At 33.9% G+C, this 72,089-nt stretch overlaps 4 protein-coding genes across 4 annotated transcripts; all 4 read right to left on the bottom strand.

Annotated features, from left to right (window-relative positions):
- Nucleotides 1–2,414: 2,414 nt before the first annotated feature.
- On the bottom strand, nucleotides 2,415–3,403 carry LOTGIDRAFT_153654 (hypothetical protein; the record flags this gene model as incomplete). The annotated part of the gene is made up of 3 exons (XM_009059677.1): nucleotides 2,415–2,527; nucleotides 2,765–3,007; nucleotides 3,193–3,403. The coding sequence occupies 3 exons, from the start codon at nucleotides 3,401–3,403 to the stop codon at nucleotides 2,415–2,417; spliced, it is 567 nt and encodes a 188-aa protein (XP_009057925.1).
- A 13,108-nt stretch (nucleotides 3,404–16,511) lies between these two features.
- On the bottom strand, nucleotides 16,512–36,167 carry LOTGIDRAFT_153653 (hypothetical protein; the record flags this gene model as incomplete). Its single annotated transcript, XM_009059676.1, has 5 exons — nucleotides 16,512–16,676; nucleotides 21,060–21,198; nucleotides 21,642–21,771; nucleotides 34,284–34,432; nucleotides 36,154–36,167. 5 exons carry the CDS (start codon nucleotides 36,165–36,167, stop codon nucleotides 16,512–16,514), a joined length of 597 nt encoding a protein of 198 aa, XP_009057924.1.
- A 5,916-nt stretch (nucleotides 36,168–42,083) lies between these two features.
- LOTGIDRAFT_153652 (hypothetical protein) lies at nucleotides 42,084–45,211 on the bottom strand (the record flags this gene model as incomplete). Its single annotated transcript, XM_009059675.1, has 3 exons — nucleotides 42,084–42,117; nucleotides 44,773–44,926; nucleotides 44,986–45,211. 3 exons carry the CDS (start codon nucleotides 45,209–45,211, stop codon nucleotides 42,084–42,086), a joined length of 414 nt encoding a protein of 137 aa, XP_009057923.1.
- A 16,602-nt stretch (nucleotides 45,212–61,813) lies between these two features.
- Nucleotides 61,814–71,360, bottom strand: LOTGIDRAFT_153651 (hypothetical protein; the record flags this gene model as incomplete). Its single annotated transcript, XM_009059674.1, has 5 exons — nucleotides 61,814–61,884; nucleotides 62,479–62,592; nucleotides 64,902–64,953; nucleotides 65,435–65,538; nucleotides 71,291–71,360. 5 exons carry the CDS (start codon nucleotides 71,358–71,360, stop codon nucleotides 61,814–61,816), a joined length of 411 nt encoding a protein of 136 aa, XP_009057922.1.
- Between the last annotated feature and the right edge of the window lie 729 nt (nucleotides 71,361–72,089).

Below are 72,089 nucleotides of genomic sequence, written 5' to 3'. Positions count from 1 at the left end.
CTTGTCTAGTTTATGTCCGCTACTCACTGTCCGGTGAATTCCAAATCACTTTTGTCATGCCATTTTTATATAAATTCAAATGTAAGCCCCAGAGAAGTTCTTTGAATCTCAAATTGACCAGGGTTGATTTTAATACGCCCACACATTAATGTAGGCGTATATAGTCGTCGCCCCTGTCTGTCTCTTCGTTTGTCTGTCGTTATGTGGTCACGTTAGAGAGCTGGTTTATTGATGGATTTGACAAAATCAGGATGAACCCTATTGAAAACGCTTTAAATTTTTATTTGAAAATGTGTTGTGGACACGGTAGAGAACTGGTTTCTTGATGGATTTGACAAAATCAGGATGAACCCTATTGAAAACGCTTTAAATTTTTATTTGAAAATGTGTTGTGGACACGGTAGAGAATTGGTTTCTTGATGGATTTTGATAAGATTTGGTGTGCATGTTTGTTTCACATAAGGATGAACCCTATTGAAAATCAGACAAAACGAAAAATATTTTATATGAGTGCTATCTATCGTTTTCAGACAAATTGGGCTGTTGAGATTTGGTGCTCACTTTCTGCTCAGGGACTTCCAGTTTTTGTCAGAAGTGTTGTGTTGACTTGACGCTACGAATTATTTTCGGACTTTTCTACCATGTGGTCGCATTCTTTGCTTTTTGTTGCTTCTTGAAAACTTACATACCTATTCTCTGAAAGTTACTTTGATACCAGTAAAGTCGACAGTTTTCAAACAGATTTTACATCGTGATCTGATCTGACCAAGCAGGTTGTTGTTCTGTTAATTCAGTATCCCATTGTGACTGTCTGATTCTCAAAATTTGCATTTCAATCCGTTTCCAATTAGAGATGATTATTTTAATCTGTTGATAATTTGTGTCTAGCCGGAGTGTATTGCTACCGTAGTTAACATAGTTATAAAATCAATTCCTTACAGAGACCACTCTATGTAAATTGTATTTATTTGGTTTGAAATGTAGATCTGTGTTGAATTACGATTGAAATCAAAGAGACAACCTAGACTATTGCTTGTCATATTTTATTGTATTCCTTTTATTATCATTTTATCTGTGTTCTCGATATTGGCAAGTGAGCTAACTATTTTTGTGATAGATGTATTCAAAGGAAATATTTTAGGAGAATAAGGTCAAATATGCGAGGTACAGGTCTGGTCTGAAATTCATGTCCGAACGTTATCTATCCGGGAATCTATCCAGAATCTATTCCATCATATTCGGACCAGACACTCATGTAATTGCTTTTTTTATTTCCTGTTGTATACTCTCCAAAAAACCAGACCGCATTTTAGTGTCTTGGTATTCTTTCAATATACATTTTGTCATTCCAATCTTCAACAATAATTAGGGGATAAATTTAAATATTTGTCATTCTATTTGACAGGGCTCAATTTTAGTTATATGAAATTGATAGAGCATTCGGCGCAGAGAATGTACAATTTGTCAGACGGGTGTCCTAAACAAGCCACCATACAATCAGCAACTTAACAATTTTATGTAAGATTTACTTGAAATAAAATAAAGCTGAATATTATAGTGTAAGACAAGTCTAGTTTTTAGTGGGAGATTTATTAGTAAAAGTTGTTTTATCTTCTGAATCTAATGTCAGTTCTTGCTGTGTTTTCCTGTAATTTATAACTTTAACTTGTAATTTTTATTTCTAAATTTATTTTTTCCGTGCTGGAAGTTTATAAATATTATAATAGATAAACCCAACTTAGATTGTAATTGATATACCCACTGTCTGTCCTTTCTAATATTTCATATTGTTAAATCAATTTTTTTTCTTCAAGACTTCTATCATTTTTAAATCATGATTTCTAAGGATTTTTTAACGTTTTCTTGAGGAAATGATAGAGTCTGAGCTTTATCAAGAGGTTACAGGGCTGGCCATTTCAATCTTCAAACGAAGCATTCTGCAAAGGGCATGTTAAATGAATTTTGTAAAAGTGTCTTCAGTGCCGGCAGTGGCAGACTACCTTAATGGTGAGGGTAAGGGTGAGAAAGGGAGGGGGGGGGGAGTAACTGTCTGGCTTGAGAATTTAAATTCGGAATCGCTGGTGAAGCGCCACAGGCGTAAGCCATTTAGGGGGGATCTGTGAGGGATCTTCATTTTGACATATTTATATTATCAAATATCTGAGAAATGTCTTTTCAGTTGTATCATTGTAGAAAGTGTTAGTAGAATTCAAGGTATTAATTACTATAATAAAACACATAAACTATACTACTACTTTTCTCTTTATTATATTGTCAACAAATCTTAATTAAATTCTTTATCAATTTACACCACTAATAGTATCTGTTAGTCCAGCACTAAGGTAAAATAGTCAACCATGTAAATCAGATTAGATATGGTGTTATATATAAATTATCTGTGATGTTATAATAGTCTATTGTTTCGGTCTACCCATCATTGACCTCATACTCTTCCTCATACTATGAATAATCCTTACTACTTTTGATTTTGGTTTTTTCTCAGGTACTTGTTGAGTTATGTTATTGCCTGCAAATAAATAATAACATTAGATTAAAGTCTGCAACATCAGAAATATATACATATCACGGCGATACTTTGAGAGAGCTAAAAGGGAAGTCAACAATTATTATTTCAAATGTAAAAGTGACGACTTCATGTTACAGTTTCGGAAAGAATCCACTCAATATAAACGTCAAAATAATCGTATTTCAATCTGAATGTTATGATTTGTTAATTTCAGCATGAATAATGATATTGTCTCACCTAGTAGATTTAGTTCTTGAAAGTACATCGTTGGTTTGGTGATCAGAAACTGCCTGTATATTTCAGCAGCGGATGTTGCGCCTTCTATCTGGTATTTATCAAATGTCTCGACATTGACTGAGTAAATATGATCTGCTATCATTTGAACACATAAGGACGACTCTTCCTTCTCATTCAGATTGAGTTGTTGATTGTTACCCTTGTTATTTATAGTCATCTGTTGTGTTGATGTCTTGTTTAGTTCTGAAATTGAAGAATATATGGTTCATAGTATCTAACTTTCTATTATCCTTACAGGCCCCACTTTGACCGAATCGAGAATGAAACAATTAACATCTCTGAACCTATAGAATAATTGAACTTGGTTTATCTAGTTTTGGTCAATATTCTTCACTATTTACGAAATAATAAGAAGCACCATTACTTACTTGTATGATGTTCAAATAGTATTCCTTTCATCTTAATATTGTCCACCACAGCATCACCATGTGATTGTATCCCAATATCAAGACCCTTTCTATCACCTATAATACTATCATCTTTGTTGTTCTGAGGAACTCTTCCTTGCCGTCTTGGTCTCAATGGTATACCTCTATTTGCTCTGCATTTAGCTTTTATTTTCGCCTGAATACCCTCCATTTCTAAAAGCAAGCATCAAAAACTAGTAGTTACAACTTTTAGCAATATTGTTATCTTTAGAACAGTACAATGACGTCATAATCACTTCTGAAGTCTCTATGAACCCTTTGACAATGGCGACGCCAGCTTTCTGATACTGGGGTTAAAAATAGGGGGCAGATTGACTAAATGGTTGAATAACTGTCGGGATTGAGATTCCAAATGAGACAACTCTGTGGATAGCGCCTAACACGCAAGCACCCCTTCGAACGCTTGAGAAAAAAAACAAAACGATTTTGAAAAATTTAGAAATTTGGTTCATTCTGAGGTAATGTTTAGGGCAAAAACATATAAAATTAAAAGTCACTTTTGTAAGAAATAAACTAGGATGGAAAAATCATTTTTCTAGGGGGGCCGGGGGAGGGACGCTCCCTCTGTACCCCCACTTGCTCCGTCACTGCTCTTTGGTATGAACGCTTTCACACATGACGAAACTATCTAAACTATTTAATGCTAAATGGATTATTTTTTATGAAATCTTGACAGAAAGCCTAAAAACAAAAACTTACTTCTCTTCGTAACTCTTCTATCAGTATTTTGATGAAAATTTACAAATTTCTCAGAGATGCTTCTTACGCACGTCTTTGTAGACTGAATAAGAAACTTGGTATGACATCTTTTGAATTATGACGTCATAATGTTGTAACGTACGTTTTTTTTTACTTATTTATTTATCTTTTTGTAACTGGATAATCATTCAATAAAATAAAATATTTAAGATTAATGATATTGTAGATCGTTTGAAATGGAGGTGGGTTTTCAACCAAATATCAATGCGTCCGTAATTCTCAAATCCTCCAAAATAACCGCTCCAATTCGTAAAATGGTACAGTATGTTAATTTAATTAATGTATCATTCTGATTCCTTTCGTTGTAGTAGATATCAACCAAGAGTAAAGTCGAGTGCCACTGGCAAAGATTAGGAAAGGGCGGGAGGAGGGGGGGGGGGGGTCGGGGGGTAGGGCTGTAGTGGGTGAAGCCTTTTAGTTGATCTATTGAAGTTGTTAATATCCTGACTCGCCGATAACATCAAATTTCTTTATAGATAGCAAAATCAAGCGTTAACGTTTGTTAGTTGTCGAGGAAATGTTCGTTATTTTCATCCATCATTGACCTCCTACAAGCATACGGGCTGTCCAGTGGCTCCAAAATACCTTAAGAAATGTTACATCCATGCGGAATCCTAAAACAGCCTGAATTGTAAATGTCAATTCCTTATTGTTTTATGTCTTTTTGGTATATCTAGTGGTGATCATCACGGTCGTTAGCAAGAAAATGTCCGAAATGGCCTCAGATGCAAGCAAATCTATACTAAATTTTGAAATGTTCTTAGGGGTAGAATTACAGCCCCCTTCCCCCTCCCTCTATCTTTTTGTTAGCCCTTAGAATTCTTAATTTTATCCCTGGAATTACTTTTAATCTTTTATCAGTGCTGTACAGCGTTGAGCAGATTGTTTTTAGTTTTTATTTGCGTCAATGCAGACAATTTGAATGACGAATACAACAATTACAGTACATATACAGGGAATGACTGCAAGATTTAAGTTTCTTGTTCCTGAGTATTTAAAAATTGTTATAATATATTATACTATATACTTATCTTTATCACTAGATCTAATTTTGCATAAAGAGCACTAATAAAACAGAGGGGGTTAATTTATTCATTATACGGTAGGTATCAATTACAAACCTACCCTATATTTTAAGACAGTCTCAGTAGGGAGGCGACAAGCCCGTTCAAAATTCATATTTATATAAAATATTATTAGTTTGGTGTAATAAAGCCAGTGTTTGATATAGCCCAACCCCCCAGGATGACCAGACCTTGAGGGTGTATTAAATATTACTCATTTACATACAATTGACAGGTACCTGCTGTGACGTCATTAGTTAGTTACCATATCCGTTTAATTTTATTACAAGTGCACGTGCTAATAATGACCTTTAGGGTCAAAGAAAATAATAACTCAGTGGGACTCTGTCAACGTAAATCATCACTATGAATATGCACTTGTTTCTGTCATATTTACTGTCGTGTCCTTAAAATATAAAATTGTGTTCCTTCAGAATACACAGTTAAAGATGAAGTGTTTAAAACATTAAGAAGGGATCAATTATTTGGTCGAAATCATGTGAGTTTAGCTTACACCATACTAGAAACATTCAGTAACAAGCACTGTGGCTTCTTTCCAAACAACTTACAGCTATTTCTGATTCTTACTAGGCTAATACCTAAAATTGTTTTATGTTTTATGTTTTTAGTCACCTGTTCTGGTTAGATATAACCATTCCCTAAACAAAGGATTGGAAAAATGGGTAAATCTTAATAGGATAAATAAATGAATGATTCGTCAGTCGCAAACGACTGAAAATGGCGCCATCATGAACTTGTGTAATCCCAGCTAATATTGTGAGTTGTCAGATTAATTCTCAAATTAACGACGTGAGCCTGCGAACTTCTATTAGATCCATAATTACACTTAAATTAAAGATACCCCACTTGTTTAGATGGGTGTGTTATATAGCTGAATGTGGTTGTTACACTGACAGTGTTTAGTATTTGAGGAAAATGGTGCTGCTCTAACGATGTGCAAGTTGTCAATATACTTACTGAAATATACGCAATTCTGAAAATGTTGCTTGATATATCCACACTTATTCTCTTCGTACCTTAGTCTCTTATCTATGATTGGTCAATATCGAACTCGACCGTAATTACTTCCGATCAGAATATCTGTGGCGTTTCTAGGAAGCATAAGGTGAGGGGACAAAAAATCTTTCATGACAAGGCCACAAACCATCCTCTCCCTATGTAAAATGATAAAAGAAAATATTGAAAGTCCTCTCAACCCCTTCATCCTTGCCCAGAATATGCATGTCATAGATGTACAAAGTCTCTACTAAATAAAACTAAATTTCGAAATAAACTCAAAAACCATTATTCACACAACAATCTGATGTATCAAGCCATTATGGACCGCGAAAATGCCAAACTGACTCGAAATAGTAAAAGAAATAATTACTTCTTTAATATGTTACAATTCAGAATTATGCTGCGTCAAACTGGATCCGTATCTGTCAGAATTGCCATCATAGGTTAGAATCAGTGCGTCTGGGAAAACAAAATGATTGCGATTGATTATTTGTTGTCTGTAGGAAATCAGAAAATAAATCGCATTCCCTCTAGGGGTCGCTTGTTGATCATTAGCCTTAACGACTGCACGTGTCGCCACAGCACGTGTTAAATAGAGAATAAGATGGCGGCGGTAGTTAATTTATGAGTTGAAGGATGATAATCATGCTGTTAATATCCATGCTGTACACTGAGTTAAATTAATAAACTACTCTTGTCATCTCATACTGTACTCATTACACCCTACCTTCTACTAGAATCTCCTTTATTTATTCTACTAGTTCAAACAGAGTGTCTTGAGTGTTTCCGCTCTTGATTTGATTTTACATCCCATTTTACATCCCATCATCATTGGTTCGATGAAGTTCATATTTCGGCATTGTTAAGTACTATTTAAGTTAAATATAGTTTAACATCAATGAATATAGTTGAGTTTGTATTCTGCAATAGTTGACATTTGTTTGTGAATTTGTGAAGTTAGCCCACTTTGTATGGATTCATTTGTAACATAAAATGAAAATGTGTCCATTTTCGCCCTTTGAATTCTGCAATGGTTGACATTTGTTTGTGAGTTTGTGAAATTGACCCACCTTGCATGAATCCGACGATTACGAACTCTTTTATTCTGATTTATGACAACGACCAAAAAATAATAATTATAAAACTGAGGATTAAGATTGGAAGATAAGAATATAAAATATTGCTGACTGTCATGCTAGTATTAAAGGGATACAGTCTTCTTATTATTCCTTTCATAACGCGATGAAAATTGAAAATCAAACATTGCCTGAATGAATAGTCTGAATATTCTGATAGATATAGTGGCTGATTGTGGTCATCGAGCATCTGAAAAAATAATATCCTGATGCACGACTGTGAAGTTACATGGCTAAGACATGACCATTGTCACTATTTTGCATCTCCGTATCGAAACTAGCGACATTATTCGAAACGAAAGTTTAACTGGATTGAACAGAACCAAGATAAGATTTGAACGACATTTAGAAGTGGAGAGTAGATATAACAAAAAACACAAGGGGTATATTATGGTATAACTCACTTCTTTAATAACAAAGCACATAACGTTTCAACACAATTTTCACGTGTCGTCTTCAGATGAAATGAAGTAGTGGGGGTAAACATGAGGATATATAATATACCCCTTGTGTTTTTTGTTATATTGAACGGAACCGATGCGGAAGTGACGACGGTCAATATTTAATGCTAGGCTAACCTTGGGTATCTTAATCCAATGAAACCACTTTCGTGTATAATAATATGCAATCGTTTTAATTTGATAGACGAATATAAAGAGATCTTCGATGGAGAAGTCATTTATGTGGCAAAAACATATTAACTGTTGATAGGAAATTAGAGCACAATATCCCTTTGAATCTGTTAACAATAAATAAGCAGCCATCTTGGTTCGGGCGGTTTGGGTCTCAATAAACACGGTGGTCGTGATCATTCACTGGTTCCATAACATTTAGTATCTTGCTGGGATGTGCATTGCACATACGCACACACACGTGGTCTCACATACTGCACAAAATGAAATAAAAATATGAAACGACATGCTAGGCACGTCGTGCATATGAATATTAGATGAAATACCTTGCTGAGAATGGTGGTCCGCACACGCTCAAACACGTGTTTCCGCGTTCTACCTGATACATGATATGTATTTTACGGTACAAAGCAGAAAACCACACATCACGATGGTTGCAAGGTCGCAGACGTTTCCGACATATTGAGCTAAAAATATTTTGAAAAAGGTTATTGATCAAAATGCACATGTCTCGAATACTTTGGCACATTTAAAATGACGTCCATGTCATATTCTATACCCTTCTTTATATACTTGGTACAAATATATGAAGTGTTTGAATTTTACAATACTCTTTCCATTTTTTACTTAAATCAAGCTATCATAGCACTCTTTTCACCTCACCCCTTCCCTGATTTCCCCGACTCTGTAAAACATACATGTAGTGGAATTATAAAATAATAATGAATAATGATATTAGAACTGTGTAATCTATTTAGATGAGTATATTGTATAAATTCTAATAATATAATAATGATTGAAATGGTATTATTTTACATCAATATATTATATATTTATATTATTTTATCATGTATGTTGATGTAAGACTGACCTCGTACTTTTTATCTTCTCTACGGCGGCCTTATTCAGGAAAACTTATGTTGATTTTAGTTTAGCAATCATCTGCTTGGTCAATCGCTTAAATTTATTTTAATTCATTTTTTTTATTTACCGTGTCTCTTAAAATATTGTTTTGGTTAATAAGGCAATGCAATTGCAATGAACTGAACGTTTTAATTTTCTCTAACCGATTGTGCTAATTACAACTGTCCACGTCAAGCTATCAGTATCATCACGTTTGTCATTTGCAAAAATCGTTTCGCTGCCGATCTGTCATTCGATGTTTGATGTTAAAGTACCTTTTATTTGTATTTAATTTCCTGGATTCATTTGGAGCAAGGAACAACATGCGGAAGTGCACCCAAATTAAGCTTGGAGGCGCTATTTAGGAAATGACAAATTTTACCATAAAAAATAATTGAATGTTCAGACATTAACGAAGTAGAATCTGATTAGGCCTACTAGTTTTTCAAATCTTATGGAAGACATTATTTGCCACAATAAGGCAAACACACATGTTGAATAACACGAAAGCATTTTGAATTACATGTTTTTGGTCGATAATGCCTTCCATTCGGTATAATCTTGGAATCGATCACGTTAAATAATGCACTTTAAGTAAGTACTATAGAAAGCTGTTAGTTGATAACCTAGTCTATTGAGATGTCTACCCCCAGTCTATAATAGATATGTTACAATCTACTGTACAACCTGACACTTTCAATAACTAATATTGGCCTGGTACTTAACTCTCGTAATCCGTTATATTCTACCTAACCGATCAAATATGTCTAATCGGAACGGGCTTTGGATATAAAAATTAACCATCAATTTTTTTTTTTCACGCCTTCTAGTTTTCCAACAGATAAAAGATAATTTAACCAAACCAAACCAAACCAACGACTACCATTCGACTACCAATCAACAAGAAATACCAAGATCAGAACGAGTTTGAAAGAATGAAGGAGATCTAGTTACTCACGCCACACCATCCAGGGCCGAGTTTCACCGCCAAGTCATTCGACCCGACCAGATCTAACGAAGAATCAACAACCAAACCAACTACACAGAATCATCCAATTTGAACCAATCCAACTACCAACTACTACGACTACCAACAATTACCTAGTTTGCGATATCAGCATCCGCTGGAAGCGAACGTTAACTTGTCATCTACCAACCTACCTGAAGGAAGACTCTCCCTGAATTATCCTTTAGCACAGCATAGCAAAATGTGATATTTCTACGCCCTTCACTCTATTCTGATATCGATTACTTGATAGTATGGGTTATTCACTTGCTCGGTGTTTAATATTACATCTAATGCAAATTCTAGTATCACCTTCAGAAGATGTGTTTAATTTCCAACTTGGTTCAACTGGTTTTGAATAATTACTCCGAATGATAGAACAATTCTATAGAGACATTATATATCAGAACATTTCGCACTAATCTGACAACTGACATATCGGGCCAGGGAATTGATCCGTGCCTTTAATTTGTTTAAGTGGTGATTTCTTTATCTACTTCGGTCTGATCTCGTCTCGCTGGAATAAAACAGAAATACTCCTAAAAAGATTAAAACGTCAAGAGTGAATTGAAGGAGACTCGCAGATCGTACCTCGAACAATTACCCGCGTCTTCAAGGTGAGATGTTAATCCCTAGGGCTCGCTGCAACATAAATTTCATATTTAAAGGTGGCTAAACGCAATTGATTCTTCCATTTGTTATTGCTCTTGGTATGACTTTGGATGATTAACTGGTATGAACCGCAGTGCGCTCATATCATGGGAATGACTGCTAATCATGCACAGCATTATCATCATCATCATCATCATCATCTTCCTCCATCAACAGTAGCCTATCCACCAAAAGCATCCATAGGTAACATTCACTATCAAATCAGCAGCATAAAGTATAACCTATAGAGGAAGAGAGGACTACTGTGGTATTTCATTAATCATCATTCCTTCACCATATATACATGTTCTTAACGCAGTGAGGATTGTTAGTCTTAGTTAGTCAAGACAATATCGGTCTTCCGATTCAACTGGTATATTTGATTAACCTTCTTACCTCAGGTGCATTCTACTCAAAAACAAGCAAACCTGACCAATCGTTCTTCTTATATCATTGTCATATTAACCTTGAATTGTTCTTATGGTGGTTTTCTAGATACAGTCTCATAAACTTTGACTTGCTGATGATCAACGTGGTACGAGATTATCTGCCAGATATCGTAACTGACTCGAGATCCTTAAAAGTTCTAGATGTACCTTCCCTTTACTAAAAAAAGGATGTTTTCAACTTATTCCTACTAAAAGATTAATCTGTTAAAGTCTGGTTTTAGAAATTTTATTTGTCTCCCTGCGGACTATGAACAGTGTTGGGAAGTAGATTTAGTTTCTGGAAATCTTGTGAAAAACAATCTAAAACCGCTCACGTATTTATCATTCTGTTCCCCAGATGCAATAAAATCTTAACAACTATTCATCATAATCAGAATTTCCTTTTAAATTTCATCTTCAGACATGGAATTGTTTTTTGTTTTTGTTTTTTTATAATATATTTCTTTAAATTCAGTACCACCGGGTTTTACAATCCATAAAATGTTACAATTCTTTCATGTATCGCTATTATTGAATTGGGCCCCGGGGCTCAGAGTTATTGTGTTATTTTTACCTGCCATTGATGCTTGCATAGACAAATATCAGTTGTTCACGACGAGAAAATAAACTGAGGCCCTATATGTTACACGTACTGTCTGTTCACATCCCTTTAAAGTTGAAAATATACTTCCCTAAAGTGTTTTATAAAGACCGAACAGACCATTTCATTGGTTTTTGATTGAGTTGACCATTTATTGCTGGCACTTTTACAATTTACCAACGAAGAATCATTGTACATGCTTTAGTTGAAGACTTGTCAGTGGTGTGAGTCTCAGAAAAATAACAGAACGGAATTTCAGGTCGGCATTTTCATCACGGAGCACATGCACATTTCTCCATTATCGCTATGTTCTATGCTCAGTGCATCTTAATAAAAACTAATGAGGTGAAGGATCAGTCTAAATCAAAACTTCCAATAAATTCTAGAGCAGATCCAGTTAGTTATTTTATTATGTCTGACTGCATATTTTTCCATTATAAACATGTCTAAATGGTTGGTGCAGTGAAATGATAAATCTAATTGTAAGGAAACGAACCGTACCCTAGAATAATTGAGTTTTTAAACCAGTTCAACTATCAATATAAATATAAATTTGTCTAAGATTGTAAGACTCTGATAAGAACTAGCAGTCTAGACTGGGGATTTATTATTCTTATGATGGATAGTGACTAATAAATTATCAAATATTGCTCTACGATTAGAAGATGGAGTTTTACACCCTATTATGGATATGAGAGTTGGAGAAAACAGACAAGGGGTATCTTTTGGTGGTAGATTGTTGATTTTCAAATATTCTATATAGTAGAAGATCGAGTTTTGTGTGGAAATAATATAATTTATCTATGGATCTTAAAGTAGGAAAACAGAACGACAATACAATCGATTCAGTATTTTTTTGATTGGTAGTAATCTGTCAAGAATGGCTTTGTGAGTAGAGTTTTACTTTCTTTTAATTATGGACTTGTTGGAAAACAGAAGGTGTGGGTGACTGGGAAACCAAAAGTCAAGATTGGCGGTTTAATACCTACAGTGGTGGCGCTAGACTGACAGACTCAATGGGGGTACAACTGCTGTGGCTACTCTGTGGTGGTATCATAGTCGCAAGCCTACCATAGAGCGTCTAAGAGGGTTCTCTCAAGAAAATTGTGGAAAAAATGAATTAATTTTGTGCATTCTGACACATAATTTGTTGAAAAAGGGTATACATTTAGGGGGTCAAATGGGAATCAGTGAATCGAGAGGAACAGTGAATTTTGGAGATACTGTTTCGAATCTTATAATATCACTTATTGTCGTCAATGAGATACTGAAATTATCTGTAAAATATTTTCTTTGCACATCAAAGGATATAAAGCTAAAAGAATTATTCAAAAGAAATTGATGATGGTGTCGTAACTTGTCTAATAGATGGCAAAGAATAATTCATAGGGTTTCGATTTTATCTTATATTTACAAGAATTATATACATAATTATAAATATATTATACACAAACAGTTTTACAAATCCATCAGAATATCAGCACAATAAAGCATAAATCTATTATCGTATGTCTGGCGAATTCATAAAAGAAAATATGTCATATTTGTGACAAAAAAAGATATTCTATTGTAAGATACTCTTTAATACATTTTTACATATAAAATTTCTCATATCAGACAAAGTTCTATTATTGAACACAATGACACACAGGCGTTTGTAGATGGCCTTGACGACAGTTAATGATGACTTTCGTAATTTGTCCTTGAAATTCCTAGTAAGATTTCAGGAGAAACTATATTTCTGGCTTAATTTAAAATACCAACCACAATACGATAACAGCGATTGGATCAAAAATATCATGTCATTAAGTTGGCAATTATCCACGACTTTTCTCCAGCCGCTCTGGAAAATACCTGTCAAACTCAAACTGTGTCTAAAGCTGTCCATGGAATATCATGGATAATGCACTGTGGACATTAAAACCGGTCCAAGGCCTAAAGATTTCTTGATGAATATTTCGAATTAGTTGAGCTACAAACTGTTCACGATTTTAAGATTTCTTTAACATATCTGGAATAATCTTGGTTATAAACTATATAAACTGCTCCAAGTATTGGAAGAAATATTTTTGCAAAATAGCATGAGAACATATAAATAATATAAATACATAACAACTTTATAATACATAAGGCAATATTCACACTGTACACATTTACAAACAAAATTATCAAATTTGAATTAATTCTATTTATTAGGGGAACTGCATGGCAAACATCACCTGGGTTTAACCACGCCCCTTTATCAATTGATAGAACGTGCTGGAGTTCTGAAGAAGCGGTGGACGTACAATGCCGAATGAACGAACATGCATTGATGGCTCATTGGCAGAAATTGCTCGATTAGATTTGTCTCTACATATAGACAATGTTTTTGTGACTGTATTAACCAGTCCTGAAATTAGGCAGCAAAAGGTTTCGAAATGTCATTATATAAAGCCGGCAACTTAATGCGGGGCTAATAGCTTATATGATAACAACGTTCCAGTTGTACTGGAAGTTGCATTAATTTGCCATTGACCAGAGCCTTTAAGGTACACATCAATTATTTTTCTTTCATATTCTCATTATAAGAAAGAGTAACATCTAAATATATTCTCTATGTTTGTATATGTTGGAAAATATCGCCTTGTAACAAAATTAGCACAAGAAACCAATCACCTGGATACTGTACAATTTTACATTCGGATATAAAAATGAATATATTCTTAATAAGTTATATAAAAGTATATAAAGATAATGCATTCTGAGACGCCACGTTGAATTTCATTTCGTATTTTCTTGAATTGATGCGATGAGAAAACACATTTTTCGGTATCACAGAATGCGATAAATATTGAAATACGTAAAATTTTCGGATTAAAATTTAAAGTTAAAACTCATTTGACTAATTTTATCTTTAAGCGATCTGATTAAAAAGCGTATCCGGATGTCGTTTCGGTTTTTTTCTGCTGGGGACAAATAAAAGTGACAAGGACAAGTGTAGCATAATACACAAAACATTCCTATCAGCAATTTAATCAGATTGGTCTTTTACGTGAAATCCTGGTCAAAGTAGTGCTTACAATCTGTTACTCTGAGCATGCCAATGCTAAGATGCTTATGTTCAGCTCTTCTTGTGGAAAGAAGGGATTTTTTGTTCAATGTCTGCAAGTTTCTCCCTATTCCCCTGACGTTATAATATATTTTTGTGTGTGTGTATTGTGTAATTTTATGAAGTTGATCAAGCAGGGCAGTGATTTATCAAACTGTTTATTATAAAATAATATTAAACACCAGACAGAACGAAACGAAGGTAGCCCCGAGGTAAAGAGCACACAAGTGAAATCAAGGAATCAATCAAATTAAAACAAGAGGTTGACAAGAGCATACACAATACAATCAATAAAGAGACCTTTAGCAATACGTTGAACTTTAACATTGCAAATGACTTTACTATTCTCTGATCTATCGTGTCTATCAAGCCACCCGGCCGCTCGGACTGACGTTGAAGAATCCAAAATAAAAAGGTACTTGTGCGACCGGAAGCTGTATAAATCGTACAGGTGTTCTAAGAATCAACATGGAAACAGGCAGTCTGTTTATCTTGAAGAAAACAATTAAATATTGGCTGGATCAACCAGTCTTAGACTGCACAGAACGTTCTAATCTGTGTTCAGTTTCTGATTCAAATCTAAAAAAAGGGTTCTTTCACCGTCAGTGTTAACGCTTATATAGTATTGTGGTAATAGAACACGTCACGCTAAAGGTTTCAATCTTCGGACTAACTTCCTAGTTTTGTTGTCGATATAAACTAACTAATAGTTAGACATAAAATATCCAGCTCGGAGGGCAGCATAAATAATTGATAGAAGCCACTCTCTGAAAGTCTGTAGGTTGAGCTGCAGGACAGCCTGAATGATTCTCTTAATTCAATCTATCTGTGCCATCCACAGCAAAGGGACATAAACGTGCGATTTACCAGACCACAGTTATTGTAGGATAATTTATAATTAACATTAAATATAGTAGTTCTATACAAAACTCAATAAATAACCAGAATTGCCCGTGGATAGTAACTGTTTGATATTTAGATTCACCTCGGGATTATACCATGAAACAAGAAACCATCATCATAACTTCAAAATCTTAAGGTATCAGATAGACCAATTAAATATGCTAAATGTATTATCTAAGACTAATATAAGACAAGCAGGATTGTATGTATGTTTTGAATTGCCCTGCTCCAAATATCCAAATGTCTTTGCTAATTGAAATAGTTTAGAAAGCTGCGTCTTAGTTATTAACATTGGAAATAACACAATAAAAAACACGAGTTGGCCTACCAAGAGTTAAAAAGTCTCTCTGAAAGGCCAAATATAAAATTACGTTGGTTGTTAGTCTATTCAGAATATCCTTTGTCGTGGATCTCGGTAAAGGTTGAAGTCGGATGAGAGGCAGACCGTTGTTTCAAATTGGAACAATACTCCAACAGAAACCAGTACAATTAGAGTCGAAGAAATCACACAAAGGGCATTGTTTCTGATTTTAAAATAACAGATTATGATAGATCACAAATCAGAGTTTTACACAGAAATCTGATGCAAGTTGTCGTCTTTTTCATTCCTCAGACACCGTTCTGAAGGCTTTGAGTAATTCTTTATTTGATCCGACACGAAGCTCGGCTCGTATTACAGACTGTAATGGGCTTTAAAGGTGATAATCACATTTATTTTAATCATGATAATATCGTTACCATGACGTTAATATTATAATATCCATATAAGGTTACACAATCATGACGTCATTGTCGTGAAATATACTAATCATCATTAATTATTCTGATTGTCGAAAATTCATCCTTTATTTCGATTGTTGTAAAACATCAAGTCGTTCATCACGTTACCTGTTCATTTCGTTTTTCATTACAAAAGACATAATTTAAATCACATAATGCTCATTAAGGAACATTGTAGTACGCGCTGAAAGATCTCAAATTACTTCAAATCATAACAAATTGCCTCTTTGTCTGCAGAAAAACAATATTTTGTTTCTTTTTATGTGAAATGTCGCCGTTTTACTATCAATGAACAGCCAGTAGAAACACTAAAGAGCACATTAAAGTTAACAAGGCCATTTTTGTACCGGAAGTATTATTCACATGAGCACTATTTCCGCTTCCGTCAGATATATAATGTTGCTTTGAAATTGGTTTCGTCACTCCAGGCTTTTTGAAATTGGAGGTGGTCTGAAAGTAGAAATTGAAATTATAAATATATCGAAAACAAAGTGAATGGGGGGGTTTACATCGGCTCTGGGCTATCAAATGGGTTTGGGTAGGTATTTACTATTAAAGCATATGTCTACTTACTTAGAACCTCACAATAGCTGTCAGTCAAAATATCACGTGATTGTAAAATTTTTTGACAATTAACTAAGTCGAAATTTAGTTAATTCTGATTGGATGAAAAAATGGGTTAGGGATTAGATTAGTCGAGAGATTTTTAAGTAAATTTCATTCAAGTGTTTTTAATGGCAAAAAATCGAATGTTATTATAAAAAGCCCACTTTAAAAAAATGAACTAGATTAATGTTGGTTTTTGTTCCAAACAAAAAAAAGAAGTTTATTGTTTTCGTCTACAACATATTTTATAGACATAAAAAAAAATAAGGGAAAAAAAGTGAAACCTATTTTTTGTAATCGAACAGGAAGATACAATGATTTATGTAAGTGAAAATGAAACAAAAAAATCCGATAAGAATTGAATCTTATGTTTCCAGTAATGGTAAATAATGTATAACCTCAGTGTTAGGTTAATATTAGCTCTGTTATTCTCATTAAAACCGGGTATCAGTTGAAAGATATAATATTTTACACCATGGTGAAACTCAACAATACTAATTATATCAATACAATCTCAATATATCAACATTATAATGATACAACTCTCACATTTTCCTCTCAAAAAACTTCAACTATTGTCATTAATTTGAATCTGGAAAATTTCGAGTTGAAATCAAGAATTGAAAACTTTAATTATTAATGTCAAATATCTCGCTAAAGTTTAACGGGTTTTTATAAAACGTGAAATATTTCCTTATAAACTTTCATTTTAGAGTTGATTATAAAAACAACAGTCAACCTTGATCTGGTTAACATTAATGCGACATACGTAAGAGAGAGCCGAAAGGTAGCAGTATTACCAAACAACATCATAACCTATATGGGCTGAAAATTGTACGGAAAATAGGCGCCGCGATGCCAAGGTGCAGTACTTGTGACTTCCATGACGGATATTCTGGAAGGATTGGTGTCTCCTAGCAACAAAAGTGATTCAATTTCAGACGAGGTATTTTTCTCTTTTAGAGAGCATATTACCCATTCTAGATAAAGTGACCATTTAATTTTAACGCTTTCCGCAATAAAATTCAAGATATTTGAATATTTGACATTTTAGAAGAAAAACACAAGATATTTAAGCGGCAATAAGTCTGCAGTGAATAAAAACAAAATGGTGGTTTAGTATTTCCGGTGTTCGTGACGTTTAGAATACGATTACGTTATAGATGCCAGATTACGCGGTAACACATCAAAGAGTTCCATCATTTATTTATTGTTCATTTTCTCTAATATCACGTACTGGTTAATACAGTCTAGTTTCTAGTCTTTGTTACCCAGTGTTATATTATTTACGAGAGTCTATCGGTGCAGGGAATCTTAAAACAATACCATACATTGGTCTTTTGCTCTTTGCACGTTCTACTTTCGATTTGTGAGTCTGGGTGTCCCTATCTATTTACCACCAAACGTGTTGGGAAACAATTTTCACAGGAAATGTTGAGCTTCAAATCGTTTGATCAGTGATGCCAATCCTGGTTGTTGGTCTATCTGCTATTTAAAGCTATACTGTAATCTAAGAATTGATAAGAAGCGGACGTTAACTACGAACCAACCAATCTTAAAATTGAGATGGTCAGTTCAACTATGCACAGCCTAGTTGCTCCAAACTGCAAAGCATTGATAATATTGTTTCCTGTATCTGAAAACTGACTGTGATGGGTCTGTTTGTGGTCCTAAGACCTCTTTAAAGAATGAAGTTCCAACGCACGATTCATTGACTGCTTATTAGATCTATCAAGGAAGCGACACCTAATTCATTTGGAGTAAAATATCAAATTGTATGAAATTACGAATTTGTTCCTCCATAACTTTAAAAGTTTAAAAGCACACTTTAGACGGCTGCATCCCTTAAATCACATTCATATTGCTCGATGAGAAACCTTCATGATGGTGTTGAAATGTGGAAGTTCATAGGCTAACAGTCTAGTAAATCTTTGTAGGTAAACCCATAGCCAGTTTGACTCTAAAAAATATTATATTTTCTGCAGAACCTTGAAGATTTGTGTGAATGTCTCTCACTAAGTTAAAGATGAAACAGGTTTAATTCCTATAACTGACTTCGCTATTTAGTAAAATGATTTTGGTTAAAAGCCTTGTGACAAAACTTACAACAGAAACTATCAATGAAGGCTATATTAGATTTGAATCAGATTGGTTTCTCCTTGGCCTATATTCGGTACGGATATATCAAACAGTCAAGTATGCTGACATAAAACAATATGAAATGATTTAATAAAAGTGTAAAGGAAACATTTGAAGCACACTATTGTCTGTGAAACGAAAAAACACTATCATAATTGGCCTTTGATCTTTGAAAATATTGCGTGACGAAAACCATTTCTAGACATCAGGATTATTAGTTTAAACTTGTACAAACTCCAGAAAAAATATTGGAGAAAACCATAATTGCTACGTACAAAATACCTCTCTTGTTTTGGTAGACAATGAAATAATTTTGTTTCTTACAGATTAGATTCTCGAATAACACGTGGCGATTATTGAGAATTATACAGAATGATCGTCGAGTACCGTGTCTGGGATAAGTAAGGGTCATTGTAAATATTTTTTATTATTTTGGTATTTCTGATACGAAGAATTGCCATTCTGACAGATAGTTTGATAAACGCAAGTCTCTATTGAATTGTCCAAATACACATTCATTAAATTCCGGTTTCAATATATTCACTTCCGGTTTCGTTCAATTTGCAAGACGCAAACGTTGCTGATTACAGTTCCTTTGTGGCCTATGGTAGAATCTTTGCTAAAAATATCAATAATCTCACTTTAATACCAACATCTTATTGTTCTATCATTACGCTCTGTGAACTACAGGAACTTATGCCTATGCTACCATCTACAGTCAGCGAAGTCAACCACAATCACAAACAACCTTATCGGTATGCGGCCCTACTTTTAATCAGATTCAGATATTCTTGATCTTTCCAACACGAATTTCCGGTGTTAAACACGACATCAAGAAGTTAATATTGCAAACAGCCAATAAATCTAATACATGAAGCGTGTAAACAGAATTATACAGATCAATTGCATCTCTCAGACAATACAAATATAGCCTTATATAATCACGGCCGCGTTAAACAAATACAGCCTATTTACCAACGTACAATACTGGGAATTAATTTAAACGATTTGTATTGTGTCGCCATCTATGTATCAAAGAAAATATGCCAGAGGGATAATAAATAGCCTTGGAGCCATGCTGGATGACGCCATGTTGTTTGTACATGTTAGATGGAATTGGAAGATAATGACTATGAATTATACACTAGAAATTGCTGAGTAATTGAGATTGCAACAGGCTAATTTATTTGCTTATATTTGATTTTACATGTAACTCCCTTTTCTATACCAGTTGAGGCTTTATTTCACAAGGATATACAGCACAAGATAAATACCATTGAAAACAAAAGAAATGCATATTTACTGGTGATGAGCAGACCAACGAGGCAATATACACCGTCGTCCAGAATCAACTATGAAAAAAGCCAAAAAGTGCCACACAAACTTGTTCGGTTCCAATTTGCTCTCTGTTGCAAGCGGGGCTCGGTGTTTGTCCCATTGTATTTACAAGATTTTCATGTCATCCATGGGTATCAGCAGACAATTTAGGGTTTGCTGCAGAAGGCACAATGTCATCCTGAATCTGCACACCATCGACATTCTTCCAGATATTGCTTATACAATCCTAACTAGCAGGAAATGGGCGTTCCCCTGAAACTTATTCAAGTCAGTTTGTCTGACCTTCTGGTGATTTAAAAGTGATAATGTCTTGAACAGCCAATAACAATAAATACATCGTCAATCATTCAACATGCAACTAGAGAAATTTGTCTGTTAAAATTTAAAGTGATACCACAAAGATCTAACTTAAATCATAGTTTATTTTTGACAAAGAACTAAGAGAAAAGATCAGATGGCTTTTGCTGTTTTCTTTAAACGCCTGGAAGGAATTTGGCTCAGTGAAATTGGTAATTGTCCTGTTGAAGACATCATCTGTGCCTGTTGTGTTTGAGGCAGTTTCGTTTCAGTTTGGTCTCATTTTAAAATCGAGAAAAATCTGTTCAGTTGTTGTCACATCAAGTGTTTATAAGATGGTTTTAAAGGCTGTCCGATTGCAAAAAGTCCACTCGTTTCATATTTTTTGCTCAGAGATCGAAAAGTATATACATTAGAATTACCAATGTCATTAGGAAAAAAGCAGCAACATACCTCAGTATCTAACTGGTAACTACACTGTGTACTATGTCTGACCATAGGTTTAACTAATAATTCCACCAGCTTGGCAGCGTGCTCGCCACATTTCATATTAATATTAAATGATATACACTTCACCACTCTATTCATATCTCTGGAATATAAGAATAATGAATGTATGAATATATGTATCTCTTAGTTGACTTATTCAATGAAATAGGCAATATTATTATGTAGTGGTTCATCTTTTCAACATATCTTGAACATGTTAACTTATTGTCATGGCTCTGCCACTAGACGCGGAGTAGCACCATCTCATTCAACCATATCCAGGATTGCATCTTCTGTTTTATGCTACAACGATGTATCATTTTGACAAGGCAGGATCAATAACTTCCCAACTCTATTTACTATCGTGGTTGTATTCCGGCAAAATAAAGACCGATCGCAAACTTTGTGTATATTAAATGCAATAATATCTTTAAAAAGAACAAGGGAAACATTTCAATCATTAAAATACTGATTAAACAACATCATACAGTGCACATAATTGATAAGGCAGGGGCAATAACTTTATTATCAGGGAAAAAGACTCACGTGCAGAGTTGATGTGTAGATTTAGATTCGACTGTCGATAAAATACGGATGCTGGTGTTTAAATTTTTATGGAAACAATATTCAGAGTTATCACCTTCCATCATAAAACATGACTGGTACCGGGCGTAACCTACAATATACAATAATTAATACATATTATTATGTGTGAAATGCTGATGGGGGTGGGGGGTAGGGGGTAGTTGCTGTGGTGTAGATATGAGAGATATTAGGCATTGTCTAGAATATACAATAAATGCACCCTTATTAAAATTAAACCAAACCAATCACGAGGCTGCCCCTTCCAGCGACGGGATAATTATATATATTTTGTTCGTACTCAGAAAACATGGTACACTTTAGACAATATATACAATAAATAACTTCACATCAATACAATTACCATGTACAAAGGTGATGAATGAATGAATGAATGAATGAATTAAGGAAAGGACAGCCATGTGATTGGTTAAGCAAAGGTAACACAATGGAAATCAAAGAAGGACAGTGTTAGACCTTACTGTAGTGGTTACGTACAAAGCTAATGGACAATAAAACATTCGAAACAAAACTAATGAAAATACGAACGGAAGTTAGGTCTCATTTTAATTAGACTGCAATAAATGATACCCTAATATTTTCGCATATTTTGGAAATAAAGTTCTATGTTCCCATCGTTTCCAAACCACACCCCTTTCGCCATAACTGTCCGCGTATCTGGAAACGATGTCCATTTGGTAACCCGGCTACCCTCTATATATTCATGGTACGAGTAAGAACTATTCATTAGCATAATTTCACACATTGTACTCATTCATTGCACTACTTTGAGCCTAAATTGTATATTTTTCATACATATTTTATTATTTTATTTATCAAAATCAATACTTGGCCCTAGGGCTAAACGATTGAAGTAGAGAGTCATGGTACAGGTCTGAACGTTATTTTGATGAGTTGATAGTGGGAGTGTAAAGAAGGTATGAAGTGTACATGATGACTGCAGGCTAATTTATTACATCATATAGACAGGTATTCATTTTATAACTTTAATTAAAGGTAGTAACTATTCTAGTCTTATACTTTGTATACAAAATATTATAATTTGTAGATATGGGATTTTAGTTGACTCGATTAGGCAATTTAAAACCGTCACTTACATCATAAACATTCGATTCCTACACATTCAAATCAAGTTTTGCTACAAGAAATTGTAGAATATTATAATGGTATTGTAGAGTTGGTGATACTATACCAGTAAACAGATATACTCAATGTGTCTTTCGAGTCAAAAATCATCTATTCTAGAGCATAATTACACCAACCATGTGGTACATAATCAATTTTGAATTTTATTGAATAGCATAGCTTCACGAAACTGTTGGTCCAATTATATCCAGAAACACGTCCGGTTTGATATGAAAATAAAATGTAAGACTTCACATTCCCTTTAAAACACACATCAAAGCTTTAAGCACAGTTCTAACCAGTCGGATGTCCTGTTTGATCTTGACTATGGGTCAGAATGTCAAGTATTATTACAGGTAAACCAGGTACAAAATGAACAGTTTCATTAGATTTTTCATCTTTTTAGACACTGACTGGGGGGGCTTACGTGTCCTGAAGCTATTTGATTTGCGTGTGATATTCCGGAAAAGATCCTGTCCCCTAAGGTGCGGATATCTCGTTTAACACAGCGATTGGTATGACCTTGTTTGCTTTGTAGAAGCACACAACAGAAACACCAGCTATCACCTAACTTTGGGTTTTGTTCCAGGGAATGGTTCGACATCACCATACGCAAGAGCAGCGACAATGCACTATTGATCTGTATTGTCAGACGAGTTACATAGTCATAAAGTTTGTTGGACATATCCTAGCTTTTAAATAATGATTAAACTTAAAACATAATAAAGATGGTAAAACTTTAATTTGAAAATTATTATGTACCCTTGAAATTTTAATTAAGAAGTTAAACAGTTAATTAACCAAATAATTAATTAATTTTCACACAGTGACTCTTGACCTTCTTAAATCAGGGAGGGTGGAGTTACCTCCACTTGAACAAAATTTACAAAAATTAAGTTTAACTTTATCACTTTATAGTCCATCTGGAACATGTCTGGATGCTTTGTGGTCAAGATAAACCTACTTAAATTGGCACAAGATCAGAAAAGTTTGACGAATGGCTACTTGAAGACTAGATAGGCTAGTTTAAAATGGCTACAGAAGTTTAGATAAACCAGTGTAAAATAATGACAAGAATTTAAACTGAAGATAACATTACGATTTGGACAAGGAAATTTATTGGCCATACTTAAAACACTAGTTGTAGAAACATTTTATCTTTGATTACTTGAAAATAGTCGAGGCTTAGATAAGATTACAAATTTTAAGAGTTTGTAAAGAGCTCCCAAAGAGTTTTTCTTTATTTGCAGATTTCGTAGGGGTGCTGCAATGTCAGAAAAGTTGGTAACAATACTGTACGGCAGGGTAATCTTGCGATTCGGACCCCTGACTATACGGGCCATTATTCTTTGGCTTTGTGTTCACAGTCTCTGATTGGATCTATTCGCTAGCGTACAATCCAATCGCTTCATTTGCAACTTTTGCAAACTTCCATATTTCAAGAAAACTGCCTATTACATTCAAGGTATTAGTACGAAGTTCGTTATAGCTTGACAAAGTGAAAATGTACTATATCATGATGTAAACAAGGCTCTCTTTACTAGACTTAAAAAAACGTTTCTTGTTATCTCTTGAAGGTGGTTAGAATTGGAAATAAAACAAAAGAGACATAGTTTGTTTCAAGGAGAAGAACCTATCTTCCAGACAATTTGAAGCAGATTTTTAACACTTGAACCAGATAGAACAAGGAATCTGGTTGTAAAACTCTTCAAGTCTTCAATTGTTCTTCAACTGTTTGGTATCTGTTTACAAACACTGCAGCTGATAATTAAAACAATTAGTTGTCTTTAAAGATGGGTTCCCTTATTTTCATTTATGAAAATGAAAATACTAATACTAAAATGCTAATATGAACAGAAAGTAGACGTGTTCTTATGACTTGGAAAAATACCTGTTTGTCTCACATGTCATTACTTTCATTCATAATAAGCTAAATTAGAAGAGAAATTCCAGCAGAATTCCAATGAGTGACCGATCAAGAAAGGTCAAAAAGTCTTTTTTTGTTTATCCAGACTGTACAAACACAGACATTTATGATTGGTTAAAACTTTTAGTTATATGGAATAAGAACATAATGATAAGCTTAAGATTACATGATAATTCATTAGAAACACCAATTAATCAAATAGTTTGCTTAATTTGACACTAAAAAATAAGTAAACCCATCTTTAAAGTATTACTTCCACTTTTACCAGCAATGGAAATGACTTCACGGTAACAAAAGTATCATCACAAACCCATAGAATTCATGTTCAATGAGAGTGAAGATTATCTTGGAGCCCTTTTTACTTTAAAACTATATCATCTTTAAAGAAAGAGCCCAAAAAATATCTAAATCCGAAATCGTATATAACTGATAATCCGGAAAAGATCACTGTCAAGAAGTTTGGCCGGCGGCTTGTGATCGTCGTGAACTGAAGTTGTTTTAAAAATATTTTTTCCATTCTTTCTTCCTGGTGCGCATTAAAGGCCAGAAAACATGTTTTCAATCCCATTCTATGCACCACAAGATCAAATAGCTTTTTATCTTGTTACTTTCATCTGGGGCGGGTCCTTGAAAATTCAAATTGTTATTCAACTCCTTGGTATAAGTTTACAAACATTACCAGTTGATAATGGAAACAGTTTTTTTAAGATTTTTAAGTGCAGAAGAATGAAGTTCTGTGGTTTCAGCTAGGAAATGAAAATGTCACAAAATGTCAGTACTTTAGAAAGAGTCGAGAGGTTAAAATAGAAAAATAGAGTTTTTATTGAAACCATATATTTCAGTTTTAACTTTTTATCTGATACATTAAAATACTCTTTATACATCGTGTGAATTCAAACTTTGATTCCAAGACATGTTCATGATTAAATATGGTGTTCAAGAAGAGTGATTATACGTTCGGCTAGATTTAATTACACCACACAATTATATAAGTCTTCTTCCCAGGATCGTAAACAAAATATATTTTTGAGCCTTTCCAACCAGTATCTAACCCAGTGGCGTTTCAAGAAGGAAATCTCTCTTCCAGACAGTTGGTGTTTCCCCAGAAAAGAGACTGATCCTGCTTTTGCAACACCCCTCCCCAATTCAAAAAGTGAAAGATTGGTCTGAAACCCCCCACCCCTAGAATATTTTGTGGTCCCCTCACCTTAAAGAATTTTCATAAAGAATGTTAAAACTTTGCTGTCCGATTCCTACATGAGCGTCGCCAACGTTACTCGGTGTTTGTAAAAAAATAAACCAGTCATGTCATTTACGAAAGTAAAGGTGAAAATTAATGCTTCATTTTACTTTTTTTTTAAATAGCACACAGATTTGTTTCTTAAAATTGAAAAAAAAAGTTTACCTAAATCGAATTAAGTTTATTTTCCCTTATAAATCTATTTTGTTATTTATGTAATAAACTAACTAGAAAATTCTTGACTTTCATTTTCTGTCGTGAGATGAGATTGACTGATAACAACCCAACCAAAATATACCCATTATATATCCATGTTATAAATTAGTGGTCTATACTCCCACACTGTTCAGCCTTCCCCATTCCTCATATTCTTAAATATAAAAGAAGCGGAGTGGCTGTCCTGGCTTATTCCGTCGCTTTGAGCACCACAGGTTGTTATTATGATTTTTTGTATTCATTCATTTTTTAGAATTCATTCTGCTACTCGGCTTGCACGTTTACTCTCCTATGAATATAAAGGATAAAACATGTACTCGATCTGGCTTCTGGAGCTTTTTTTAAATTGATTATTGTAGCTTCCATCATTCGCAAAAATTATCCATCTAGCTCATATAAATCAAAAGATGTAACCAAAATAAATGTGGGATACAACAGGGCGGCTATCTTTCCCCCTTATTATTATAACGATTTGTTAACGAATTAGTAAAAATAGGAATAAGTATCGCCATTTAATGATTATGACGAGATAATCACAATATAAGTTTTATGAACGACAACCTTATCAAAATACTGCTCTAAACCTTGTGTTTCGATGGATTACAGATATACCCTATTGTCTTGTAGGCAAATCAACATTTCATTAACTGAAAACATTGCACAGATCTCTTCGTCTACTGTATCTAATATATAAATCTTATGTTCTAATGAACTGCTCAAGGCCAAGGAAATATATTAAATCTTATTAACAAATGTTTGACGTCAAAATCGGACGTGGCCCTCCTTTCAGCTTCCGGTAGGGGAAAGGTTGTATTTCCGGAATGGTATTGTTTAAGCGTGACTTGTGTTTTGTTACAGAATATTTTTAACACTCTAATATTATTGAGTCAAGATACTGGAAAGGTGTCGAATTCCAACCATAATAAAAACAGTAAGGCTACTGCTAACGCTATTAACTAACGTTGAGAGACTCCCCGAATTGAACAAAGTACATGGTAAGTACTAAATATACCAACATGACGTTACAATATGGACTCTCTGAAAGTCGGCAAAATATGATTGATAAGCGTTATTTCAAATTGAAATTGATCACCATGCTTTATTTCATTTGTTAAATCATATTTGAGGCAAAAAACATAACATGGCATCAACACATTTCCAGAAGCGTTAAAATGATCATGACTCCTAACATTTCACGAAACATTAAAAAAAAAGATACAAATTTCTTTATTATTTTTTTAAGACAATGCCTAGACCGTAATACTCCATGTAAACTTCTGAATTTCACACATAAAACTGTCTGTTCAGGTTCTGTTGATAAAAACAATGAAATAATTCAAAGAAAATCACGAAATCCAAGTCGACTCGCCTTCTCACAATTTTATCTCGTATCGAAATCTGAGAAATATTCCATACTTTTCACGCTTACTAAAACTTTTATTTCTTTCCATTTTATCTCAGTTGGCTCGTAGGCTAAAATATTTCAGAATCGCAGACCGTACAATAAAGTATAGGCGGTCGGTGCCAAATGTTGAATAAAGTACGACTATGTTTAATGTTCAGTAAATCTTGTTTACTGCATAAAGTGTGTTTTGTATTCGACGTAGACTAGAACCTCGCAAGAACAGTCTGGTGTCTTTTAAGACGAATCGAAAATAGGACATATACTTGCTACTACCTGATATATGGGACTATCAATACATCAGAGTCATACTTCGGAAGCAATCGATTCTGAATCACATGTACTTAAGAGCTTCATCTAACATTATGTTAAAAATTTGCTTTGTTTTACAGCATTAAAACAATAGTCGAGAGCATGTATGAATTTGGAAAGAAATCGAAGGCTAAACCATAAACACCCATAGATAACAATATTAATAATAAAGATAAATCTGATGTCTTGTACCACCTTGAAACACGGATTTGTAGAGTGAAGAATTCAACAATGATTTGTTGTTGTTTTGACAAGTCTGCAACAATTTGTCGGTCGCTGAGATTGACTGATTGCTGATGGAATCAAAGTACCTAAACACCTTCTCCATTAATTTGTATTCTCAGTTTTCAAATTCATGCAATGAATGTCCCAGCTGATGCATCATACCCTAAATCATGTTTTATAATGCTGAATGCTCATGTAAATGCTAAACGACATGTTAAACAGATTAAGTGGAAACGCATGCGCAGTTGGGTTTCGGAGTAAACTAGAGATTTTTCGAAACTCAGCTTCAAGGAATCGTTTTTTAAATGTAAAATCGTACAAAAATACAAAAAGGAATATACTCTGAATAATTGAATCTGTACTCTAACATATTGATATTATTCCAACACAAATTCATTATATAATACTAATAGTATAGATATATAATAATGTCCAGGAGTATTATTATTGTCCATGTCGAGACAAACAGGCCCTGGGGGTTATAAGATTCATCTACAGCAATAGACTAATTGGAATGAAAATCTAGTCGATTGACTAAGTGGAAGTAAACGTTCCATCTTCCCGAGCCAAAACATCTTTGACCATCTACTCGGCCACCGTGTTATCTGAATACAACAGCAGGCACAGTATCTTTTTTCCTTAATAATTTGTCAGTGAGTATAATTAATCTACACCAACATGACTGAACATTTTGTAATAAATTTGTTTATTCAAATGACTGCATTTTCACCGAACCACAGGCACTACTTTGAATCTGGCATTCTGGGTAAAATAAGTAACAAGATGCAATTCGAAGAAGTTATTGTGAAGGAGTATATTATATAAAAATAAAATATCTCCTGATTTACGAAATTGTGTATGCCCAAGGCTTTAGACTAAGTGGCTACAATACTCTCAGAGAAATTGCATATAAAATTCCATCATATGATATAGACTCACAATACATGATATATATAATTGCATATTCGATATTTTAATGGAATGAATTGTCGGGAACTGACTATATAAACTGTGTAAAGATAATACTAGTCCAGGGAAAACGGGACGTTATATTTGAGAGTTAAAGTGGTATAATGAAATATCATGTTTTTCATTGCCTGATTGGGTTAATAAAGACTAAAGTAACACTATGCAGTGTGCAATCATAGTAATTCTGTCAGGGCAGTGCATCAGACTGCTCTGTTGACTTGACTCATTCTGTGAAATTGGTCCTATTTTCTCTATCTACCAATTTGGGTGAAATGATACATATGAGAATCACGTCCCACGTGACTACCGAATGTTTTTGTCGTAGCATCGGAAATACGGAGGGTGATTCGAACCTAATTCACTCTAATTACTTAGACGAAGTCAATCCAATTCCATACCGACTTATCTCTAGTGTAGAAAGATATCGACGGTGTGAAAGTATCTTTAAGAAGGAGTGAAATCAATCAACGAGCCAGTCACAGCTAAATTACATCTCAGACGAAAGATACATGTATGTCAGACTGTTTCATCTGATCATTGTTGGTTTTCTCACCTTTTGGCAAAGCAATGAAAACAAAAATAGTTGTTAAACAAAACCTATCAACACCTACAAGAACTCTTTATCAGAGAATTTATTAAAACCGATGATGCTTTTTGTTACAAGACGGGATCAATTGAAACACGCTATGTCATGCGCAATGTTTTGAATATGGAAATATATCTAACACTGGCATAATGTCGACATAATGTCAATTATGGCGTTTAAGTGACTTGATATCATCGAAGGCGTATCTTATGTGGCTTTTGAAAAGTCGAACGTGGCTTCATGATGGTGTAATTGTGGCTTGACATGTTTAGAATATGGTGTGAAAATTTGTATGTGGCTTTGTAATTTGGCTCCATGGTGCTGGTAGTGTAAACTTGGCTTGATGCTGTAGACAGACAATGTTGATAAACACCGTATTGTGTAGAGATAATAATAATAATAATAATAGTTAGTTAAAATCTCATCAGATTACCAAGTGTTATTTCTGCCAGTCTGTTTTTACAATTTGTTGCTATTTTCGTTACCTTATTTACTACAACCACTTTTCTGTACATCATCCAGGTACATTTTTTTTATCTGGATGGAAGTAGGTTTCAAACGCGGTTTAACGTCCGATTATTTGCTTTCGCTCTGGGGGTAGTGATTGAGATTTCCGTCCTACTATTCTGTACTTATTTGGCTAATAAAGTTAGCTTAGCGATCTATTGTTCGAAGCTTTATTGAGTTGATATACATCGCGAAATGTGTCCGTCTGTTCTAATTCTTGCTTCTGCTCTGCACCATTAGCAAAACTCGTGTTAGGCCTGTATCTCCTTAACTCAACTCCCTTTATCGAATCAAATAGGTTTAATCTCTGAAAAATATTGGGTCAGCTTCGAAGTATGTCGTGAGGCAGACCATTTGATTATAGTATTTTCAACATGTTCAAAACTATTTCATATATCTGTTTATTGATATTTGGTTTGAACGACGATGGTTGCAGACTAAAGAGTATGAAATCTCTGAATCAGTCAGCAGAATTTTGGGTGTTATTTAATGATATCACGAACATCTACCAGAAAATGTACAGGGAATACATATAAAGGCTGCCTATAAAAATGATGATATTATAGCGAACATATTGGAGTATTGGCAAAAAATTATTACAGGAAAATTCCTGCCATTTACAAGATGATAAAGAAAATGTTTACAAAATAATACACAGCATTCTTGTACCGATTCCATGTATTTGATGTTACACAAGAGTTAAAGAGCGAAATATGATTCACCTGCTATTTAAAAGGCGTTATGTGATATATGCATCTCCGGGGCAATCTATCTTTTAGAAGACATTCCGATGCATCATTTGTAAAAAAAAGAATGAAACCAAAGACTTTTATCTCTTGTTTGAAAGTTTAAAGGTAACCCCAGACTGGTTCTTCCTTTTTTCATACCGCGTCCAGTTTACTTTCAGTTTTCATAAATTATCGTAGAATACTTCTTAAATTGAACGAATCAATAACATCGCGACCTGTCTTGTCCTTACAGTTCCGCAGACATGATATACGGATGTGATATTGTCCCCTACCTTAACAAGACTGAACAAGATAGGGCTAGGCGATCGTAACGTGTAATGGGAAAAGGGGGAAAACATTAACCAGTAAATTGGTAACCTTACTGAAAAACGATGTCTTTTCCGAGGTTATAAGACTTTTCGTTATAGCCAGACAGAGTACGTAAACACTCTGACTTATCCCAGCGTCAGGTTGAGAGAATGGGTAAGTGACTGCAACAACCGACGCCCAGTCTGACTGATATGCAGCCCATGAGAAAATGGTTTCGAGTCTGAAACTGCAACCTTGTCTTGGCAAAGAACACGATACGAGCCCATTAAAGAGCTACACAATGGAAAGCTCATTAGTTATACCCTGGAAACATTCGGTACTCTGACTAATTCAAGCTCCTTGTTGAGATGATGGTTTCGTAAGTGAAACTGCATGTCTTCACAAAGAACAACAATGCCGGCTGACTAAAGAGGCTGACAGTGGGAAATAAAATAGTTATATCCCGACCACAGCAGGTTGTAAAGAGTTGAGTATAAAAACGATAGAGAGTAAAGTTTCAGATAAATGCTGGTATATTTATATAAATTATTAATACAACATGTCCGTCAGACGATACCACTGTGAATTTACATCTGGATTTAACTTATACTATTGTTTTATATCTCGGTTTCTTGCGTAATAAATATACCAAAATAGCCATTGTATTCTATGTGTTCTTTTCAAAGACATGGCGTGCATACATACTCTGCCTTGATATAGGCCAGTGGTTCCAAACCTTTTTCAGCCTTCACACCCCTAGAGCAATCACCTGCACATTAAAATTTTATTCATCTACATTTCCAGCATGTAATGATGTGAAGTGCACTCTCAATTCAAAATAAATCCTTCTGCTACATCAGTTAGCCACACCCCTGACACCCTATTCCCACACCCCCAGGGGTTGAAAACACCTCAGGTTGGGAACCGGGGATATAATCAGTAATAATAATTGTTGTTGAGATCAAAGCTTTCTCGTGACTTTCGTTTTCGAATTCTAAATGACTGTTGACTAACATTTTGTTACTTCCGTGGAATTAGCTTTGTTAGTAGCGTCAAACTATCTATCAGAAAGCAAGAGGTTGAGTTGTAATAGGGAATCTAGAATGTGTTCAGCAATCTCAGCAAAAACATTGCTCCTTACTCAAAGAAATGCTTTGTTGTCCCGAAAAAGTGCTGAAAACTTCATTGATTCTGCCAAAAAGGAACAGAAAATTAAAACACTAAATCCATTGGATCTATAAAGAAATATGAAATGATGGTCACTGTATGCAAGAAGTGGTCATTAACCTAATATTGAAGACCTACACGACTGACCAGATAATGTAGACTAATGGACAAGTCATACTATTGTATATCAATTATTAATACTTTCCTGGAATTGGACTAAATTCTGTATGGTTTCATTTTCTAACTTATATAGATCTAACATTAAAGTCATTCTCCAATTCCAGTTTCAACAATTAATCTCAGTATTTTTTTTTTAAATTTCATAAGAATTTAACTGACCCCAGTGACATAATGATATGATTCTGGATTAGCTGGTATAGCTGGTTTAGGCATTAATTAAACCTGCCTAATTTCCTTAGATTCCATAAAACATTTAATCGGAGTTTGAGGTTTTCTGATTGCGTTCCTAACTTAACTGGACAAGAGAAATGGTCATAAGATGAAAATCAACCACAATAATGGAGTGCGCCTCTGATGTAACTCAGTTAAGACTTGAATTTATCACCATACAAGACATAACAAAAGTATGAGAAAAAGTTTTGAGAAGACAAGTTACCACTGGAGGTCAAATCAATGCTAGTATATATAAACTAAGAGCGATCAGATGAAAGACTATATGGTAATGAGTTTATTCTGTTGACAGATTCTCATCACGTTTAAAACATAAACTACTCATTGTTTATAAACTACCAGTCAATACAATAACAAATTATCTCCCTTTTAAGATCTGGAAAATGTCTTCTGCTGTGTTATTTTCGCGGTATTTGTTTGCTACATGTGTGAAAATTTCATCTACTCTACAATCCCATTAAAACGTATGTTAACCATTTGATTTTAATACTTCGATAGTAGAATCATTAATACCACCTACTGACAAAACGAAAACGAAAATAAGTCCTACTGAGAATCTGGAAGACTTGGGACGGAAGATTTTGGTATTTTGCGACCTCTTCTACTATATTTGTTGTCGTTGTCTTCTGCTCTGGGTCCTGTTTGGGGAAATGCAATAATCTTATTAGCTAATAAAGATAGATTTAAAATCGATTTTATTGATTGTCCAATAAGATTACTGGAACGCTAAAATTATTCTTTATAAAACTGGACTCTGTTGTATTGTATAAAACATGTAGTGATTTTTCTTTCCTTTCCATTTCAGGTTATGATAGTCATTAACAGTAGTAGGGACAATTTCAATTTATTTAAATCCATTTGCGATCATATTTCAATTGTTATTTTTTAAATCAAAAGGAATTTAATTAAATCTCAATAATTTATGGTCTACTATCTTTAATAATGTCGAAAAAAAAATCAACAAAAGCTTGATTTAAATTGATTAAAAACTATTGAAATAATGGTGACCTATCACCTCTAGTATTGATCAGAGAGAATATTCACACAATGTAATGATTAAAACTATTTTGTCTGTAATTTAAAAAGAACAAATATATCGGACTATAGATCATGTCATTGTCTACTTTCGATTTCCTTTCTATTATATTTTATGTAGTCTGGACCTTTGTATAGGATATTGGCAGTTAAACGGCGGAAATTTATTCATTAAAGGTGTGAAACCACTGACGCGAAATTTGACAAAACGCTGCGCTACTTTACCCGAATTTTTTTGTAGTTTTCCTTAGTATAATTATCACATATGGGAGAACCCAATTTACAAAACATAGAAAGAAATCCCCGCAAAGCATAGAGCTATATAAATCAAGACAAAACTTAAATCTATAAGACGAAAAATTTGCACATGAAAAATAAGAAACAAAATAGATTATAGAAAAGAGGTTAAATTAAGAATAAACTTACGTTCATACAATGAATCATCAAAACACAGATCTTGTAGACCTTCTTTAGCTCCTTCCAGATTCACTAGCGACCTCTGTATTTTTGGGTAAAGTTCTTTTGGACAAACACTTTTTAAATTGTGAATACATGCCATGGCTTGTACGTATGAACTGAAATGTAAAATACAAAATGGCAAATTGATCATCTAATCATGCTTTAGTTATATTTTTCCCTTTTGCTTATATTGCTATGTTCATTGCTTCCAGATTCTGACATACATTTTGCATCTGGAAAAAGCATTCATGCAAGTAACATGTTTCCGTCTAAGATCTAAAGTGATGTCTAAGAATTGTAAGCACCAGGAATTTAAGAACTAAATAATAAGAAATATGAATTGTGTAAGTTGAGGGATGGAATTCGTGTTAGCCTTAGATCTGGGGGAAACACCACTGCTAGGATCCCCTCTACGATTTACTGATAATCACCAATAAACGTTATAAATGATATAATATTATTGATATTGACTGGTATAATGATGGTTTATAACCTTGTTTATCATCGTCTATATCATATACTCTATATTTCTACTGTATATCAATCTGACAATCTACAACCAACGCCTAGTTTCTATCATCTGATCAACTCTAAGGATTTATTACCATTACCTTCATCTGTCAGTCATATTTACTTTCTTTTTGTTCATTGATTCTCCATTGCATACCAAGGTGTCATGTCATAGAGGTTACATTATTTTAACTACTCTTTTGATCATTGGGTATCCACGTTTAGCAGATTATCCTGTATCAGGAACCAATATAATATGTTATTATGTTCATGATGTTACGTAGTTTTCAAACCGCCCAACCAACATGCTTGCATGTAGACATATATACGTTTTATTTTGTATATATGAACACACGTTCAAAACTCGTTAATGATATATGAACATATCAGTTCTCTCACTGCCTGCAAAACGATTGTTTCATTTCGAGATCAAGACACAAATCTATGTATCGTCTTAGAAGACACGACACGAAACAAACTTTGTTCAAATTAAATGCAAACATGTATTTTAATTTCTGTAGCATCACGGTCTCGTTTTAAGCGCCCAGCACGAGATCTCGACGTATCCCTGATTGAAACGAGCAGCCATTGTTTCTGGTGTCTAATATGAACACGTGCACTATTTAATTTAGTGGAATGATATTTAATGTAGATGAGTAAGACGGTGATTGACAGGACTATTGTGTACTAACGTTTTATCTCAAATAACATATTTTACTCTACAGTTTGATACAGTACACAATCATTATAACCCTTAGTAAAAATATCTGTATGTATTTGTATGATATTGTAACTTTTTCCTTCTCGTTAAAAGCAACGAAAGTAATAATACCCGTAAAACTTCTATAAGAGAGTATCTTCTACAACAGTCTTTACCAATAATTGCAACTATGAAACATCTGTTCGTTTGAAACATAAAGTTAGTTAATATCCGGTGCTTCTGTAAGTTGGCCATTTAATTTCTAGACAGTTATATTTCTAATATATGTACAACAATAGACCACACCCTATTTTGTAACACACAGTTGGTGGTTAAGTGATGGCTGGGGTTTCTATAAACTAACAACTGAAAACCATGAACCCTGTCTGGTCTGTTATTCAGTCTCGTGTGGTGCTTCTATACGCTTCCACAAGTACACCACAACAGACTTTAATATCTGATATTGGAGAACATGTAAAAGAACGACGTTTATGCATTTAGTTTGCACGTGTCTGTATTCTTGAACTATTAGTTTCGAGCATGAACATTTGTATAAAACCAATCACGATGGTGCTGTTCAAATATCATCTTTAATAACGAAATTAATAAGTTTTTATCAGAACAAACCTGCTCCGTGTCATCTTTGATTTCGAACATCTCAAAGGAAAATGAAAAGTAAATTCCGATAAAGTCACAACCATGTTTGTTTTTCAGTACAATTTTTACACACGAGTTCAGATATCAAATTTTACATTACAGCATTCTTGTTAATCTGTTTTAATCCAATTGTTTGCTGGAAGGTTATAGAATGCTTCCTTGGTCGTGTTATAAACAAATAGAATTCCAAATAGAAATAAAATTTGAATGGTCCATAAAGCTAGCTTAAAGTTCGATTTTAGTAATTGGCCAATCAGATGACTCGAACACATAATATCATCTCATGCTACCGATACGTGTTTCGGTCCAAAATTCTCAGACAAGCATATTAACAAAGGGTTCGCTTAGTGTGAACTCAACTTGCAAACCATCAGCACCGAACGACAATTACTTGGTCTGCAATATCAGTTAGCTGAAAAAGGACGTTAACTTGACATCCAGGAACCAACTAGTAAACCGAAAAAAAGTAATTCAAGTTCTTCAGATAATGATGATGTTTCAAGTAAAACTGATCAACAACTGGTTTTATTTCAACAACTGCCTCTAGTATTTATTCACCGATTCTATTACCAGATTAAATTCTCCACCATGTTTGTTGTCTTCAAACCTTCAACATTTACTAAATACCATCTTTGTTTCTTTAACAACTCGGAAGTCGTTTGGCGCCTACTACTCCCCCTAGCGACTATAAATATTATCAAGGTATATAAAAGGGAGGTAAGTGGACATAGACAACAATGCTTGTTGGTAAAAATAACACAAGATAAAAGAAAAGAGGTGGGGTTATTCCAGGTATGACGGCAGAAAGAAACCATCTTGAAGAATATTCTTCAGTCGGCACCTTTTCATGTATAATCGTATATATTTGACAAAGTTTGATTCTGATCTTGAAAATTGTAATTGTGATGCATGAATACTATAATTTCGTGTTCGGTCGATTTAAAAAAATCCAACAAATAACTTTGGCTGAAATTGATCTTTCAAAGCCTCTCTTGTTCAACTACAATAATAAAGACTAATATAATATTGATATAAATGGCATTAGTTCGTGTTTAGTTAATTAAAAACAAACGGTATTCAACTAAATGCGACGACTGTATTCATGTAGTGTTTTTCAAGCGATTGTAAAACGAATACCGTTTTCGTGATATGAGAAAATAGTTGGGGATATTATCTACGGAATAAAAAGTACCAGAATAGGTTCCAGATGTTTTATATTGAAGAAGAATCTATTGAATGTTTTGATTGGAGAATTGAAGAAGATTTTGATAGAGATAAATTATGTTTGGTCATATTATTCTTAAAACAGGGGAATTCCCTAGACTCCCCTCTACCTTTCAAATAGTACAATCAAAACTATCAGCTGATTTATAAAAAAAACTTCGCCTCTAATGTATAGATTTAACAGGGAATTTCCCTAAAGTCTTCTTTACCTTTGAAATAATACAATCAAAACTATCAGCTAATTTGTAATAAGCTTCGCCTCCACTGTATAGATTCAACATTTTTAAACAATCAAAACTATCAAACTGTTATATAATAAATTTCGGCTCTAACGTAAAGATTCAACATTTTTAAACCCTAGACTCTTCTGTACCTTTAAATAATACAATCGAAACTATCAGCTGATTTACACCAAATATCACATCTGATGCAGATTTCAAAATAGGGGATTCCCAAGGGGATTTGACTGGACTCTTCTAATTCTTTTAACGTTACATTCGAAACTATTAACTGATTTGTAACAAATTTTACCTCTAATCCCAGTTTAACTTTTTTTATAACATGAGAATTCCATAAACTCTTGTTACTTTTAATCTTAAATAATACAGTCAAACTACCAGATGATTTACAAAAAATTATCACCTCTTAAAATGGGGGATTCCCAAAGAGATTTGTCTAGACTCTTTTCTACCTTTTAAAAAGTATAATCGAAACTGTCAGCCGTTTTTTTTTTAAACAAATTTCGCATCTAATGACTAATTCACAATTTTAAACACTGAACTACGTTCTCACTCCTGATACGTTAAGACAAAAATGTTTGTAATTATTTACTGTTGCATATAATAAGGTAACCTCACCACTATAGTCTTATAATAACAATAACTGTACAAGACATCAAGTACTATGTTTCACCTATAAAACTTGCAGTTATAAAGAGTATTTCATGAGGCGTACATTCTCACCTGACATGTTTTACCTGGCAATGATATTTCTTTTACTTTATCCCCTCGTGTTTTTTATGATTGACATATGTTACTGAATTATAATAATGCAAAAGACGTGATCTATCAATTCACAGACTGTACGTTAGAATCATCATACTTCTAGTTTCAAACATTACATACTTCAACTGTCATTAGCATTTGAATTTCATGTGCGTGTCGACATGCAGGTATATTGACCTCATATTATAGAACACTCTATATAATACAATATTCAACATTATTTATAAATATATTTCAAAAAATGGATTAAGATGAAAGCTTCTCTACATCTGGCTTCTGGAACCTTCGTCCAAATCTTGTCAATTTTTTGATGCACACGTGTATTGACAAGGAAAATTTTGACCTAGAATGCTTGTTTTTAACCCATGTACTAAAATAGAAAGACCCTACATGTCGTCTTCTGTGACAATTTCGATTCTACCAAAACCTTCCCAACTTCAACCTCAAAACTTGAGAACTAGATTCCATTTTCGTAAAATGAACAATTAAATTTATCTTCAATCTGATGCTATGAACATTCATTTAATCAAATTAACATTTGGACGTTACGCCCAGATCTCCCCTACCGTTTTGTATCTGCACCAAGCAATAACAAATGAACAGTATATAAAATACAAGCCAAATTTAAATCATCGTTTCATGACACGGACATATTGTTTATTATTTCTGCCTTTCAGATTGTTTTTGTACGGAGCAGGCATAAAATGTAGCCCATGAGATACTCAGGGTGGCGGCTGGTAAAACCAGCTGGTTCTCTCATCTTGTTGCTCTGACAAATTTCAAGCGCGAAAAATCGTTGCAAAATTTCAAATTACACGCAAGTGGATTGAGAGGGGTTATCAATGCATTCACTCATTAGAACGTAACAACAACTTTAGCCAACCTATGTGGGATCTTTGATAGGGGTAATGATTCGACAAGCCCAATAGCAGAATAGCATCGATTGTTCTTAAACCATAAGCATACTCTTTTTTCTGATGATACAGTAACAACTTTTTTGTTGTTTGAGGCTAGAGTTTGGATTTAGCTTTGCAGATCGTTTGTACTTGGTTTATTTCTTGCCGCTGATCTTCAAAATGGTCCTGATTCAAAGATGGCGATGATTTATTTAAACTTTATAAGATTACCTCTCTTCGGATACACACATATTTTCAAGATGGCCGCAGCAGCGAAGAAAGTTATTTTAATAGCCATAAAGACGCTATATTTGCAATAACCGTTTCAAATGTTCAGGGAGTTTTTCATACAGAAATAATGAAGATGTCATTATGATTTTGTCTGTAAGAATTATTTATGTAATTCCTGAACAGTCGTAACACAGTCTAAGCCATTAAATTTCATTTTTTCACAAAACATTTGCTGATTTGTGGCGCTCATAATTACTGTAAGAATTTCAGTTATTCTTTGAAAATAATCATTGTGAAATAACAGAAACATAATATATTATTTCTAAAACATGATTTATTACAGCACAGACAATAGATTTATTTCAAAACGAAAATGATCTTTATGTTAATTATCTGTTTTTAGAATGGAAAACATCACCAGGTTCATCTTTAATCAAGAGAGACGGTTGATTTAACCAACATCGAATCCCCCCCTCCTCCTCCTCTTTTCTCTAGGGTTATTACGACTATACACATTGCTCAGGTTAAACAAAAGGCAAACTTATTTTACATAAAAACACATTAAAAACGATTTTGAAATAAAAAAAAATTGAAGACTTTTACGTTTTTTGTCTTCGTGAAGCTTCAAAGTAGATCTGAGAAAAGGAAATGTAAAAATGTGACAATTTAATTGAACGTTCTTTGGTATCTTAGACTGATAAAGACAGATCCAAATATCTTTTAAACTTATCTGTTTTCATTTAACGAAGTTTAGAAACAAACTGACAGATACTGTTGTCGTCAATTTTGACACTGGATTCTTTGAAGCTCAAGATCTTTCTTACTTTAATATCTTTAGATGACAAACTATTCTAAATTTACACTGTAGGCTAGTTCAATTCATCATTTTAATAAAGAAATTGAACACTTTAAAAATCTGAGAACTTCTTCGTCCTATGTTAACCCGATTATGTCCAAAGAAATGTAAGGTCTACATCTTAAACTGTTTTTGACAGATTTCAGCTGTATTCTGATCCCTGTTCCATGAATGGCCTTGCTTTGCTTGATACACATGACGACACATGCCAAGAGGGATATGGTTCTGCAGTTTTTTTCTATTAATACATGGTTTTGCTATTAGTATAATTTGCTGTTTTGTGAAAAGGGTGAATTTTGTTTTAAAGCGTATGCAATTAATCAAATAAAGAACATTTAATATCACACAGCGTGCATAACGATTTACAAAACTTACTTGCACCTGTGTCTTCGTCTCAAAATAATATTTTGCACTTGAGATGCTTCTGTTCATTTTTAGACCTCGGGGAGAACGGTGACGTACATCGATAAAATTTTCACATTTACAAATAATGTAGCTGAATGGTCGCAGAAAAGGTTAGCTTCTCCGCTTCTCCGCTCAAAGACAAGTATCAATTGAGATTTTCAGTCATCGTTGAGCTCAGTTCTGCACCTAGTCGAGCAATTGATTTTCAGAGAGTTGTCACCAGTAGCTAACTTTAGTTGAAAAAAGTCTCAAGGATGACATGGACACCCTTTAGGATCGAAGAAGTCTATGTTCCACGCAGAGGATAATAATACATGTACCGAGAATCAAGCGAATCTTATCAAAGGCAGAGGATTATATGGCTCATATAAAGGCCCCTCCCTGTCAAACAAAAGAATTTAATAAAGGCGTATATTTTATCATGTTAAGAACAGACGTTTGTATGTATTATTTTAATGTCAGAAATCGAAAATTGTAAATTATAAAGTTGAGTGACGGTCTGTCATATCCACGATAATTTCTACATATTTTGAATTACATGGTGTATATGGATGCCATATTTTAAACTAGTTTAAAGGAGTATCAACCTTTAATCTTATAGAACTGGATCTACACGCCGTAGTACTTCTCGGCATCTCGGAACTATCTACATTAACGTCTGAAAGAACTGAATCTTTATATAAATGATATGAAACATGTTATAATAATGAAAAGGAATTGCAACGATATTATAGTTCTGTCAAAATTTCAAACTTCAAACTTGTTTTCACATTAGAACTGATATTATAGGCCTATTATAGTAACATTGGTTTCCTAGACGCTCTTTTTGTGGCATTTAGTAATTGGGTATATAACTGGACTATATGGATAAAGTAATTGTTACCTATATAATTGTGTCCAGTTATATATGGTTTCAAAAAATATATCAAAATTAGGTATATATTTAGAAGAATACACCCCTTTAAGAGCCAATAAACATATAATTGTGTTTATTTTGAATTTCATAAATTCCCATTCTCAGACACTCTGGAAACATTTTCAGAAAATATGACAATTTCAGGAATTATTCTCAGACTATTTCGATATTTTCGTTCCAGACACATAAATAATTCTAACAAATGTATTGTATACAATAAAATAGTTTTAGAAGTATGTCAAACCAATTTACAAATTTATTTATATCATATTAAACAGTGTTAAGTGTCTGACTTTGTAGCAAATCTTGTGTCTCTCAGAGCTACCCATTTTCATAACGATCTTGTCAAGCGGGACGCTATAAAAAAATCAATCAATCGAATCGAGTAATCGATCTATTGAACTGAAAATGATAAACAAAATAATTATCTGAATTCACTTCATTTATTTTATATCAATTATAACCGCTATTTTCTCATCACACAGAATACAAAAACAAGCTTTTAGATAACCGGAAGTTGACAAAAATAATACAGGAACTTGATTGCGATACTACCGGATGTTGACTGCGAGACTCCCGGAATTTTGAAGTATCGCATTTATATGCTAAATATGCTACGATACTAAATAGGGCGACCGGATTATTTTTAATAAGCCTACCCTTTGATCATTTTCAACGTTAACATTTAGCGCACATGTTCCGCTTCTGACACGCAAGATTTTGATTAGGGACCTTTCAAATGAGGATAGATGACAAATTCCACACATTTCAAACGGAACAAATTGATACCTATCCATTAGGACGCCGTCTCCTTTTCAAAGAGCTAATAAACAATTCCTTTATTAGACAATCAAAATTTCTAAGTGGATGTCGGCAGGTTTACGACAACCGGAAATCATAAAATTGCTTTCTGGGATAAGAGTACATTAAATTGTGTGTAATGGCGACAAGTCACAACAGTACAAAATGACAGTTAATTGAGTGATGAATCAAATGACCGTTTGAAATGGTGAGCTACTGGCTTTGTTATATTTTTGTGCGGGAGGGTGCGTGTGTGTGTGTGTGTCTTTCCAGACTATTGTGCCGAACTAACTGACTGATGAAGAAGTGATAAATGTATTCGGTTGAACCATGGCAATACTTCGTTAGTTGGAAGTTAAAAAGGAGTAGGTCAATGGTCGTGAGAAATTATCCCTCATTACACACTTCATCAACCAGGGGCAGAAGCATGTAAGATCCCGTTTCACTGTTTTTTTTGGATTTGAGTACCGGTATCTTAACACTATAAATGTCGTCGTACAAATTTTGGAATTATAAAAAGAATCGAAAAATTGATCTGCATTTTAATATGAAATTTCCCCACAGACAGACCTTGGAATATTAGACTAATCCCACAGTCTACCGGCATGCTGTTGACCAGTCTGCTGATCTCAAAATTGAAATATCTTAGTAATAAGAACAGTAATTAAAATTGATTTTAATTTAAAAACACGATAGGAAATCATTTATAACCATCTGTGTCAATTTATCCTAATCCTTGACACAGATGTGGATTGATACCTTATCTTTAAACTGCTTTACCATCGATTACAATTAAACTTAATGCCATCTAGGCAAGAAACTTAGGTTTGAAATACGGCAACTTTTTTAACAAAATTTTCCGGATAAAAATTATGGGTGAAAACTTGAATGATAAATTTTGAATTTAACTCTATGCCTTAGCTTTGGCTGCGAAACCTAATGAATATTTAGGTGTGTTTGTGTACTGTATGTTGCTGATGACTTTCGCAATTTTTGGGTTTAACGAATACGTGGATTACTGTCAAGTTTTCATGGTATTCGCTTTTGTATTATTGTCCATGTGGGTCAGCTCTATTACATTTCATATTTAATTTCAGTTATCATAAAGCATTATTGTCCTATTATATTTTGGATTTAAGTTGAATGAAATATCTACAAGAGAGTGGACGCCATCTGCACCCTGCCTGCCTGGCACCAGCTGGGTAAGTTAGGAAGGTCAAACAGACCCATAACAGATTTTAACAAAGTGAAAATTGATCCGTTATCGTACCAGCTTAGGCGTGCAAAATAAGCGGCATTATCGCTGAAAGAGATGATAGAATCAAAGACGTTATGTTTGTCTGGCATTATTACATAGTGTATTGACCCACCAACGGATTTGACGACATTCTGGAAGTCAATTTCTGCAACCAGGTTATCTGTCATTACACATGGTGAATATATAATATTTATCAAATAAAAAATCAATAAGAACATATGTGATGGTTTTTTGTTTATATCCATAAAAAGCATGTTGTATTGCAGATCGTTTGATGTTCAGACCACATGTTTATTGGTTTTATCTTAATGTAATCTTCTATTATTAAAGTTCCAGTGAGTTATGGAATAATAGAGGATAGATATAACACATACTGTACAGCTTCCATTATATATATATTCTCTTACATTCTAGATTCTTATGACTGATAAGACATGCTCTTTACTGTACACGCATTACATTACATTCAACTTCAGTAGGAAAAATATTGCCCTCCTGTCCTTCTAATGTTCTTCTGATGTTAAAGATTTACAGTGAATTATTGAATGATAGAGGATATAGATAGATAGAGATTATATATCTATTCGGTTACATTCTAGATTCTAATGAATGATACGGCATGCGTGTAATGCACGCTTGGTATTGTCTTCATGACCCATATATTGCTAATTTCTTGCGTAGTTGAAATGCTCTTTATAAGGCTATGTAATCTATATTTTCTGTTTCTGTTCATTCTTGAAATATCCCACGAAAGTCATTATGCTCCTTATGGATTTTGTCGGCAAAGGCCATTAGGAATTACGGATTGCCATTTTGGATAGGTCATCTCATTGTAACTGAGTAGCCTATATATTGAAACTGGATTAATGTTGATTACTCGTTTCAAATACGGATGAAATAGTAGACAGGGAAGTGGATCTGTAAACAGAATAGGGCAGTGAGCAAAAGCATGTCATTTTCACAGCAGACTGCCAACTTAAGAAAGGAGGATAACTCACCTACAAAAGGCCCTGAGAGTTTCTACGTCCACTCCACAACACAACTGTCGTCTGCTGGCTTGCATATTCTGTAAGTGACTACTGTATGACGTAAAACATCCGTACGCCTGCGCCGTGACATCGTGTGGACAGTCACCTCTCACTCCTGGAATCACTGAAAATGAAAAGAATGTTTTATGAATATAAAGTAAAGGGAAAATAAATTAGACATACGTTTGCTCGTAAATCTGCTTACTAATTCGTGTGTTTTACTCTTTTTACATATTTTAAAACGTAATGTCAAGGAACCAACCGACTGCATGGGATTTCTAATTGCCCATTCATTTATCCAGCCTGGGTGGGACGCTATTTTATCATTGAATCTTGTGAGAACGTGGAATAGAAAACCATAGACTATGAAACCTCCTATTGTCAGTGTATCTGGAACTACAATCACCATTATAGAGAAACCAGAACTATGCTGAGAGGTTAAGATGATCCAGATGGGTAAAGACGCATGCAACTGAAATGTATATTGCAGTTATATGCTACTCGCAATCGCAAAATACTTCATTCAGGGTTAACTTTTGTGATGGACACCACATTCTTTGAGAGCCATGCTTGGATAATGAGAATGGATGCACAACACAAAGCGATTCATTTAGTGTTCATTTATTTTAGGAGAAACAGGTGAGAAGGATTATACACTGCTCCGTGTGACAACTGTTGACAATTTTGCCTTAAGTTTCATTTAGATGTACACATCTGGTGCTACAAAAAAAGTATGTGTTTGTCTTTACATATCTAGAATCTTATAGAGCATTATAAACAAAAGGTCGAATTAATCTATTTTAAAACTAAACACCCGGGTTCATCACTATGTTTCTGACTTTCGTGGAAAAAACGTTTGTCATAGTTGTTTGGAATAATTAACTAAGGTCTAGTGTGCTAGATTGTGGATGTTCCATCGACAGTTTTTAAATCGAAAGAGGGTAAACTAATCAAATCCGTTGCCTTGACAATATTTCCCCCATGCCTAAAGAATAACGTAATTATCCTTTAATTAAGTTTCATTTGTCTACAATTACAGCAAACTCAAAAAAATAAATCTAAACTTTAAAGTAGGACGTATGTCAAGAAGAGTCAATACATACTTCAAGTAAAACAGTTACTAACAGATGCACAATGAAGAGAAATATTGTAAAAGATGATCCCCGACGTAAACATCTGGCAAGAGAATAAAATAAAATATTTGGCTAGAATGATACTTGTAGATGTAGTAAGAACTGTTTTACATGCACCCTAAAACATAACACTACATCGCTTCATTTCACTCGACAAATTACTTTACCAGATATACAAACATTACCACGTGTATCACTCAATCTTTATTCGCCAATTAAATCATACCCGTATTCAAATCTTTTGAATTTTGAGACGGGACAGATTACAATCCAGTATCAGACCAATAATTTTGTCATATTACTGTGACTGTCAAGCCCTGGCAACAATATTGACCATCTGAAAAACTACCATAATAGTATTTACTCCGTCCTGGTAATTTTACGGGCCGTTCCATCGTACAATAATCAAAAGGATGGCGATTTAAAACAACACATAATCACATGGCCATTATATACCGTAATCATTGAAGACTATTCAACAGACAAAATTAATGAGGTTATTTTACCAAACTTGACTTAATTGTAGTATTGTGACTAAAACACAACTGGTAATAAACTTCTCATATCAAAGTGTTTCTTGACCGGAAGGAAGTATCTTAAAGAATATTAAAAAAGGACCAAAGCTGTTGCAATGTATTCGTTTTCTGGTAATTACACCCACATGATTTCAAGACCCTATGGCTATTATACCAGAAGTCGATCGGACAAATACGGGTACTTTCGAGCTACACGTCCACAAATTTCAAAATGAATCATAAAAATCAACGTATCAAATTACAGTGATATTCTAAATACGGGACTGTTATTCCGGAAGTACATACTCCTCGACTTGCACAGAATTGGCAAACCTTGAAGTACTTTTAGCAACAAAGAATGAGTTAATTTGAAAACAAAAAGCATACGTTTATTATGAGAGAGTTTATAAGCACACTCTGAAAGCATCGTGGATTTCAACTGTTAATATAAGACGAATATTGTAAATTGATAACAAACTGATTGTACTGTGATACTTTCTAAATTCAGACCTATCTGCACGGGATGATGGTTTATTTGTGCACCGATTGGAATAATGAAGGTGGGCAACGCCGATTACGCTACCGATTAATGAAATAACCAAATGATGAATAGAGAGAACCCACCAAGTACTTTGTGTTTCTTAGTGATAATTAAAAGATGTTTTTTATGAAACGGTGTGAAATGATATGTTTGAATGAAATAAAATATATTTACACATGATTACAGCTCTGGAATGAAACTGGGGGAATGTGGTGTTTATTTTGTCGATTTTCATGGTTTTTGACGAGATCTGTCTTGGTCTCAATTACACGTGGGTTCAATTGGAGTTCGTCAAGGTTTGGAATATGTTTTCAGAACACAGTTATCTCCATGTAAGAAATAAAGAAATAAACGTAAGATTCAAATTGTGCTGAAGTTTCCAGCTATAAACATGACGTAACTGTATATGTAGCCTACTCTAACCAACTAGGCTACAACCTTCCTCCAATTACATTAGAACCAGACAAAATAAGTGAGGTGTAAGTTTTGTCTGGAGTTTAAATAATTAATTATTATTGGCGGATTGATTTACTTGGTGATCTTATCTACGTTAATAGACTGGTGTATCCAGTACCAGACTAAACATTGCAATCACCTGTTATTGGGTGTCTAATGACTAAAAATTGACATTGATTATTTACAGTGTGAACCTGTGGAATTTTATCCCAAAACCAGGAAGCTGACCAAATTGATCTGAAATTGAGACGGGACACGAGACGGCATCTGGACAAAGTCACTGCAGTTTTCCATTAATCAAATTTACACTTGTCAATGTTATCACTAAACAGTGGAATACGATACCAAATCCACTAACTAATTTTTGGCGATTCTGATCTTGATTTGTAAATAGTCTGTCCAAATGTGTCCTAATTGTTTTAATTGAAGGAAACATTTAAAAATTGGGGACGATGATCTCATGGGTCAAGGTTTCCATCAAAGCTTCTTTTTTCATATCAAGCAGTTTTCTTACAGAAATTGTTAACAGTTAAAATTGTTGGTCGTTGACTTTGGTAACAGTCAAACTTAAGAGACTTTGAGCAAAAAAAGAAGGTAGATTCATCCATGTGCCGACCACGACCTAATGTCTATCAGGTTTTACAACTATTTTAATCCTGTCCATTATGCAAAAAACCGGATTGGTCTTTGAAAATAAAACATCTAAATAAGTCGTATCCCTGTTGCACTATACTCATTCGGCCACTTGTGCTATTTTATGCAGAGCAAAATCTGAATATGTAAAGCAGAACTTTGACCATTGACCGTTTGACATTTTTAGTAACAGTAAGAAATTTCACGATTTGTCCCTGTGGTGATCTGTGTACCGGTAAAGCTTCAATAAGTCAACATTCTGTTATTCTAACAGTGGAGTTTATTGTTATATATTTTATGTTTTAGATATTCCCCACTGTTTATGATAATATATACTATAATATTCAGGTTTATGATGTAAAATATTGCTATAATAACACAGTAGGGGTGGGGCAGCTTATTATCACTGGCTTTTATTAGTATCAACAGTATAATAACGAATTTCGCTACATATATATATCCAAACAATCTGGTAAAAATTTAACGAAGCCACAATGCTCAGTTCTTCATCACTAAATAATTACTTAATATGATCTAAATTGGATCTAACTTTTTAAGAGAATTTAACGCTAGTCGAATGTCACGTGATTGTAAAATTGTTGACAATTACGTGAGCCACTTACTAGATAATTTAGCTAATGCTCATTGGCTGATAAAGTTGGTTATATATAGACAAAGCTTTATGGAACAACAATCACTGGTTAAAGTTTTATGCAACGTTTCGACGTGTTTCCCCCGTCGTCCTCATGTGCCTGAGGATGACGGGGTAAACACGTCGAAACTTTCATCAAACTTTTACCAGTGATTGTTGTTCCATAAAGCTGTGTCTATATAACGTACTCTCAATTGCTAAAAGTTGGTTAGGTTCTATAAGAATTTTATCGAATGCAATCATCTGTATCAATTTGTATAGCTATAAATTCTAACAATTTAAAGTAATAATCAGGTGACCTACAGGGTTAGTAGCTTATACAGAATTCAGAACTATGTCCCTGTTATTTCTAATCTTCTATAAGCAGTTTTCCCTTGTGATAATGAAGGTTACATTGTGATAAAAAGTATCATTATCATTCTTTTGCGTCTGCTCTGCTCCCCACAAATGTCGTACTATGCTCATAAAGCAATAACTCAAAGTCAGCGGGATGTTTATGACGATTGTTAAACTGTTTTAAAATATCGTGGAGAGTTTTGTAATATTTGTGTTTCTAGTCAAAGACGGTCTATCGCTCGTTTAAAATTTAGGGGCTTTGAGAATGTCGTTCAATTGTTAGTACACGTATTCGTATTATACTCATAACTTATGACGTCAGAACTGTGTAGTGTATCCTCCTTCAACTACGAATTCTAGGACCAGGGTTGTCGACATTCTTAGTCGGTCTTTTGAGGCTTAGAACGATAGCGATGTCATTATAGATGCTATTTAACTTCTTATATAATAATGTCTTGCACCTTGAGCTCTATCTGCGTGGAAAACAAATATCTAGACGACAATATCTTTTAAAGGGTTAATTTGGTGCACTAGTGCTGACGTTGTGATCCTGACTATTCACCAACTCAACTGAGGCAAAGAAATGAAATGAAATAGAGTTTTACGTGTTTATTTTCTGCTGCTGATTTGATTAATGAGGACAACAACACAGCACACAACGACCAAACAAACAGAGTAGAAGAGAACGCTCTGCTGAAAGTCTCTATTATTATTAGCCAATATTATTTGAAGAAAAACAGAATGTAACTCAACGGGATGGAGATAAATATTTATAATATACCCAGAATTACTCTGATAATATCCCAGCATGCATCATTATGTATAGCCAGATTATTAGCTCAGCATGAAGTTAGCTCTGTAGCCAGATTGTATTTCCCCAGCAAGAATCGACTGTTGTTGAAAACCAGAACATGTTATTTAATTAGATCATAATTATACATTCCTTTTTAAAGAATTTTAATTTTTATATTGCCTTTGTGAACTTCTTTGACAGTGTGCGTGTTATTTGTGAATATTCATTTAATTAACCATTCATTTTACACCCATAATAGTTCTTCTGATCAATAAAAAAGATATACCTATACTGAATGTTCACTCTTTAATGGGTAACTTATGCAATTGCCGTTAGGCACAACTTTCAGACAGAAATGTTTATCCAATTGTGTATAATTTGAACTATTTTTGGATTATCTGAGATGTTGTTTGACATAAAAAATAGAGGAGGCTAATGCTGCTATCCTGGTAAAGTTTCCCTCGGTGTACACTGCATAGCATCGGCTATTATTTTTTTTTTTGACAAATAAGCAAAACCGAAATAAAAAAGCTTCATACAGTCGGTGAAATCACTATCATGAAAGTTTTGTAAAACAAGACATTTAATACAATACAGATGATAGTATATGACATTCTTATATCTATTAAGTCATTTGTACGGTATGAGATCTTCAATTAAAACCGCCATGTTTATCGACATGGTTAATTTACCAGTATAAATATTACACAAAGACAAGGCAATTTGACATACACAAACTCATTTACTTATATAATAGACATCAAACACCGAAATCCAGCCTTAAAATACCACGAGTAGTCGCCTCAAAACATCAAACATCACCAAGCAAATAATGCTGTTTATTCGCCAAATTTCACCAGTCAAAATATTTGTTTGATTGATGCAAGAAAATGTAACCTTAGCTTTGGATACTTCTGATCTTTCAAGTGTAAACCTGACGTCAAATTCCTTTGCTATTTTGAAATTTACCGTGTCGTCTGCGCCTCGTATTAAATGCATTCCATGACGTCACGTCCTGTCAACTCGTCTTTGACATGATCTGGATCATGAAAGTTAAACGTTTGATACACATTAAAACTTGAAATGTATAATTGTTGAAACAATACTTATATTATATGAATAGAAAGAAGAGCTTATGTTCTAATGACTTGGAAAAATACCAGTTTGTCTCACATGTCCATAATTAATTCATAATTGGCTAAATAAAAAGAATTACCGGCAAAATTCCAAATGAGTGACCGATCACGAAAGGTCAAAAAGTATTTTTGGGGTTATTCGAACTTTACATACATGGGAATTTATGATTGGTTAAAACTCTTAGTTATATGCAATAACAGTAAGTAGAAACACCAGTTAATCGAATAATTTGCTTAATTTGACACTAAAAAATAAGGAAACCCATCTTTAAGTGAAAAATATGAGAGAAATGTTGTTCAACAGTGTTTCTGATTTAAAACATATCATCAGGAAATTGTTGTTCGATTTCCAATATAGTGCCAAGGACGTATAAATAAAATTAAAATATATTGGGTTCAATCATATCTATATGGAGAAAGCATCTGTACACTATATGGTCTTTCACGTACCGTAACCAGTCTGTGGCCAAAATATGCACCGAAACCTTACTTAAATGCTCTAGATTTGTTTATTAAAGATATTAAGAAAGGCGAAATATTACTGTACAATTAATGATAACATGGAATGCAGATAAAATTGTAAATGTCAATCTATAAAGTATATTACTGTTTAATTATACATAATAGATCTAATTAGTATTAATTAGTCTCTTAATTACCATAATGTCTTAATCGTATAATGAATTGCATAAAGGCAGGGCAGGGGATAACTTTAAACCTTAACCGATATCTTATATTTTGGTAGATTGCCGACCTTCATTCATTGCATTCTGTGTTCATTAATCCCATCTAGAGGTAGAAAATCTGGGTACAGAAGTGAGGTGAAGTATTACTGCCTGCATCGCAGTGGTTCAAGAATACATGGAACAGCATGCAGGGTGCCACTACATCACCAAGAAAGAAAAAGAGAAAAAACAACTATATTTTACAAGGATAGCAGCTTAAGTTCACAGTTAAGGATCCAAGCTGGTCCTTAGCCAAACCTCTTGGCATTGATCTTTCCCGGATTATCCGTACCCATTAACATCTGGGTCGATTGGGATAACAAGTGAAGATGTGTTATTCAAGGTCATCGAACTATCACACGCATACCTAGACTTCTCCAGAAAATATTGCAGTGTGAAAAAGAGGGATATGATACGACAGCCTTGACATGGTCATTTAGACACTTAGCTATTAATAGTTAAGCTACTTTTGCATCGCTTTCCAGAAATTTGCCTTGAATTCTCTTGAATTATCAGATTGTTTAGAAAAAAATACCCATCCGTTGGTTTAACTGAACTAACGCTACTAAAAGAGAGCCATCCCATTTGATTCATTTGTCACTGTACAAGTAATGTTCTAGAATAATAGATATATGTTTTGAAGTCGAGTTGTAAAAAGCTGTATAACAAGTTGTAACCATGTTTTTAAGTTGTTATTTTAAACTGTGGTTTGTTATTGCCAGACAAGTTTTATGTATTATCTTAGAAGTTGTTTTTGATCTTTAAATATTAATAAATTTCTCGAGGTCACGAATTCATTATTATGTACACTATAGCAAAATAAAGAGCGTGGGTTATTATCATACATTAGTCGTCAAAAAAGTGTCTGGTGTCCTTGAATAAGTCATCCTTTATCTTCATTCCAACTGCCCCAGTTGTTAAATGGTAGCAGGTAATCTAAAAAGGCGTATTTCCATGGTATTTGATAGGCTGATGGGGACAATTGGTCCTGAAAACTTGTCGTTCCTTCGCTCGATCTAATTATTAAATACACACATCTACTCCAAACCACACATTGATTAAAAGTTATCTCATTGCACACAGCAGTAAGGTTCAGTAAGCATCCAGACATTATGTATAATTATATATCCTCCACTCCACCCCATTAAAACGATACAGTGAAGAACAACATATCGAAAAACACCTTTCTTCTGAAAAATCGGGAAAGTTGAAAATACTATCTGAATATATTTCCTGTATTAAAAGTGGGGCGTTAAACTCTATTTCATTTAATTTCATTTGCAAACTTCCTTTAGTTAGAAAATTTCGGATTAAGACGCCATGCTAAAATATAACCGAATGAGAATATATCGGATTAATCCAGTCAGTGATATTTGGCCTGTACGATTGACGGTAGGGCGATACATAATCTAACAAGCTATGTTTAAGAATGTTTAAACATTATTCAGTAAAGTAGCCTAATTCTTAAACAAACATTGAAAGCTTTATTAAATTACCCTTATATCAATAAACAAGATCAGTAGCTTAGACACCGACTGAGACACGAGTATTCAGTCAACAACCACATTCCCAGTTGTTTAGTTAGATAATATATACAGTAGCATAATCGCAATCTCGTGCTCTCGTGGAGGATGGAGCTCGTTCGCTATGATGTGCTCTGGAGTAGGTAGGGTGTATAATCAGTCGGTGGGGTTGGCGAGTGATGTCCAACGCCGTGAAGTATGGAATAAGCGAAATTTGCCGAGAGTTTAGGGTTTGAAATCAGGACCCTACATCCGTAAATTGAAGAATGACTAGTGAGTCAATCATGACAAATATCAAGGTCGTATACCCATTGGTGTACTTAAACTGCTGAAACTGTCAAATGGAATCTCTGAAAGAAAAGTCAATTTGACAAACAAAGTTGTAAAAGTCGTTAAAACATGTTGAAAAGCTTCAGTACGATGGAGTCTACAACTTACAAATTCCCACTCTAGGCTCCTATTTCAAAGAGAATGCAGTCTTTTTTCTACCTAGTTTTAAATATGCAAATTATTTCATGTCAACAAACGTGAACTTTTGATCAACTTGGAGTCGGTATAATTTGGTCATTCGATATTTATATAACTTCAGAACTCTTTAAAAATAACATTTAAATAATTTTTGAAGTTTTTTTAATGTAAAAAATGATGTAAGTTAAATTTATTTAAACTTTCCAACCCTTTAATTAGTTTATAACGTAGTTAACTTTTTAAAAATATATTTGATTATTTACATTCAAGCCCAGTTCAGACGAATGAGATTTTGAAATAACATGAATTATATCGTATAGATCATTACAGTAATGCATGGCTGGTTCCAGTAGCGTTTCGAACTAATAGAAACGTTTCCTAGAAACGCCACTGGTGGGATCTGTAAAACTGCTCTATGGATTCTCACTACTATAAACTATAACCACCTGCTGCTCGTAGACAGCGAGACAGGGTATGCTGACCTTAAAGAACATCGAATACCACACTCTTCAAAGGTCAACTCGACATTCCTATATTCCTTTGTAAAAGTCAATAACACATTTTGATATAATCTCTTATATTAATTTCTAGTGCTGTGTATCGCCAATCATGTCACGATACGATACGTATTGCGATACAAGGGTCACGATACATATCGCGAATACGGGGTTATGGGATAAAAATTAACAATCGATACATCGATTCACCGTTATATCGTCGTGCCAGCACTATTAATTTCCTATAACCACAGAGACCAAAGACAGCATTAAACTCCACTGTTATCGCGGAAAGAGATGTCTTCATCTAAATTTTTGCTTAACCAGCTGATAAAATTCAAAAGGTGCGAATAGACGAGGTGCGAATAGATTAGGTACGATATCCGGTTTGGGATTATCGATACAGTAGAAAAAAAGAAGAGACGAATGGTGTTCGCGTCTATTTTCGTTAGCATCTCCATAACTCCTCTATTCGCGGCTTAACAGAATTAAAATCCGACTTCTGATTCTACTACAATTCAAATAAAAACGTACCATTGAATTAATATTGCCGTCACGTCGGAACACTAATTAAAGTATCACACACAATTATTGCTAGTATTATAATAACGATTATACCCATTTTAATTCCCATGCAATATCAAGTTTACAGTATCTTTAATCTCCACAGAAATTTCATTAAAATTTAACGTTTGTTTTTGTCATGACCTTTCTAGAAGGTAACGATTTGATTTGATTGTGATCTACCAACGATTACATTACTCTAAAATTCATTAAAATGTCCATTATCAACCATCTTCATTCACCCAGATTTTAACAGGGGATTTCAATCTCTCCATATCAAATATGTAATTAGCGCAGATGGCGTCCATTTGGCTCTCTCATTATGACCACTACAGTGAGCTCAGAATTGAATTGTTACTCTCATTTTACTAATTTTAAAATGTCGTCTTCGGGTCCAGAAATGTGAAATGACCAACTTTTCGGTCTTAAAATTCACCTCTGTAAATTGTATTTTCAAATAATTTTTTTTTCATATTCATCAAATAAAAGACAATCTAAGATCCTCGGTTTTCACTTGAAACATGTGTCATTGGACATTTTACATTTGACTTACAACACAATTAAGTATACTATACTATACTCCAAGTCCACAAGTTGTTATTTCTCCCTTAAAATAAGCCCTCTTTCCCTCTAAACACAACCGAATTTTCAAATATCGATTCAAAAAATCCAACCTGCCTCGTAATACACTTTAAAATGTTGAGTTAAAAACAGTAAATTTAACGGCGAGGAAGTTTTTGTGTGTAATGATATAAAAGTGTTAGGAACGAGATAAAACCAACCTTCTATCTATATAATTAATAGATAATGTCAATTCAAAATTCTCTAAATAGCTTTTACATTTCTAATTTTCTCAATTTAAAAACTCGGCATTTATAAAAGAACGACAATGATAAAAACTGGAAAAATGCGATTGCCTTTTCGTTGATCTGACTGCGTGAACATGGGTAGGATCCATACATAATACAGTTGTTCAAAATTATTATCTAGTCCGATTCGACAGGATTTTGAAAGCTATATCATTATTATTAAACTGTTTTATTCCTCCAAAGGTGAAGATTACATATCAAATATATATACAATACATAGTTGAATAGAATTATAAAAGGTATTTAGCAAATATAAAACTATATATGCATGTAAATATATAAATATAATTTGAAACTTTACATAACTATATATAAATAATCAGTATAGAAATATAAACAGAGAGTTATAAAAATAAATATCGAGCGACTTAAAAGTTAATCAGGTAATCTTGCGCTTATGCAGGGACCTCGATCTGCTGAATGTCTTGGGTATTTATTCACTCCTGACCACGTTAATTATGATATGAAAAAAATCTTAAGGACGCCCCTTTTTCTTCTAACCAGAACTATAGCCAAACAACAGTTTACGGTCGGTTACAGTTTAATATGGTTAATTTCATTGAAGTAAAATAGACAAGTAGGCTAAGAATTTAGATATCCCCAAAACTAAACGTAAGCTTTTTCCTTGTTGATTTGTCCAATCTATTACTAACGGTTACAGTCTAACATGGTTACTTTAGGTATTTAGACATACCTCTAAGAAAACTAAACGTCGGCCTCTGCTTTTACTATAAACTATAATGGGTTTATTCCTGCTTGATTTAATCGCTCTATTGACCAAATGATTGTTTAGTATTTGTTACAGTCTAATACGGTGAATAATAAACTTAAATTATTAAAGTATCCAGACATACCCGTAGAAAACTAAACGACAGCCCGCTCTCCTACTATAAACTATAATGAGTATATTCATGCTTGATTAGCTCGCTCTATTGACCTAATGATAGTTTACCGTAGACTTCTATCGATTCCTCATACCTCTTCATTATACCATTCAATATTTTGCTGATTCCGTTCTGAGACTCCGATAGCAATTTCAAACCTCAGTTGAAAAGGCATAAATGCACAATGCATTTTTAACTTCTGAACACTATAATTTGCGACCGTCAACTGGACATCACTTTTGGCGACCATTTATAGCAGTTGCGTTTCTATGAATTATCAGAAATGTCAAACGGACTGACTGCTTTTTCTTTCCATTTGTAATTGTATATACAGCCATTCATATTTTGACTGTTATATACAGGTCAGGTCTGATTCAGAGAACAACATAATGTAATGATGAAATAGAATAAGATGTCTTATCCTTTATTATAGCGATTCGTCATCCAGAAAGAACAGTACTGTAGTCCTATATCTGATGGTCTTTTCTAGTCATTGCGAGATGACTCGGATAACACAATCTAATTGTATATAATCAGTCCAATACACAACAAATTAAATCGATTTGGAGTCTCATTCAATTACTTTCTCCTTCGCTTAAACCCATTTCTCTTAACAATTTCATTATGTTTCTTATACTACTATTATACTATCGTTCTGCTATCATTGAATTAACCTTACGAGAATACAAATAACTAGCTTTCCTTTCACTATAAACAATCAGATAAAAAATTAACTAGGAAATTGGCCTCGTAGGTTTTATTTTCTCTGTTTCGAATGGCTATTTCGGTGAATATTGCTATTTATCTGAGTCAGTGGCATTTCTATGAATCATTGGTGAGGGACCGAGTATGGGCCACATAATTGTCAAGGGGGCTCACAGACAGGGTACTGAACCAGTGGCGGAGCCCCCTCCTTCCCCCTTCCCCCGCCCCCTTGGTTCCGCCACTGAACACATGGTGCTTATTTGTTGATGCATTATTTTGTTATGATGTTGCTTTTTTCAAACTTGTTTATGTATACACTATATTTTTTTGTATAACTGTTAATTGAAGTCAGTATGTCATATTTGTATCACTTATTATTATGTATTATCTTGTATCATGATGTATTTATATATCTATCTATCTATCTATCTATCTATCTATCTATCTATCTATCTATCTATCTATCTATGTTCATGTGATTTGAAGAATGTATTTTTTATTTATATCGGTTATAGCCATGTGATGATCTCAGTAACAAACAAAACTTTACAACTATCCTAGGTCTATCTTATACACACGATATAATGTCGAACATATATTTGGAAAACAAGATTATAATTTTGGAGGTTTTGGGCGTGTGATTTTAACATAGATTTGAATGGAATGTTTATTATTGTAACAGAGAGAATATTTTGTTATTGTTAATTGTTATTATAGATACCATATAAGAAGGCTGATCATATATTTTGAATTATACATAACATAGATTTTTCTCTTGTGATTTTAATACAGATTTGAATAGTAGATATTCATGACAGTATAACTGCAGTGTATATAACCATATATTATGTAATTATGTTACCGATACGAAGTATAGACTATCGAATATTACCGACTCATGAGGGACACTAGAGGGTTAACCTTAAACCGAACTCCAGAGGGTTAAACTTAATACCAATCTTGATAACATTGAACCTGAGGTAATCTGGATTGTGTTCTAGACGCCTGACATTTATATCACCTTGATAATCTAAGATAGGTTAAGTTACATATTACATACTTATTTTGTATAATTTCCTCTTGGCTCATGTAATGCGATTGTTTAATTGGTAAATAAATTCAGGTCGATGCAGTATCACTTTATATCATGCTCATTTCGCGTTGGATTTCGTGGCAAATAGAATTTAGTATAACATTCCTTTTAGAAAATTACATTTATAGACGGTTTCAAACCCTTGCAATGACATTTATACATGCTCTAATTAGTACTAGGTTCGGTTTCTCGACAGCACAGGTCGTGGTATCAGAAATCAACGAGTTCCTAATCGCCTTGCAAGCGATAATCCTTGTTACCAATTCGCTGTCCAAATAAAGCAGTTCACAAGATATTCAACAATTTCTTAGAGAAAAATTCACAGTCAGCAAGGAATGACTTAGATTATCAACGTCCCTTCTGTTAGTCCAACGAAGAATATAAAAGAAGAATCTAGATATTATTTTTAACGACCACCATATCAGTATTCTTAAACGGACAAACTCGTCTTAATAGATGTATTCCCTTGAATATTGAAACTTTTAAAGCATGGGAATACACTAATACATTGGTTCTATTGCAATTTTTACAACATGCATCCTTTACCGGCCTTGATGTAATCGTGCATTCAGTGGTTTGATACGGTGGAGACAATAAAATGTAAACCCATGAGTATCTCTATTGTATTTTCACGTCAAAATACATGACACTTATACATGACAATATTGATGACATGTCACCAGAGACTATAGAGGGCGGTACGGGTCACTACCCATAATCCTTTATAATTCCTACTCGTTTGAAATTCGATACCAACTTTTTAAAAACTTTTCTCAAATGCATCACGAAGTGAGAAGAGAAGGAAAAAAGCCAGTGACTCAAGTCTGTTGAAATATGTCAAATTATTCACACAGCAGAAAACATCATTCTTAATTCTCTAGCTGGTCTTTGATGTTTTTTTCTTGTCTTTCTAGTTTTCGTTTCCTGATAGGGTTTGGGTACAAACAAACAAAACTACAGTGGCCTCAATCGTATACCACAGTCCTACAAATTATAAAGCCTACATCTGCTGTTCTGAAAAGTGTTGGTACTGACATCATCAGTCGCCTCACCAACCCTTCACGTTTCCAACCCTAAGTCAGCAGTAAAATTCCAATTTCATACCACACTCTCTTACTACTATTGTAAATTAAGAAGGTTCTGCCCCATGCCATATTGCAACATTACAACCAACTGTGATTGACGGTAAGAATGTAAGAGGAATGTAGACTAGAGTATATAAACCAGTTAATATGATATTATTTACCCAAGTATAACAACATTGCCCCCATTTATCATCCACTTGTCATCTTCTGTATCAAAACATACTCAATATAGTCTGTAGCAGGCCATTACTAGTGCCTAGGGACAATAAACACTCTGCTTTATTACAGGCCCTGTCTAAACTTTCTACTTTCAACAAGTGGTGAACGTCAAGTGCTCGGCTGAAGGGTTTACAAGCATGCTTAAGCCCTCTTCAGTTCGCCATTTTAGACTTTCTGAATTATAACTTAATAAAAATCGACCATCAACAGGTTCAGTGAAGTTTAGTTTATTTCACACATCGTACTTTACATCTTATAAATTCGGCTGTTTTCAGTAGAACAAGCTCTAAATCAAACAATGAGCAGAATTCCTTATAAATAGCAAACTGCACAAAAATATGTTTAGTTTCACAAAGTTGTCTGTAATTTTCATCATATGTTCAACAAATTGCCGAGTAAGGCGTAAAATTCATTTTATTTGAAAATTCAATTTGCTTTTTTGAATCGTTACGGTCCAACTGAATTACCGAAACTAAAACACCCATCAACACGCCTATAATTTAAAGAAGTATCGGGGCTTTTGGAGTCTCGAGTTACTCTGTCTACAGATGTACATTTATCATGTAGTCAACTGTCGTTTCATTCAAATAACCAGGTTTAACGACATTCAAATTACGACAACCAACATTCAGTTATTGACAATTTCCGTTTCTATGGTGGCAGGTGCGAAGACTTAACATGTCGCTGACGACAATGACAAGTTAAAATGGGATCATTTATTAAGGATAACATGTATGTTATATGATATGGCATCATAGAATTTCCATGTCTATCATCCGTCATCTGAAGGCTTCAAGTTTGTAGTCGTGTTTATCCAGCTGAGTTTCGCGAACGTTTATACTTAACGAGCTAGATTCTTGTGTCAATTTGAAAGATGCTTTACTTTTCAGATATTGTAAATACAAAAACTGGAAGAAGTGTTCCAACATCAAATAAGCTTTTGAACATTGAGAATTGCACTCCCCATTGGGAACTTAAGAGTTCCACGAACTCCATAAAAAAGTACCTGCGCACGTCGTCATGGGCGTCACGTGACTGGTTGTTCCAGACTATCTGATAAGCCACGTTGAGTCAGCCTTAAGCCTTTAATTATACAGACGATGTTGCTCTATTTATCTTGTGAACTAAAGTGATGGTATAACTTTACATAATCCTATTTAAACAGTGATATTTAATATATCATATCATTTAAGATTATCATAATATCAGGATGGGTGTCATTTGAAGTATGTCCTTTATCTTGCTGTTAGGGATATTCACCGTCTAGGCAGCCATTTTGAATATCATGCCGTTCATGTTAGTGACGTTGCGCTTAAAAAGACTTTGGGCAATTTAGCTTTGAATAGCCGACAATTATGTTCTGTAGATTCAGACATCGAATTGAATCGCACGTTAGTTGCAAAAAGACACCCCCATTTCCATAATGCACCTTTCCGATCAATCATAGCATCATTTCCGGATAACCTATAGATATAACGGGACACCAAAGTGATGATTATGGTGCTTCTAAATTACATGTCGTTCACTCAAATACAATAAATGAAATCTCTTAGAACTGATGACTATCATAAGCAATGGTTTTGTCAGGGATAGGTCGTATCTAATGATAGCCTTCTCCTTGGTGAATCTAGAATGTCACCCCCTCATTCATTCGTCGATCATGTCCCGTACCAAGGTCTGTCACGGACTACCTCTGATTTAAACCTGCACTTGACTGTTCTTGTGCAACCTAACCTTATCTGTATCTATCAGTGATATCAATATCTGGGTTGTCGACTTCTATTTGAAGGCTTTGAAGATTTCAATGAGATCTTGTGGGTCGAATTAATTTTGAAATGATTGTATAATATCTACGACATCGGTAACAGGGGCAATGTATCACAAATTATCTCATATTTCTCTTAAAAATCCGTGTTTTTTTTTTGTTTTAATAGAGGATTATTTCGAAGGACTTTCTTTCTCTCTCAAAGAACATCATAGCACTCTAAGGATCTTCAATTCAAATCATTCAGAAAGGAGGGTTGGTTGGTATATGGCAACTTAAAGTCCGCTTCCAGCTAACTTATATCAAACACAGAAATTATTCAGATCTCTTTCATAAATCTTGTTGTGTCCGAAATAGTCTGGTCAGAATGAGATGAAACCCGAAGCAATATCTGATAATTCGGACTATCTGTAATATATTTAAATGATCTCCGGTAAAGTTATCAAACCATTGATACATTCTTTTGAAGTTGATAAAAATTCTATTAAGTCTGTAAAAAGAAAGAATAATTCATAAAAAGGAATGGTTTATCAACTATTGCCAGAACTAACACTGTGTAAATACAGTATTTTTCTTCCACTCAGCCGCAGATTAGGCCAGTTTATTTATTTAAGACTTGTTTAGAATGTAAACCCGTGTTCGGATTCCATTTGAACTGCGAGACTTTCTTCCTTTCACCACTTACTTGATTGACTGACAAAATCAACATATTTTTACTAATAACCAGAAAAAACAGTCATGTTTTTAACTAAGTCTCTACTTTCATTTTATTTTACAGGTGTATTGGGTGCTTTTTATCTCAAGTTCTTATCAATTTACCTCAAGTTTTTTTAAAATCAGGTAAATCTTCGGTAATTGAGCAATCTGGAATTCATTGCCAGAATCTATCCTGACCATTATCTGATATTACCCTGATTGGTTTATATTATAAGCAGAAATCATATACACCAATTAGATTTATTTAAATCATTTACTCCTGAATTATTCTGATTATCAATATTTATTTGAATCCACTATAGATATTTATCTTTATTTCCGGCTTTCATATTTCAAAATGGACTGTAAGTGGTTTGGAAATCACTACCTGTTTCTTGATCTGTTCCTCCTTTAAAAGCTACTAGGATCAATCCTTTAAGACAAAATAGAGAATGACCCTGAGACTTGAAGACTTGAGACTTGTGAACGTCTAGGTTCAAGTCTGTTTAGGAAAGGAAAGGGTATGTTGAAAAAGTTTTTATGACCAGTAGCATCAGAAATTGATATATACATGGGGATATCTAGTTTCTACCTCGTCCCAAAAATTGGGTCCTTTTTCTACATTTAAACAAGCCCTTGGGATATTTTCTCGTAAAGAACATAAGTACAACTACGCAAAGAACATTAGTACAACTACGCAAATTGCTATAGACCTGTTACCAATGCCAAACACAATACGGATTCCATCGACACCTTGCTTTCATTGTCAGCCCATTTCTACCTCATCATACTCACAATAAACATTACTTATCATAACAACTTAACAAAGTGCGAAAATAAAAATACTAGCTTTAGTACGAAACTATCAACAAAAGATAACAGACGAACAAATTAGAATGACGTCATAGTTTTCGTGATTTATAGAAAAGAGGCGGGAACATCTAAAGGAAAATGTGATGTGTTTGATTTACTTTGTGTATCGAATTGACGAAATCGAATTTGTATCGCTTATTAGAAAGACATTAGTTTCTAGTTAGTCTCTGATCGATCAGAAAAAGTCGGAAGAGTGAACATGATGAAGAGAGAAGGTCATAACCTGTCTGTAAAATCTTATTAATCTTTTCAGTTTTCTCATAACTTTACACGTTTGTTGTGGTTTATTCTACTAAATGGTTGTTGGTTTGGCAAACATTGGTTTAGGCTAGAAGGCCCAGGCTTTTTGGTTTCCTCAGGTCAGCCTACCTTGAAGTCTAGATCCTAAGCATGCATGTGTTTGTATTATATACGAATTGCTCAAAGAGAGAACCTTTTTGGTAACTGTACACTATAACAGACACACAAATGTTTTCGCGGTTTATTACTAGCCTAAACGGCTATTAGTTTGTACTTTGTTGCTTTCCTAGACTAGTGAGCCTACCTCGTCTCTGGACGATAAATAGAGAAGATCCTTTTTAACCCCTTTGGTAATCTTGTGTCATACCCCTGTATGTGCTCAGTTTGTGTATAGAAATATTCTGTAATACATAACTCTACCAAAATCTAGAGTTGGGCATTACAAAATGTATCGTTTTATACCTAATATGAAATTGAGCCTGTCCAGTAAAACAAGGGGTCAACGAGGCCAGAATTTATGTTCGGTACAGATCGCCTTTAAGATAAAACACAATATCAATTTAGTTTGATATCGTTTATAATCCATTTTATTTATTTCACTTCAAAAGATTTCATTAGACTATAATAGTTGATGTTTAAATGGACCAGATAGCATGACGAAATGGACTCACAAGGGTTAACAGATATCATCAAATTATAGGCTTCGGGTACAGTTAACCCCTTGTTTGATTGGATATAGTAAGATCGTTATCAGTATACACTGGAAAAGGATTTGGGTTCAATTATCCCGGATTTAAATAGTAAAAGAAATTATAGGTTTATATTTTTAGCTTTAATGATGTTCTTTTTTGCGAAATGGAAATATGAATGGAACGTTGTTTGGAATCATAGTGAAATATTTAATCAAAATAATTATAAGGCTTGCAATTTTTTTTATCTACTAGAGTGTCAAGCCATGAATATTTGTCTTAAACAACATAAACTCAAATTATCTACCAATAGCATAAATTGAACTTAATTTAATTTGGTTAAAATGTATAATAATTTTGCATTATATATATCAAGTTGACCGTTGAAACATTAAAAAAAAGTACTGGCAATGACATCTTTTTCTTGCCTTGGAGCAGGTTCGAACCTACACTTAATCGCCCATCAGACGACTCCCATCTGCTACCGACTGAACTATCCACTGTTTTAGCCAAATTGAAACAGTTGGAAGAAGACAAGTTAACGTTCGCTTCCAGCGGATGCTGATATCGCAAACTAAGTAGTTGTCAATTGAAACCATAATTTCAAATATTTATACCCGCCTTGTTAAGGGCTTATTTTGAATGCAGATGCAGCTGAAATTTCATCTCTAAGGTTCTAAGCTTAAAATAAAAGTGCCACAGAAAATGACAGAACATACCAAGACATCCCTTATTTTCAGGATTTTCTAGCCATAATATTTCTTACATTTCCAACGAGCATGTTACGAGTAGCTAGCTTATATACTTTACATTTACTTGAAATCAGATTTCTGAAGACTTTGAAGTTTTTAATGAAAATATTTAGAATATTTTTGTTAATTAATCTCTCTTTACTTTCCCTATTACTGCACCGACTTCACCCACATTCCTGATAGCTGAAGTTCTCCCATTATATCGCAGTATATCTCAGTAATTATAGAGATAAATTATGAGATTATAGTCCTCTTACCTTCTTCTAGACCAAGAACATCTTGTGAAAAAAATAATAAAGCTTTTCGTAACTGATAAAAAGTTGTGACATAGGTAAATTATATTACAGTCATTCGAGATTTTACGACAGTGAAGTCAATTATCTGGTCATGTTTTTCTGGAATTTCGTCAACCATCACAGGTTCTGGTTTGGACATCTTAAAAGAAAATGAAGCGATACAAATAAACAAAACACAATGTACAAAAGGCGAAAAAGTCAGAAAACCCTGTTTGGATTCAGGGAGATATCTCGTTTTGAGGACACAAGGTAACCTGTTTCTTTTATATAAGGTCATTAAAATGCCAACCAACAGATCAGAACGTGTCATATTGTGGGTAGAACTATTAACTTGTGTATGAACAGGAAATCGGCAATAACTAAGATCAACAAATTATATCATTATCATTTTATAGTACTAATTGGTTTTAGACTTACTTTCAAAGTTCAGAATATTTGGACTACAAACCTAAAACATTTGCACCGTGAATGTTTCTCAGGTGCATGGGGCTTACCTTTTCTCGCTTGACCACAAGCCAAAAAATGTTAATTGTCTTTCCTCTTACTCTCTTATTTTGAAAAATATACCAAAATAAAAGATAATAACTGTGTGGACTCTCTGAAAAGGGTGAAAATTGAAATAGTCTCACATGGCATCAGATGTTTCGGAATAGTAAGCATGTCCTGCTCTGCTACCGACACCCACTCAGTACTTATATTACTGGATCTCAAATCCAATCAAATTTTGGACTCAAGAGCAGTAATCTACGAGATGATAGAATGTTGTCCACCTGATGAGACATCTATTTCTTTTCGGTTATTTCCGATTATTTATCAACGAATGTAACTAAAGTGTTGGTAAACATTGATTTGAAGCTTTTTGTAAGTCTCAAACAAACAGTTTAATCTCGGTAATAATTTTACAGGATACACCTATGAATTGACGGATATACTTCCAGGTCAAGATAAGACACGCCAGTTTCTATACGGAGCTACCTAATTAACCGTTAATTGTGGGTGATATTGGACCTACTAATTGATTCTTGTATCTACCATCCAGTAGGGTTAATTAACAGAACATTTATAGTCCTCATAAATAGATAAGATAATCATTACAGATTAACCTTCTGGATGCTCTGGGCGGGCTGGTAGGTAGAGTCAACATTGGAATGAATTTCATTGGCGCTGATTGTTGATTGCGCTGATTGTTGAATCAGAAATTTTGCATCCTGTATGAATTTGGAAGATGGTAGAACATAAGGTCCCACCGAAGCTATACTGTGCATCTAGTTGTAGCACATGATTTCAGTAATAAATTTCATTTGAAAGAAAGTTATAACCATTACTGAAAGTTATCCAGGAGACTTAATCATATAAGCTGATGGAAGCACAACCGAGAATCATCCACTGGTTTAGAACCCATGAATTAGTCTCAGAACAACATGCCTCTACAATAAGGTTGATGGTCGGATACAGTCATTTTAAGACCAATATAGATTCGCACGAACTGTGCTGTGCTGGTGATGATAAAGCGCTGTAGCAATTACAGAAGTTATTGTGTCCATCTAGCACAAAGGTGGGTAAAACAGATGGACTATAACCCCGAGGACCTGTGCGGATGATGAAGAGAAAAGGCCATTCTAAATGTGTAATTAGCCATACAACTAAGAGTCTCATCAAGAGATAAGCCTATTGCTCTGGTACAGATTGTAAATAGATTTTCAAATAGTTTTAGATGGAGGGCAATTAGCACTATGATAATGGTCGAGATAAAATATGAGATAAGAGATAATGCCGATATTGTCTTAAGTATAATCTATATACCAATATGTTTTATAATTTTATAATAATTATTTAATAATTAACGGCACAAATTCAAAGATGGTCAGATGCTCTTCCATTGTCGGGTTTCTCTTATATAACCATTGATAACAATATTGTTCTATGGATTAGTGGATAAATTATGATGTTACGATTTGAACACATTTCATTTTAATTCTACTTCTTTCTTATCAGATAGTACCGATATCATCTTTGGGATAACTGTAATGTATATAAGGATTTTTTAATACAATTATTGAAAAAATACCCAAATGTTTTCCAATTACAACATGTATTAACAGGTCCGTTATCAGATACACTTCATAATGTATTTTCAAACTATATAATTATTGTAGATATAATTGCAAATATGTTGCAATTTTGATACAGTAACGGTAAATATGTCAAGCTGTTGACCTTGACAACTTTTAGCTAATGCAAATTTGGTGTTATATATCTGAGATGAAGCTTAAGAGCCCAAATCCTAAAAAAACACATGCAATTTTCTTCTGGCAGCTGTTTCAAGAAAAAAACCTACGATAAGTTTGATTGAAGTAAGTCTAATGTTTAACATGTAAAAATATAGTAAATCTTAAAGCGAGGAAGGTTTGTAGGGTCATACCTACTCCTACCCTTAAAAATCAGTCTATGTCTAAATGAGGTAAGGCCTATAGAGTGTTGTGTCTAGAAGAGGTTAACTAGATTAATAAAGTTTACAGACATTAGATAACCTGTCAAACTCAATCTACTGTTCTATATAATATATAATAATATAAGTAAATATCATAAACTAGTGACACTGACACGTTTATAAATTTCTATATAAGTAGATAAATCCTGAGATAATATGACGCATTCCTTAGGGGTCGGGATTTACTTCAGAGGAAGAAAAGCAACAGCATCTCCCAGAGTATTTTCCTCAATGCAACCATCTTCTACATAGCCATAATTATACACTCTAGTTTAGGATAAGGAGGTGAAAAAAGAAACAATAGCAAATATATGTCTAAAAGATGGATATTGTAGTTTTACCAGCGCAAATTGCCAAAATGACTATAAATATATATATACTGGTTTAAGTTACAAAGCGTTGACTAAGAATGCACTAAGTTGGGCCGCAATTCAAGTTCGTTAGTTTCTTAATTTGTCAGTGAGGGTGGGGCTTAGGTGCCAGACCTTATGCTACTAGACACAAAATACCTGTTTATTCCCAACAAAAACCCGACATCTGGTAACATTGCAACTAGAATTGTTTGTTTAGTTAATACAGAGATTTTTCCTCACTTGAGAACACGTTTCTCTCTGAACCATATCGTACTCCACAGTAAAAACAACCTATTGCTCATATTTATATCTATATTCTGTGTTTTACATTGCAAGGGATGCTGAGTTGACAAACCAAATTGCAGAGTGACATCAAAGAAAAATGTTCGATTTTGTTTTAGACATTGTGTTTTATTTCCATCTTTACAAACCATTCTTTCCGCAAACGTAAAAGAAAATGGAAAGATACATTGTCCATTGTTGCAGATATCTACGATATATTGAGCTAGCAAATTCAAACAAAGTCTTACTTGTCACTTTCTGATAACGCCTTTGAAGAGTGTGAACCCAAAAGGACGTTAAAAATATTTCTTTACCATTGACAAAGTGAAAAATTGTCAGAACAACATTTGAACAACATTTTGTTTTCCTCCATAAAACATGCAATTAAAGTGTCAGAAATTGGAGGAAGGTGTGCTCGTACAGAAACACGCACTTAATGGACATTTAATACGCAGGCAATTCGTTGATTTATGCAATTAAGATATTTAAAAAAGTGTGAAATTTTTGCTTTTAGGAAAATATGCAACGAATTTAACACAATTTCAAAAAACATAAATTGTGAATCTCTATTTAAAATGCTAAACATGAAAAATTAATAACCGGTTTGTGTTAATGCAAAGTCAATCATATTTGGAGGCCGACAAAAAAAGCATGTTAAAGATTTTGTGAACAGATTGTATTCAGAATTATTGAAGTGAGAAATAAGAATAAATTCAACAATAGAATTCTGAAATAAATAAAGTTTTTACTCTGTTATCAGAAAAATATAAATTCCAATGGAAGGCATTCTTTGCCAAATTGAACAAAAGATACGAACGGATAACTTGTAGGTGTAACATCATAACTTCATCCTTCATTGTTAATGAAAAAGACAAATTAATAAACAAAAGCTCGATAAACTGTGGTCAACAGGAGAATACGTCAGTTCGAATTTCATGTCGCTTTTAAACTCTCCCACGGCGTCAATTCAAAAAGCATAAATACGGGGCTCTCATTTTTAGGAAGAACAGAAATGAATGACGACAGGTTTCAAATATTGGTACCCTGAATGGAATGGAAAACTATGATGCCTTGTTCCAGTAGATGCTATAAGCAGTTACCACAAATTTGTGGCCCGGATGAAAGCTGTAAATGTCCTCCCACTCACTAGATAAAAACCTGTTATAAAGTTTTTAGAAAAAGGCGTATAAATACCTTTCTTAAAGAATCATTATTTGCGAGGTTACACAACTTTGTTGATCACAGACCTGGTATAAATCATGTTTGTCATGAAATGGTTTTACCGCAATCATCAAAATATATATATCACAGTCTAGAGTTGTGACAAATATGTATTTCATATTTTAGTATACTGTCATTTAAAATGAAAAGTTACCATTAGAATTGAGATAACCTACAACACGCTGGCATGTTGGGCACTTTAATTTCGCTAGGACATTGAAAACTCTGAACAACCCACAATGTGATACACATACACATGTGCAACACTTGAGAATTGGGATGTAGGGGGGCATCAAGTGTTCCAGACGTTTATAACGATGTACTTTGCACATGAATAGGCACTGCGAAATTCAGATGAAATGGGGGTGGGATTTAATGTTCCCCCAAAATGAGCACGCCCTGACATGCTAGCCACACTCGCTACTACAGTATAGAACTTTCCACAGTTGAGTCAGAAACATCAAATAATGCGATTGTTCTGTCGCAATGAGAAATCAAGAAGAAAGTACATGCCCTGCACGGTAGAAAATGAAATTAAATGAATGGAGTTTTACGTCCTACTGCGATGGTAGAACATAAAACAATGTAAATTGTAGTATAATGCAATGTAGTTAAAAGAGTTTTTCAGCTCGCTCGGCCTTCTCACTACATTATGAGAATTAAACCAGTGTAGCTTATTGATCAAAATACAGAAATCTCTTTGAAGTTTGTTACGAGATATTTTTAATCGCGATTATTGCTATTGACCTGATATTACTTTATTCCTGGAACAAATTTCAGGTTTTGGTGCCAATTGATGTCTGCCGTGAGAGTTTCTCGTTAGGCGCTTAGTAAAAGCAGGTCAAATTTCCAAAATAAATAAGTTGGAAATAAGTAACATACTAGATAGGTCGTCACCTCATCAAATTGCTCAAACCATTCTATTCGAATATCTCTTACTAAACTCAATCAAACCTAGGTTAAATGTAGGCATACATTATTTTATTTGAATTCTAAAATAATCATTCAGGATAGCTACATTCCGTTTGCCATATTCTGTATTATATGATGTTTCAAATTCGACATTATTTGACACAGAAAGACTTCGTCGCGCTTAAACTTTATTCTGTTAGTTCGAATGCTAAAATAAATTCTTATGTCCACGTTCATTTCCTTCGACTATCGCCACAGTGTCAGTTTGTACACTTTTATACCCTACAGTGTAATATAATCGAATGCTTTAACCACGTCCACAAATACAACTGTACTGAACACTCGTCCAGTTTATATAGTTAACGTGAATGAATAGGCACGCACTTTACTTGTTTTGTTAAGTAGCAACGAATGCCATTTAGCTCGAGTTTGAATATAAAATATTCTGCCGTTTTTTGTCTTCAATATGGCTGTTAAAACGATACTTGAACCTAATGGCTTCTAGCGACACTTTTGGAGACTCTCTTAAATTTTATATACTTCTAATATACTTGACAGTGAGCTATATTAATTTGAAGCTACAACTTTTGTCTATTATAAGGCAAGTATTTGTAAAGCAAGGTACTTGAAATTTAAATGTGCATAATAACACTGGGTTATGAACCCGAAGACTGTCCATTTTGGCACTGATTTCACTCCAGAAAAGTCCTAGTTACATATGATAAGAGAGTTAAAGCCAATCTAATGAACTATTACCAAAACCATGCGATTGCATAAATGTTTCGATTGCTTGATTCATTTTGTCCAAGTTTTCATTGGTCCGAGATAATATTTGTCTAGGTTTTCTATAAAATTTTATCCTTTGGAATGGCTTTGTTTGGTCATAAGTAGCAATGATAATCCTGACTCAACATCGTTTTCAGTATACTATACTTTACTGGTATACATTTAATGTTTGAAAATATAGTATGTGACTATAAGTAATAAATAATCTTCTACTACAGCCATAACAGAAAGTCCTATATCATATAGTAACGTCTACAGATACTCATAGTTCCAAGGACCACAACTCTGCAATAAAAGAGTCTTACCTGAAATTATCACAGAAAGAAGAAAACAAGTATCCAGATATTGAGTTAATCCTTTAATATTCCACTTCATCTTGCCTACATGTTATAATACACTATTCTATAGGAAGACACTTAATATAGCACAGTTCAGGTTTTAAATATCTCTACCACGGTCAGTGCTTTTACACACGTCTGAGTCACAATTACTAATATGTTGAGTGGTCCAGATATATGATATTCTACGGGCAGTACTTTTCAGTACGTTACAGATACTATATTGTTTTCTTAGTAATGACAGTATGTCCTTTTTATCTGTCCACGACAAGTGTTTTCAGTTTCAGTCACAGTATATAATATGTTGTCTTTTTATTTTCACAATCAATGTCTGTGTAGGCTAAGAATGAATGTACAGAGAATATTAAACCTCGGTTATATTCTGAATATAAAACACTACTACAGTTACCACTCTAAAATGATATATAAAACGTTAATCCAAATGCCCTTTTTAAACACGTTACATGAGTGGCAGAATCATTATAATGCCTATAGTAAATCCAAAACAATATCCTTAAAAAACGTAACGTTATGTTGTCATCATTCTGCGATATTTCTATCTATTGTCTTTAGCCGGTTTGAAAACGGAAGAACTAACGAACTAAAAGGCCACCAGTAGCATTTGTAAACAGAACATGAACAATACAATATACATACAATAATATACACCGCCTTTTAACATCATACACACGTGGGGGGTCAACTAGCGACCAATCAAATATCACCATTTTAATATTTCCACGCCCACTTTTAAATGATATCAATT

This window comes from Lottia gigantea, assembly GCF_000327385.1.
Source record: "Lottia gigantea unplaced genomic scaffold LOTGIsca_4, whole genome shotgun sequence".
Lineage (NCBI taxonomy): Eukaryota > Metazoa > Mollusca > Gastropoda > Lottiidae > Lottia > Lottia gigantea.
This window is presented reverse-complemented; position numbering and strand designations above follow the sequence as displayed.